Source organism: Gymnoscopelus microlampas, assembly GCF_963454915.1.
Source record: "Gymnoscopelus microlampas genome assembly, chromosome: 11".
NCBI classification, from domain to species: Eukaryota; Metazoa; Chordata; class Actinopteri; order Myctophiformes; family Myctophidae; genus Gymnoscopelus; species Gymnoscopelus microlampas.
The window spans coordinates 28,749,748-28,800,747 of record NC_139948.1 but is presented as its reverse complement, the minus strand read 5'-3'; the positions used below and the strand labels follow the sequence as shown (position 1 = coordinate 28,800,747).

At 41.1% G+C, this 51,000-nt stretch overlaps 2 protein-coding genes across 2 annotated transcripts; one reads left to right on the top strand and one right to left on the bottom strand.

Annotated features, from left to right (window-relative positions):
* Positions 1-17,113: 17,113 nt before the first annotated feature.
* LOC311055218 (myosin heavy chain, fast skeletal muscle-like) lies at positions 17,114-34,621 on the top strand. The gene is made up of 40 exons (XM_084071340.1): positions 17,114-17,176; positions 17,279-17,491; positions 17,940-18,083; positions 18,464-18,620; positions 18,697-18,724; positions 18,851-18,962; positions 19,111-19,203; positions 19,297-19,360; positions 19,475-19,573; positions 19,659-19,762; positions 19,841-19,979; positions 20,140-20,258; positions 20,723-20,872; positions 20,965-21,135; positions 21,567-21,882; positions 22,357-22,433; positions 22,586-22,673; positions 22,764-22,881; positions 23,498-23,621; positions 23,760-23,896; positions 23,992-24,247; positions 25,242-25,484; positions 27,553-27,729; positions 28,163-28,308; positions 28,468-28,558; positions 28,665-29,054; positions 29,206-29,332; positions 29,588-29,706; positions 29,794-29,990; positions 30,077-30,260; positions 30,554-30,719; positions 30,822-30,946; positions 31,038-31,346; positions 31,482-31,685; positions 32,302-32,427; positions 32,704-32,874; positions 33,363-33,467; positions 33,598-33,693; positions 34,061-34,192; positions 34,494-34,621. The coding sequence occupies exons 2-40, from the start codon at positions 17,288-17,290 to the stop codon at positions 34,512-34,514; spliced, it is 5,829 nt and encodes a 1,942-aa protein (XP_083927466.1). The 5' UTR covers positions 17,114-17,176; positions 17,279-17,287; the 3' UTR covers positions 34,515-34,621.
* A 934-nt stretch (positions 34,622-35,555) lies between these two features.
* On the bottom strand, positions 35,556-50,647 carry LOC311054698 (myosin heavy chain, fast skeletal muscle-like; the record flags this gene model as incomplete). Its single annotated transcript, XM_084070702.1, has 39 exons — positions 35,556-35,579; positions 35,845-35,979; positions 36,065-36,160; positions 36,488-36,592; positions 36,697-36,867; positions 37,357-37,482; positions 38,003-38,206; positions 38,620-38,928; positions 39,644-39,768; positions 39,896-40,061; positions 40,148-40,331; positions 40,415-40,611; positions 40,714-40,832; positions 40,924-41,050; positions 41,143-41,532; positions 41,618-41,708; positions 41,789-41,934; positions 42,017-42,193; positions 42,439-42,681; positions 42,829-43,084; positions 43,172-43,308; positions 43,393-43,516; positions 43,633-43,750; positions 43,902-43,989; positions 44,103-44,191; positions 44,519-44,828; positions 45,354-45,524; positions 45,676-45,825; positions 45,945-46,063; positions 46,156-46,294; positions 47,777-47,880; positions 47,979-48,077; positions 48,169-48,232; positions 48,397-48,489; positions 48,586-48,700; positions 49,168-49,195; positions 49,371-49,527; positions 49,776-49,919; positions 50,444-50,647. The coding sequence occupies 39 exons, from the start codon at positions 50,645-50,647 to the stop codon at positions 35,556-35,558; spliced, it is 5,844 nt and encodes a 1,947-aa protein (XP_083926828.1).
* Positions 50,648-51,000: the final 353 nt, after the last annotated feature.

Here is a 51,000-nt window from a genome sequence, read left to right as displayed (position 1 = left end):
GTTCACATTTTCAGCACTTTTCCATATTTTACCCCTTGCTTAATCATGTTATTCCAAAAGTGAAATCATACACTGTTTCCTGTGTGTTATCAGCCTTACCCAGGAGCCTGCACTGCATAGCCATTAGACAGGCAGTATAATGGTTTCTGGCTACACTTGGCCAGAAATGACTGTGGTTTACTTTACATGGGAAAAGTCCTCTTCAATCTCCAGAGAGACTGTTCATTTTCAGATGCAACAGTGCATGGCCCATTCACAGCTGTCTGCTGTTATTTGAGGCGCTGCTGAACTCAGTCTGTGCTCCAGGACAGTGCACGTCACATCAGCACAACTGAGACATCTGGGGATAGCCGCTTTGTGGGTGGAGCGTGGATGGATGGATTAATGGTGGAGCATTAATGAAATGATAAAACAAAGACAGAGATCTGTGTGTGCCATACTGCCAGGCCAACAGGATGCAGTGGGTGGACACAGTCGTTTGATGTTTAACATAAAAGGGATTTCTCTCACTATCTTTCCATCTCGCTGATGTAGGGTGCTGGCCTTGGAGTTTGCTGTGAGCACAATAGCTTCCTTGCCTCCATCACAGAACTGTGCTTCTTTGCTGCAGTATGTCAGCCATTGACTTTGACACGGACAGGTAATTTACTGCACAGACTCGTAATTCGGCTCCCTTGACATAATGCTCTGTTAACAGCAACCTCTGTGAGGTCCTCCCTTTGTATTCCATACTCCTGCCCCTGCAGTAAATGCTGCATGTGGGGAAAAAAACATCCATGTTCTGATTTGTCAGAGCCATGCCACAAAACATGCCAAAATTACACTAAACCGAAAAAGTTGGAATCAGGACATAACTTTGAAGGTGCCCTAAAGGTGTACCTTTTATCTGAATCATGAATCATTAGCTAAAAGATCCCTTGTAGATATGCAAATGATAGGTTCTCATGAGGATTTTTTTATTATCAGCCGTTGATCTCTTTCACCAAAGGATTTCACACTACCTCTAGCAACAAGTAAAACTGTGAAAGCAGTGTGCCAATTTTGGCACACTGCTTTCACAGTCTTAAAAACAGAATGCACAGTCCCTACTCCACTCATGGATTGATTGATTGAACACTTTATTTATCAGTTTGTTAACAGTATGGGTAGTACAGTCAAAGGTTATGCTAAAAAGGATAACACAAAAAGCCACAGGGCTTGTTTCCATCCTCAGTTCTCTCTGCATATCAAGAAACTAACAAGACAAGCTCTGTCAAACTCCGTCAGAGGACAGCTCACCTCTTACAGCTTTTCTCTGCCTGAGTTGGTTCAACAAAGGATTGACTGAATTACAGCTTTTCTCTGCCTGAGCTGGTTCAAAGGATTGACTGAATTGAATAAAGGACTAACCCTACTCTGTACCTGGAAAGAGGATTAATGAACCTAGAATAAGATTAGTAGGAAGAGCTCCAGTAAATGATGATAAGCCTGACTGATTTCTTACATCTGTATATTGTTGTTGTCGTCTCACTGTTTCTCATGTGGGCCTTATCTGACTGTGACCCCTCCAAAAAGATTGAAAGAGTTCAAGTGAGAAGTAGGGATAGCTGGACAATGAGAAAAAAATATGACCCAAGAGGTGTATCGCTCTGAAAGAGATATGACCATTGTTGAGGAAGTTCCTTGGCCTACTGGCAGCATGCACAAGAGGAAATGTGGCGCTGGTCGGTCCAGGGGTTTGCGAGATTAGCCCTGGACACACAATTACACAGACAGACAGACCCTCTTCTAGACGGCTAGTAGGTGCCATGCCATAATAATGCATGTAACTGTAGATGGCTCGGATAGCAATTTGTTTTCTCCATTTGGTTTCTTTCTCTGCCCCAGGCCAGGGCACAGTTTATTGAGTATACATGGAATTTTCAGTAAAGCAATTATAAAATGGAGACGCCTTGTAGATGAATCTATAGCAACACAGGATGTTGATGGAACATAGAGGCCAGGGAAAAAAACAATGGGTCCTGTTTCCTCCTCACACAGCCTAATGAGCATATAGCAACCTCAACTTCTGTTGACAGGTTGTCTAGACTTTTTCCAAGAAAAAACAGAGCTTTAGTGAATAGGCAAAGGAACAGATTAAGAATTAAGTGCTGGGCTGCTGACAACAGAAATACATTTGGCATCTTAATACCAACTGGGTGTTGGCAGGGCTACACCAAGCATGAGCTGTGATCAGAGGATGAGACATCTGAAGGCAACACATGTATAGCACACTCTTTCAGTTAAATAAACACTCAGGATTTTACAGTGTGAGTGTGATCAGAAACTGATGGATTGATGCAAACTGGGCAAATACTGACAGTATTGAGTGTACCTTTTTGTATTGACCCATAAAAACAATCATTTATTGGTATCTCTACGTAGTACACAGAACAGCATACAATTATTATATTACATACATACTATATGCATAAGTTGTTATATAATAATTACATTATTAAATGACATTTTGTAATACATTATTATTTGTATTACCTTTATATCTATTACTGTACAACAGTGACAGAAAGTAGTCAAACGTTTAAAGGATTTTATAGTACTTTTTTATATATTAGTTTAACGCACGCATAATGTGTTTATACTGAAAATACAATGACTCAGTCATAATGCCTTAAGGATAACTTTTCAGGAAACATGTTATGAGTTGCATACAGTGAAGCATTGTTCAACTACTCTTGTGAAAGCAAGAATTAAATAAATCAAAATGGCAAGAAATAATGAATCCTTCCCATTCCTCTTAGATATGGCTTTAGTAATACTGTTATGTTATGGATCAAACATGTACAACAAACGTAACAGATTGTTGCCAGTTTATTTGAGAACCCAATGATGCCTTTTATTATTTGTTTTTGTTTTTGTTTTATTTACTGTGGGGGGGGGGGGGGGGGGGGGTAGTTTTTGTTTTATTTAGATATTGGTTGAGCTAAGAAAGGAAACTGAAGACAGTGAGGGTGAAGTTCATGCATGCATCAGGTCTCACTGCCTGTCATCAACTGGCGTGCATCAATGCCTTTATTAGAAGGAATTTATAAAGACGGACTGGAGGACTTGCCAACTACAATCCGAATCCAGCACAGACAGTGATATGTTCACTTCACTAAAACCCACATAAGGTTTAGTAAGAGGCGGCGAGAGGCCACGGTACATTATCAGGTCATTAAAATGTAATCCTTACCATGTGCCACTGCCACAATGTTGTTGTCTAACCTCGTCAGAAGAAATCCAAGAGCCAAAAAAGAGAAGTGTCCGTTAACAAGCCACTGGAAAAGTGGATAGAGAGATAAAGCTTCTTTAGAGTGGAAAATGGAATGGAAACCCTTTTAGACATACAGGATCACATTACTGTACAAAAGTATTCAAAGCCTGGGGTCATAGCTAAGGACATGGAATGGAATAAAGAGACACTGAATAGTTTATAAGCGGTTCAGTGTCTAGCTTTCAAGACAACTTTTTTCTTCATTTATAGAAAAAAAAGGTCTGGAAGGGAGACACGCCTTGGTTTAATCAGTGCAAAACTATTTCTATGAGTCTTTGTTGAGTGTAAGGACCAGATGTAAGGGTCCAATGGCCCATGCCCAGATGCGAGCAGAGCCTCACTCAGTGTTGGGCAGCACAAAAGCTGATACTGTCCGACAGAACTGTGATTTAGTCCGACACAACAGGGACTGTTCTGTCTTCCCAGCTTGTACTTTTATGCTAAATCAAATTGACCCTAGATGGGTCAATTTGAAAAACGGACACTCTATATGTAGGGTCACCTCACCCTACATATAGAGTGTCCGTTTTTCAGCACTCCTCGCTGATTCGAAGTCGAACAGATGAGGGCTAGCCTATATGTCTTATCAGGAATGCAGACCACACTCTCTGGCAACTAGCTAAACAGACTGTCAAAGACAGTGAGCTAAATGAAAGAAAGATAGCAGAACAACATGCAATTGCATTCTTAAATTCAACAAAGCATTAGTGTTCTGAGTGGTTCTCATCTACATTCGGAGTGGGACACAAAGAGCAAGAGGCTGTGACATGTTATGAAGTGGTGGAGTTACAACAGTAGCTAGTTATTCGTAGCAAGTGAAAGAACCTAAACCAAATAATTAGGCTACTTACCACTGTTGCCAGATTTTAGATAAGATAAACAGGCGGTCTGCTAAAACAAGCCCAAGCGACTAATAGGCCACATAGGCACACACACACACACACACACACACACACACACACACACACACACACACACACACACACACACACACACACACACAGCTATATTAAAACATATATTTTAAAAACACAAATCATGTATGGGGTCTGCCGTCAGAAGACAAATATTAATTTGGGGGTCCTTGACATGAAAATATGTGTGAGAACCGACATTATGTTTGTTAAACGACATTAGGAAGGAAGCCCAAATAAGCAGCTACACTTTAAAAATAAGCCAAAAAAAACGCATCCCACAACAACTACCAATATTGACGTACTTACAACAAGAAATGACTAAAGTCATAATATAGCCGCTATAGCGGCAGGCTTTTTTTGCCCCAATCTGCCGTTGAGAAATTGAAATTAAAAAAAAAAAATGAAAAAAAAAAACTTTTTGAAAAAACATTAAAAAAAAAGAAAAAAAAGAAAGAAAAACTTTTTTGAAAAAATATATGTCCTTTTGAATATGATTTGACATTCATATTATTAGCAGCTGTATTGTGTGTGTGCCCCCCCCCCCCAACTAATCAAGTTAAAGTATCAATACTGCAATGTAGAAGAACTCTGCCAAAAAATGGCATACCTCAATATGACATTTTGCGGCTATATGACTTTGTCATGTCTTGTTTTTTTATAGTGCTGTAACATGTTATGGCCTAATCACTGTCATTCAAGCATAAATGTCTTAACATTAAAATTAAAATAAGTAACTGGTATAGGACTAGCCTACCTATTGTGGTACAAAACAAGTCCTTCTGCAGTGAATTACAACATTAGGATTGTGCAGAATTCAAAAAGCTTTATTTGTTACTGACTCATAAAGATACAAGCAGCGAAATGTTGTTGACGTACTTACAAAAAAGAAAACAAGCCGCTTACAATAAGCTTAGCAGACATGGCAACACAACAATATTTACTTCCCATCACAAACTGACACACCCCTTCTAGGAGAGCTACGTCATGCCTGCATGCCCAGTTCAAAGACCATTACAACAAGGTAACTATAGGCTAGCAAAACGGTTTCAAGCTTTAGAGATGGCCCAATGCGATTATTTGGCCAGTTTATATATTTTGCCATAGTGATGAATATTTAATCACTTAAACTCCATGGGTATTGGGTAACCTGAGTCCCTCATGACTCAATAGCGTCTTTTCGGTTTTCTGTTATTGTGGGTAAAACATTGGCTGAAAATAGCCGATCAACAAGCTCAGTCGGCTTGTCGATCTGCTATTTTCAGCCAATGCAAGTTAGGATGCAATGCATTTTAGTTTCTGATAGTTATAGCTAGCTTCTCACATTCACATCTCTCTTATTTCTCTTAAGTTCGTCGTCAGACTACTTCACCAAGAGCAAAACAATTACCATTATTTGTAGGCTAATTTAAGATATTTTTTAAGATAAGAAGGCTATTAAGTTATCACTGACACTGACCACTCTTTGCAAGATGTTCATGTTTCACTTTATAATCCATGCCGAAAATAGTGATGCCAGATTTAAAGTGGTTAAAAGCTTTTTGGGGGACCAGGGTACAGAATTTGCCTCTGTATTGGTAAATTACTGAAATAGTAAATTAAAAATACAAAAACGTGTTTTGTAGCTGTATGTATTGCAATGATAATGTGTCCTAATCCCAAGGCACACCTAAGGCACACAAGTGAAGTCACTGGTTACATAGTATACTGTACTGTATAAGCTACTGCATTTGAATGTGCATGTTTTCATCTCTCTCTGGTGCTGTATAAGCACTTTGCCAGGGGCCAAATAAACACAGGCCTACAGTATGGTCACTAGGGTGCATTACAACAGTTCATTAAAGATTGCCTTTTACTTGCCAATATGCTTACAGCATTGGTTTTCCCTTTTTGTTCGCTGTCTATGGTGCCTATAGTGCCTACTTTCCCCAAACACATGTTCTGTCGTCATTTAGCAGAGTCAAGCAGGCACCCTGCATATGTTTAGATTTATCATCCACATCCATATGCCGATACTGTATGTTCCTGGTTCCACTAAGAATGAAATTAGGGACTATTAACCTGAGAGAGTCATTTCTCAAATGAGCCATGATTGATTAACTATAGTCATTTTCTGCTTGTACAATAGCCAGATGGAATTTCCAATCCATATGGGAAAATAATGCTAAACACAAATAGAAATACTTCATCACAGTATTATGCCTCAGCCAACCAGTTGCAGTTTACATGCATGTGTCCACTGTGTCCAGACTCATACAATATATAGTGAAGACTATACATACATCAAGGAATGTTTTTTGAAGTCACAGTGACCTTGACCTTTTATCTTTGACCACCAAATTCTATTCAGTTTATGAGTCCAAGTGGACGATTGTAGTATACAAATTCCCTCAAGGAGCCTCCTGAAATATCATTGTCATGAGAATGGGACAGGCGGACATATGCACGTATGGACAACCCAAAGACATAATGCCTCTGGTTGCCAGCGGAGGCATACTGTAGGACCCCGTTGCCCCCCATCACTGGAAATGTTTCCTATGCCCAACTGATGATATAATGTTTCTTTAAATGGCCAGTCAGTGTCAGAAAAAGGGGGAGCTCTCGAGAAATAACAAATATTAAATTTTCTCAAGTACGTGTATCTTAAATTTACTTGCATAAATTGGTCTTGTGAATGGAGGCAAGTGTTTCCTTAATCACAGCAAGTTGGTTTGAGTATGTCTATAAAAATAAAATAATTAGAATGTAGGATAGTGTCCTAATGTTAGATAATATACCGTGGCAGTTCTTGCAACTTCTGATAGATTGCTATATCATTTTACAAACACCTTAGGCTCAGATTACACATTCGAATAAACACACACGGACAACTTTGAGATCTCAGTATTTGACTTGCCGGACAAGGAGGTGCGCTGACAGAAGTCTAGTCACAACTGGTCTGCCCACCGACTCACACAAGCTTTATTACAACACAAGACATTAGGGTCGGCCCACAAAGTACTCAAAGTATCACATAGACAGGGCGGTACTTAGAAAGTACCCAAAGTAATAAGTACAAAAAGTAATCCATATCAGAGTATTCTCTCCCTGTCAGGTTAAGTACCAACAGGGGACTTGGAGAGTGGAGAACAGAGAGGAGATAACAGACCCTGTGGAATGGTCAACACCGTAACTCACATAGCCCATGTAGCCATAACATGACCACACAGTATTGCAAACTTGACACCTCGCCATTCCTCACTCCCAAGTCCTACCTACACACACATATTAAAATGAATATACTCATATATCAAATTAAATGAACACATTAACAAAATGAATACACATTAACCCAATTACTTTATGTCAGCATACTAAACTTAAAAATCGGTTCCTACATTCCCTCCTTTTATTCATTTTTAATCTTCATATCAGGATCTTTATTAATCAAATCAACAAAAACTTCTTGCCTCCTCGCACAGTGGCCTTGGCTCTAAATCATTTATTCTGCGTCATCTTTGTCATGCAGGGCTCGAAGTGATATTATATCGTCATCCTTGAAATCCCTATCACTCAAAGCAACCGCAGCATATGTTTGAATAAACGCACCAGCAACCATACGTTGCACTACGGTTTTGAGGCAGGGAACAGCACAGACACATAGAACGCAGAACAGCAGCATAGCACAAAGAAGCATAGTAGCCTACCGAGTTCACACAGAGCTTGAATCCACCCTCCCATTAGCGGTCAACGAGGGTCCATCTATTTTGAAGGGTCATTAAACGTAGCTGGCTTATCTCACGGTTCTGGGCAGCATTAGGATATGGCTTCGCAGAGATAATGTACGTGGGGTCTAAGATTCAAACTAACGAGCACACCCCTGCCCAATCTGCAGGTAGCTTTAAGTGTGCCTTCATTCCGCACAGCCAGAATACATTATCTAACGGGTATGTTCCATTCTTAGCGATCATAGACGCCGCTTAAGTCTTTCGGACCTCCCCACTCCTGTGCCTCCTGCACCGGGACGCAGTCCTAGGCTAGACCCCTTTCCACTTGAGGTCTACACCCAGGTCACCCTGGATAGAGAATTCAAGTCTCCTGCTTCCCGGCGTCTTCTTTTCAAAGCCCACCGATCACAGGAGCATCACTCGCTTACATGACTGTTGCCTACGGCGGTCGCTTTGAGCTTGTGATGGCCTGACTGTACATTGAGCCGAGCACGACGGCCAAGCATACCTTTCAAAGGCATCGCATGGTCTTAATGTCACCTGTGACCCGACCGGCCGGTGACCCAGTCGATAGCGACCCCTTACCTGTCGGCGTGGTTGGCGCCTCAGGCAGGAAACCGACGGTCTTGTCCTGGCCCCGCTTGGCTACGGGAACCAGAATATTAACCGTTTTCACCAGCCTTGCCTTTTCACAGAGGTCACCCCAAAAGCGCACCCTCTGCTAGGTGTGGACTGTCGTCCACCTACCACGCAGTGCCTGACACATCACAACATTTACAAAAACCCACAGGTGACACCAAGCAACGCTGTGACTTTCAAAATGTTGCCATGTGCGACACCCCCGCAGACTAGACGGTTGTTTACACAGCTAGGATGTTAATTCATCCTTGACAGAACACAGGGGCCTTTCAGTCTCTCCCCAGCACTATATGTGGTATTTAACGTGCTCTGGGAGCCTTGCGACCCCGCTGCCGCCTGTTAGTGACAAGGATTGGGGAGCCTAACCCCCTAACCTCATCACTCACACATTCACATCGGTTAGCTGTAATATTGCCTTTCTTGTCCATTTCTACCCATGGGAACGTTTTACCATTGAGATTGTATTCTTCACAGCCAGCATACTTTACAGTGGTGTTCATTGATCTGACCCATATAGACAGAACTGGAGCGAGCATAACATGTGGGAAACACCACATGTGGATTCAGATGGACATACGGACGTATAAGTGTACTTGTCATTTGTATTCGAACTCACTGTAGGTTTCACACGGCAGATAGCTTCTATCACGCATATTGATTACAGTATCATTTAGCCAAGGCACACTGGTGAGAAGCAACTCGAGACATTGATATTCACGAACAGTCAGTGGAACAGCATGGAAAGTAGGGTGTGTAGCATACGTGGGCATGTGTGTACAGACATAACAATCATCATTATCATTAGCTTTGGCGATTCCGTGAGCATGGTGTACCAGGCATTAAGGTGTAGTCGATGAGAAACCTTTTTTGTCAGCATTCCTCCTTGTCCTGCGAGTCAATTTAATAATAGAAATACATGATACAGTCATAGAAAAAATATACATGGAAAATATAATAATAAAAAACACAACCGAAGTCCACTGGTGCTTCAATGTTCTTTCTAAGTGCAACAAGGATTTGTGAGTGGGGGTAAGAAATCTTCTTCCAACCTTAGATCTGACCCAGCTCTAAACGCTAGGCCCCATCTTTCCGCTGGTGCTACCTCATCGCTTAATGTTCGACAGTGTCCGCACCAGGTTGTGTGACTTCTGTGGATTCACGTAGCACGTTCCTTGATCTTTATGGCAGTTGGCGTGGCAACCAGGACCTTGTAGGGACCATCGCACCTCGGAGTATTCCTTGATGGCTTTTAGCAGGACGAGGTCACCAGGCTCCAATCCTGATTGTACCTGCGGAGAGAGAGGAATTCTGACAGATTATTGGCACTTTGACAAGAGACCAATCAGCCAGCTTTTCCCTCATCTACATCTTGTACTTCCTGAATTACGTTCGCTTCCTTGATTGGGAGTCTAAACTCTTTTACCATTAACAATTTCAAAAGGATTTGGGCCCTGTAATTTCTTCAACCTCAATTTTACAGTGTCATTCAACTTCTCACTAAACAACAATTGTCATGCAAACTGTTTAGTATAATTTTTATTTTTGAAAATTGTAAGTGTTAATTTGTTGGTGTGGAAATGCTGCTTAATAGGTGTACCTTGGTGTACCTTCCCTCCTGTTTAGCCATGACCATACATGGTCATGTCTAATTATACTTCAATTAATTAAGAACAGCACCATCACGGAGCCACTATAATGATTAACAAATTATCTTACTTCAAATATAAGTCTTAAAACTACTTCAAACACTTTCAATTCAATAATAACTATTCACTTATACAATGCTTGCAAACTTCTTATCACGTACAAAACTAAGTGAGAAATGGGGCCTGAGAGACTGTAGGCAGTCATAACAAATGAAAGATAAGTCTCATGGGAACAAATGTTTCGCTTCCTTGATAGTTAACACTTGCATAGGGGCATTGTTTCCCTTTCCTTCTCATTTTACTTGTCCCAGTTACTTAGTTACTTAAGTAAATATACCAGCTGAACTTGAGTAGAAATACTCATTTAGTGCAAGAGGCCCGCGTGCCCCAGGAGACATGGGGGGCTACTCCTCACATGTGGGAGGGAAAAAGGGTGAAACCAGAGGAATTTAGTTAGCGTTTCTTCTAACTGCACAAACGTGTCTTCTGTGAAAACATTCCAAAACCTAGTGGGGCAGACCAACTATGTGAATACAACTACGACTGATTCAATTAACTTACACTAGGGCTTATGGTGAGCTCTTTAAACCGAGCTCAAACGTGGACCAAATGTCACTAGTCTTTTAACAAAAACAACAAAGGGGCATTTCACAGTGATGAATGAATACAGAAAAACACTTCACTCTTAATCATGACTTTGTGGGATCAAAACAAACACACAAAAAAAATAAAAAAAAATAAACCCAGAGCAGACTTAGTTCCTATCTAAATTGGAGAGACCTTTGACCTTTAAGTGTTTTAAAAGCAAAAAGGGGACTTTAACACAACTAATAACTCATCAACTTAAGCTGGGGGAGTGAGAACTTTTTACTTCAACTAATCATTAAGATTCCCTCCCTCATACAATATTTGAACTCTTCATTATTGAGTATTTCTGAAAATCAACAACTGCTCTACAGCTTGTAGGTCTGCCATTGCTTCTTTTAAATACTATTATGGTGGTGTAAATCAACACTACAAACGTCATGGCTTTATTATATTCACTTATTTCGCAGCTAGTTAAGACACACACGTCATTTCCAAAAATAGAACTATCTTGGCCTGTCATTTACTCTATTTTAGACCTATGATAATCAAAAACAAAAATTGATTGAATATAGTTTTAATAAAACTGCTCCCTTATCTTCCCAAAGCTTGTGAGCTACTCCAGGCATAATGGAGTGGTCAATGAATCTGCAGCTTCATTGGCCACATCCATGATGATCCAGAAAACCGCACACAAACCTTGGGCTACACAGTAACATGTGATACTCAACTGAGGTACTGTAACAATGTACTTAATAACCATTAAGTGACGGCCTGTGCTACCTTGATCGAGGCGTCTAGAGTAAACACCTAAAGGCCTTAATTTAGTGCAGAACAGAAATCATAAAAACATCTTTAACATCATGTGTCCAGGGGGTGTACTTGTACATCAAACCTCGCTCACACTAAGGAAACAGGAGATAGGCTCCTCCCCTATGGGCCTCATACTGTTGCTGGGCAAGGCTTACTTAACTATGTAGACACTTTGTATCTTGTTTAAAAAAACAACAAGGGGCAATTTAACAGTAGCATTACTATGGTAAAAAAAACCTAGTCACTGCTTCTCTCTCACGTTACACAGCCGGGCCGCTTCACTACCACCGGCACACACACACACGCACGCACACATAGCACGCACACATAGCACGCACACACACACACGTGCACACACACAGCATGCACACACACACGTGCACACACACACACACACACACAGCACGCGCACACACACAGCACGCACACACACACACAATCTCACATCCCCACACACACACACAGCCACAGGCACAGACACCGACACAGACACAGACACACACACACACACACACACACAGTCCCACACAGTGTGTCACACACACACACACACACACACACACACACACACACACACACACACACACACACACACACACACACACACACACACACACACACACACACACACACACACACAGTGTCACACACACACACACACACACACACACACACACACACACACACACACACACACACACACACACACACACACACACACACACACACACACACACAGTGTCACACACACACACACACACACACACACACACACTTCTCTATCTCTCTCTCTGCTTGTGCTGGGGCATTCACACAGACCACAAAAAGTACTTTTACTCTCAGGGATTTTACTCATTCACTCATTCACTCATACTCACTCACAGGCATCTACACAGAAGCACACAATACTCAATGGGGGCCCCACACAATCAAACTGTACTTCACTCTCACATTTACACTATAATGATTCACACAGAATCTTTCCTATATTTCAGTACTTCAGGTAGTTCACACAGAATCTCACACCTTTCACATAATGTTTCACACAGACTCTTTCAGGTAGCTAACCTGATTCACACAGAATCACACAGAATCTTTCAGGTAGTCACACAGATCTCACCTGCCTCAGGTAGTCACACAGATCTAACCTGATTCCTATAATGATTCACACAGAATCTTTCAGGTAGTCACACAGATCTAACCTGCTTGCTATATTTAGGTACACACGTCTATAAGGAACCACATATAGACAATACCAGATGTACAATCTCACCTCATGTCTCCACTTGAGACTCCTTCCTCTTATGTCTTCATATATCAGTGGGCACTTCACCATTATGTGGGTGAAACCTGAATTATGTGTGGTTATTATGATTTTCCGTTCAATGTGTAGGAATTATTTAACCACTATTAATATCTTGTTCTTATCGTAACTAAGTGTATTTCGAGGGTGTATTTATGTACCACTATATACTGGACACAATATCCCACTCTCGTAATCTCAACCACCAAAGGTGTCCACACAGAAGCGCTTGTTAATATCGTCACACAGCAATATTAACCACACAGTATCCACACAGAAGCGCTTGTTAATATCGTCACACAGCAACATTAACCACACAGGAGCTTGTTAATATCGTCACACAGTAATATTAACCACTTGTTCTTATCGTAACTAAGTGTATTTCGAGGGTTTAATTAATGCATCACTGTATACTGGACAAATGTATCACACCCTTAATTCACCAGCCCACACGACTGCCCTAGAAGACCACTACCTTTTAGTGTCTTCCAGAGGGAATTTGCAAGACCCTGTGCTTCCAATTTCCGTGACAACCACTTTACACAAAATTCACCAGTCCACGACTGCTCTGAAGGATCGCTCGCATCCAATCTAGACCGAACACCCCTTAGAATGAAATGGGGGTTATTCTAGATTTAGACTGAATATAGATACACTTAGGATCCCCTCGAGGGAATTGTCAGACCTTGTGTCTAGCTTCCCAACCCCTGTGACTTTCACTTAACTCATTCTTTTCTCAGTATACAGTTGCAGAAAATAATATACCACTCGTCACCATAACACAGCTACAGTGAATACCTCTTCCACAGAAATATCCACACTTGTCAATATCATACACAAATAATATTAACCACCAAACGTGTCCACACAAGGAGCACACACCAAATATGTCCACACTAGGACCACCAAAAGTGTCCACACAAGGAGCACCAAATATGTCCACACTAGGACCCTTATCCTAACCACATGTTAGGCACATTTGTCAACATTACACTTGAGTAATATTCAAGAATGATCCACACTAGGATCAACTTACGTGTATGTTTATAGGTGTGTAATCGGGTTCAAATGCCGTCGGCCGTTCCTTGAAGATAAGATGTCAGACGAGATGACCACCGGCCTGGAGCCGAATTCAACGCTCCAGGATTTTTTGCAGGATCCGGGCTACCGAGTCCTGGCTGCAGTCTTTCCCGGCGGCGTCTTCCTTCTTAATCTTCTTGGAACAGCTCTGACATCCGTGCTCGAATAGGACCAGTGAAATGATAGATTGCTATATCATTTTACAAACACCTTAGGCTCAGATTACACATTCGAATAAACACACACGGACAACTTTGAGATCTCAGTATTTGACTTGCCGGACAGGGAGGTGCGCTGACAGAAGTCTAGTCACAACTGGTCTGCCCACCGACTCACACAAGCTTTATTACAACACAAGACATTAGGGTCGGCCCACAAAGTACTCAAAGTATCACATAGACAGGGCGGTACTTAGAAAGTACCCAAAGTAATAAGTACAAAAAGTAATCCATATCAGAGTATTCTCTCCCTGTCAGGTTAAGTACCAACAGGGGACTTGGAGAGTGGAGAACAGAGAGGAGATAACAGACCCTGTGGAATGGTCAACACCGTAACTCACATAGCCCATGTAGCCATAACATGACCACACAGTATTGCAAACTTGACACCTCGCCATTCCTCACTCCCAAGTCCTACCTACACACACATATTAAAATGAATATACTCATATATCAAATTAAATGAACACATTAACAAAATGAATACACATTAACCCAATTACTTTATGTCAGCATACTAAACTTAAAAATCGGTTCCTACAACTTCCTAAAACAACCTAACATTCATCTAGTTAGTTACTGCACTCTAGTGGAAGTTGTGAAAGGGATTTGCAGTAATACAACAGAAAATATAAAATCTGCTTGCCTGACAGATACTGTATTGTATCTTTGTCTGCAAACCTGCAGACTTGCAAACATCTTTTAATAAAATTCACACGTGTCTAAACGCTTAGACAATGCTATGCTGAAAGTGGCATTTGTTTAAAACAATTAAATGAAACTAATTAAAGTGAAGGTGATATAACCGTTGTTTTATGTACTTCCTTTAGGTTTATATTGCTAGGGTCAACGGGTGTGGCCTTGTTCATTTGATATGTTAGTGACATCATGAGAATTGTACCCTCAAGTTGACACCTACAGCAGTGAACTGTTACTCTACATAAATTAATTGGCTTCTCAAGAGAAAAGTGGGATCCAGAGGACATTGCTCCAAGATATTATTATTAATTTGATAAAACAACAGTGTCTGGTCTAAACATACTACCACTGCTTGCCTCTTTGGCAAGAAGCAGCCTTCAGACGCTGCAGGCTAGCAGGCCTAGCTTCGGGTTCAGGGTCTCTACACTATAGAATTCAGTTCTTGCAATCAAACTATGAGGAGAGCTGCCAGTAGCAACATACTTAGGCCAGAGGCAATATCTTCTGTGTTTGACTTCTCTGGCCACAGCACATGGTCAACTGTCAGACGTCACAGACCAATACAGTAGAGCCGGACTATCACATATACAGTACACCACAGGGAAAGGGCACAAAAAAACTAAATCCAGAACAAAATGGCATGGTTTTATGTCTGAATGTTCATTTAATGATATCATGACTATTTGACAGGTATGTTCAAATGTTATTTACCAGTGTTCTATAGCAGCTCATACTGATGACCTAAATCCTAAACCCGAATATCTCCCCCAGTTAAAGGGGAATTCCCCTTTAGGCTACACCTTTTATAGAACAAGCTGTGGTGGCAAACCCCTTTCATGCTAAAATCATGTCCTATCCCTCACCTTGTCATGACTTTGCACTGTACTGTCAAAGGAATTAAATACATCCAAAGCGTTGGCCAAAATGATGACTCATCCATTTGCAACTGGTGAAGTTGGGGATTACAGGACTTTCTCGTAGATGACCATGCAGCAAAGGAGTGCAGTATATTATATTATAAGTACTGTTTGGATTGGACTGTCGCCATGTTCTCATTGTTAAAACAACTCTATCCCACTCAGGCTTTGATGGCCGGTATTTCCGTCCCAGCTGGCCGCAATAATCCTTTAAAAAGAATATAATCAATCCTCTTCAAATCCCCCTTCTAAAGGTTGTCAGGCCGTTGGTGTCCGGACACTAATCATGTTAGTTTTCTTTATCTACAGAAATAGCTGTTGCATAGGCTTTCACAACAAGTTCCATCAAAGGGAATATTTAGCCTGCTTAGTCTGGAGATGTACAGCTCTACATACGGACTACTGTATTGTCTCTGATGAGATTGTATAGATCTTGTTTGAATAACCTACTGCATCTATTATGTTCTGTTAAGTTTGAATTCGCAGGATGTGAAATCAAACTGTACTGTATGGCTAGCTAACTTAATAATGATATTACATATTTAATTATTGGAATTTGGATTCCAATAATTAATAATAATGGATTGCAGTATGTGGAAGTGGCTTTTGATATACAATATTGTATTTCAGTGGTATCAGTGGGAAGATTTGGGGGGGGGTGGTGTTTGTTGTGATTAATGCAAACAATTTATTTTGCAATTTGCAAATCTGCTATTACTGTGCCTTTCCCTGAGAAAAAAAGTATTTTAGAAAACTGTTCATCTTGAAAAAGATTGAGCATTTTATACACTTTTGTGTTGAGTTCAATGCTCGGCTTGAATATGTGAAGCTCATTCATTTTAAGTCAAGGCAAGTATATTTGTATAGCACATTTCAACAACAAGACATTGTTATTGAAATGTGCAAGCCAGTATTCCTGGCATGGACTGTACTGACTCAAAACATGACATTTTACGGTGTTGGATGCTAAATATAACTGTACAGCACCTTGTACTAATTAACTTATCCATGATGTGCAATAGGTTCATATAGCTTAACCACTACATGCCCATGTAAAGGGGGAAGGATTTGCACCTAGGACAATGATACGATATAAAAAGGGCCTCTACAACAAGCCCAGCCAAATCAACTACCGTAGGTAAGTCTGCACTGCAGTCCCACAATGTATATGGTGACAGTGTCTGTCACAATGCAATGTATGTTATGTCATGGTAATGAGTAAGTGCATGTGTATTTGTAAGTGTTTTGTTGTTGTTGTTTACAAATTGATTATTAACCCACAGGTTTTGGACGATTCAAACAACAGACCACTTTGGTACTCTTGATATTTTGTGAAAAAGCCTGGTGCACTTTTAAGTAGGTGAGTTCAATCATGCCCGATACCACTATATACATTATATAAGAGAAGAAACTGAAAAAGATGATGATGATGATCATGATGATTATTCCATCTTTGACACAGGAAGATAAAATGAGCACAGACGGGGAACTGTCCATCTTCGGGCCAGCCGCCCAATTCCTGCGTAAGTCAGAGAAGGAGAGGATTGAGGCTCAGTCTCGTCCCTTTGACAGCAGGACGGCATGCTTCATCAGCGATGAGAAAGAGCTGTATGTGAAGGCAGAGGTCCAGAGCAAGGAGGACGGAAAAGTCACTGTCAAGACTCAGGATGACAGGGTAGGCCTGTGGTCTAGAAAAGCTTCAAGATAATCTGTAAAATCAAATAAGAAAGTAAGATTATTAGATCAATTTTGATCCCTGGGAGGGTCACGGCAACAGCAAAGAGGTGTTAATAAGTTATGGGGAGAAGTACAGAAATGAAATGGACAATATGATACTGATGCAGTCTGTAGTGGATGCAGACTGTTGGTTATTCATATTACCTGATTTACACGACAGAACGCTCATGATGTGCCTGATGTATACTTTCGCGCACCATGTCGTGCACCAGCGTGCAACTAATATAAATACTGCATGTGTATAGCATAATTATGCTATACATCAGTGGTTCTCAAAGTGGAGTCCAGCTGATCTTGTAGATCGGCTATTTTTGAAAATCTTTGAATAAATGTAAATGCATTTGAAAAAATTTACATAATAGACGATCATGTGTTTGTTTCCGTAGACAGTAACGGTGAAGGAGGACCAAGTCTTCCCCTTGAACCCACCCAAGTATGATAAAATTGAGGATATGGCCATGATGACCCACCTCCATGAGCCAGCGGTTCTGTTCAACCTCAAAGAGCGCTATTCAGCATGGATGATCTATGTAAGTCATTCAGGGAGTACTGGGCCAGTTGTACAGTTGATGGTTTGACTTAAACCAGAAGTAGGTACACTACTGAACTATATGACATGGCTTTTGTAAGGTAAAAGAAAAGTTAAATTGTCCCTGTACACTTGGGTGGGTGAAGTCAGTGATTTGCGTTTCTTATGATTGAGAAATGCACCTGCCTTTCCTGTATACATACACTTTAACCACACCTGTATACATACACTTTTACAAAAAATATATATATAATAATAATATTTCGAACATTCTCGATCTATAGTTCACAACATTTTATTTATTTATTTTTTCCTATATTGACATGGCCACGACCTGGGATGCCAGGGTTAAAGTGGTTAACTTTCCTTCCCCGTCACTAGACCTATTCTGGGCTGTTCTGTGTGACTGTGAACCCCTACAAATGGCTCCCAGTCTACAACCCAGAAGTTGTCCAGGCCTACCGAGGGAAGAAGAGGATGGAGGTTCCTCCTCACATCTTTGCCCTGTCTGATAATGCATATCAGCTCATGCTCACTGGTACGTCCTTACCGTTTTGGCTGTGTAGGTATTTTGGTTCAGTCACCATGTCACTACCTAATCTTTCTTTTGCCAGATCGTGAAAATCAGTCTATACTTATCACGTAAGTACAATTATGGTCGCTGTCAGGCAGAAACCTTGTATCTCCATATTTCATATAAATGTTCATTCTCTATACTGTATGTAACAGCCAACGGTTAAGTTGAAGTGTATTCTTTCATGCTTATAGTGGAGAATCTGGTGCAGGCAAGACTGTGAACACCAAACGGGTCATTCAGTACTTCGCGACAATCGCGACAGTGTCTGGAGACAAGAAAAAAGAGACGGCAAGCAAAATGAAGGTGGGCTCACTTCTTTTACCAGTCTGTGTTCTTGACATGACCGACACGGCTGACATCTGAATGAGTAGCAGTATGCAGCAAAGTCTGGAGTGTTAATTTAAGTCTGGAAAGTGGAAACTTAAGTTTACTGTGTATTGTTCTTGAACAGGGGACCCTGGAGGATCAAATCATCCAGGCCAACCCTCTGCTGGAGGCTTTTGGGAATGCCAAGACTGCGCGGAATGACAACTCTTCTCGCTTTGTAAGTCTGCATAAAATGTTATGATTGTACACTAAAATGTTTTTTTATTGACATTGGACAACATGGTCAGTAAGATGTGCTTTTGTTGAATAGGGTAAATTCATCCGAATACACTTTGGTACAAGTGGCAAACTGGCATCTTCAGATATTGAAACATGTAAGTTTTGCTTTCACGTAAATTGATCATCTCCATCCATGCTAATTGAAATACTCAATGTTGGCATGTTCTTATAACTTGTTAATACTGTATATTTTCTTGTGTCTTTGAAAGATCTGTTGGAGAAGTCCAGAGTGACATTTCAGTTGGGAGCTGAGAGGAGCTATCATATCTTTTATCAGCTTACTTGCAACAAGAAGCCTGAACTCATTGGTAATCTCTCTATCTGTCTGTCTGTCTCTCTCGCTCACAGGAATGGAGATTCAATTCACTTCTGACTTGATTTCGTTCATTTCAGATATGCTTCTCATCACCACCAACCCCTATGACTTTGCCTTTATCAGTCATGGGGAAATCACTGTGAAGAGTATAAATGATGCAGAGGAGTTGATGGCCACTGATGTGAGTTTGACTCAGTGAAATGTGCTGGAATGGTTGTCTGATATCTATAGCTCTTAATTCATCTACTTAACAAAACAGGAAGCCATTGATATTCTGGGCTTCACTGCTGATGAGAAATTGGGCATTTACAAGATGACTGGTGCAGTGATGCATTTTGGGAACATGAAGTTCAAACAGAAGCAGCGAGAGGAGCAGGCAGAACCTGATGGCACTGAGGGTGAAGTCTCTTTAACTTTTAATTTTGTCCCACTTCATTTACATCATAAATACAACCACCTGACCAAGTTGAGCACAAATGTGCTATACTATTCCACACATCAAGTGCTTTGTTATTAAGGATTACACTTGTTTTCTTTTATGTTTTCCACCATATTCAGAAGCTGATAAGGCAGCATATCTGATGGGCCTGAACTCTGCAGACCTGCTTAAAAATCTCTGTTGTCCTCGAGTTAAAGTTGGAAATGAGTACGTCACTAAAGGACAGAATGTTCAGCAGGTAAGAATGCAATGGTCAGTAGGGCTGCATAATTATATTATTAGCTAAAATGATAAATCCCAATTATATTTCTTAATATTATAATGACTATTTAAAAAAATGTTTTATGACTTTCTTAATGCCTTTACTGCATATTATTTGTATCAGTAACATATCATTGATCAAATGGTCTGCAATGGCCTCTGTGATTTTATTGTGCCTTTGTGAGCCTATGGAGATGTACTGTAGAGATGGGTTGTACAATGCTCTGGTCATTAACCCTTGAAAATGGTGATGAGATGAAATGTTGAAAATAACATTTTGAATGAATTGTCATGTTTCACAATTACATTCTTAAACATACATTAAAATCACAATTTTCAATTATTTTCAATTAATTGTGCAGCCCTAATGGCCAGAGTTGTTTCATGTTTCTTGCATTTGTTTATAACTGAAAACCTTCTTTAATTCTCTTCTCTTTCTAGGTGTACAACTCTGTTGGAGCCCTCGGTAAATCAGTCTATGAGAAGATGTTTTTGTGGATGGTTGTGCGAATCAACCAGCAGCTAGACACAAAACAGTCTAGACAGCACTTCATCGGCGTTCTGGACATCGCTGGCTTTGAAATATTTGATGTATGTGCTGAAATTTGCATGCACAGCTCATAATGTACCTGATGGCTTGATGAATAATGAATATGAATGCTGTATCATGCGTGCTTCCTCAGTTCAACACGCTGGAACAGCTGTGCATCAACTTCACGAATGAGAAACTGCAACAGTTTTTCAATCACACTATGTTTGTGTTGGAGCAAGAAGAATACAAGAAAGAGGGGATTGAATGGGAGTTCATTGACTTCGGCATGGACTTGGCTGCTTGCATTGAGCTTATTGAGAAGGTAGGTACATGGACTTGGCTGCCTGCATCGAGCTTATTGAGAAGGTATGTACTGTAGGTTAACGGTCACAGGCTGAGTGCTTTACAAATGGCAATGGTAAGTCAAATTAAAACTGAGCATTTAGATTTGTGCTTTTTTCTGATAATCAACCATTAAAACCAGGAAAGCATCTGTGTCATTTTAGATTTTTGTTGGCTATTCAAAAATAGCAGATGTACAAGCTCGCAGCGCGGCACACGCTGTGAGCTTGTAGATCTAATATTTTTAGATCTGCTATTTTAGATTTTTTTTCAACAAATCTTTAAAGTGTTTGAAAAATGGCAAATCATTTGTAATTACGAAAACGTTTGAGAACAATTGATTTAGAAGGTATCTGTAGAATCGGCCTCGGGTCTTAATAATGGGTTAATGATACACTCTTGTTCAAACAGCCGATGGGTATCTTCGCCATCCTTGAGGAGGAGTGCATGTTCCCAAAGGCATCAGACACTTCCTTCCAGAACAAACTCTACGACCAGCACCTTGGCAAGAACAGCTGCTTCTTGAAGCCCAAGCCTGTGAAAGGCAAGGCTGCAGAGGCACAGGCCCACTTCTCCCTGGTGCACTACGCTGGCACTGTGGACTACAACATCAGTGGCTGGCTGGAGAAGAACAAGGACCCGCTAAACGAGTCTGTTGTCCAGCTGTTCCAGAAGTCATCGGTCAAAATACTGGCCATGCTGTACGCTAGCTTCTCTGGAACAGATGGTAAATTAAGGGTTTTCCAGTCCTGCCTCTGATTTTCAATTATGAAGAATAAATCACATTTATAATTCTGAAATGTATCACTACACCAAGTGAATATTAATGGATACAATATAGGCAAATGAGTTTGAACACAATGAAATGAAACATGAAATACACAAAATCAAAACAATCGGTTCAAACAGTTAAGGTCACTCATGGACCACATTTGAGTTTTGATTGATTGAATACTTTATTAACAGTACAGGTAGTACAGTCAAAGGTTATGCCAAAAGGATGGGCTTGTTTCCATTGTGGTCCATTGTACTCAATTCATCAGTAAATGAGTAGAGTCTACAGATAACCCAGGCCGGCCAAGATCATTACAAGTTCATGGACTCAAAAGCAAAATTGGCCATTGTTTATCATTAGCATAAATAATGCACATCAAAACAAATGACTGAATTTGTTTTATTAATTGTTTTTCTGCAGAAGCAGCTGCAGGAGGTAGTGGGAGCAAGAAAGGGGCAAAGAAGAAGGGATCATCATTCCAGACAGTGTCAGCTCTGTTCAGGGTAATAGACCTTGATACCGTACATATTATGAACATTGCACATGCACTACGTTGAAATAAAGACAAAAGCTACAATAAAGCATGTTTGGAAAATAAGGAAAAACTAACTGAAATGACTGTTGAATGACTGAGTCTTTTTTTCTATTTTCCCAGGAGAACCTTGGCAAGCTCATGACCAATCTGAGAACCACTCATCCTCACTTTGTACGGTGTTTGATTCCAAATGAGTCAAAAACCCCAGGTCTGTTTGATAATCACCACAGTCAGATAAATCCATCTATCCCATTAAAATAACATGCATATGAGTGAATGTTTTTTTACTTTGTTGTAGGTATTATGGAAAACCATCTGGTTATCCACCAACTGCGCTGTAATGGTGTGCTGGAGGGCATCAGGATATGTAGAAAGGGATTTCCCAGCAGAATAGCCTACGCTGACTTCAAGCAGAGGTACTTTGGCATCTATAAATTCGTTAAATATCTGTCTGTCTGTCTGTCTTTCAAACATCTTGGGAACTGTTAATCCAATCGACTTCATGCTTGGGTGGGTGTACTGCTGAGGGCCCAAGGTGAGTTCACTGTCTGGTGTGAAGTCAATTGGATGAGCGGTTCTTGAGAATGCTGGAAGCAGCCATATAGTTCTATACCGGGTTCCACCATTCCGAATGGGCATGCGTTCCGAACCGCCACGCTGTCCAAATGGCCATTATTAGCCTGGGACCAGACGAATCTGCCAGAATGCACTAGTAGTACTTTTACATTTGATTATGCACTGTACTGAATAACAGTGGTTCTCAAACTTTTTTATGTCAAGGACCCACAAAATTATATTTATTTGGCTGCGGATCCCCCATCTAAAAAATATTTTGTGACAGGGATTTTTCAAAAATAGCAGATCTACAAGCTCATAGCGCTGTAGATCTGCTATTTTTGAATAGCCAAAGTATAAAATGTGGTTAAAGTACCCCCCCCCCAGGACCCCTGGGGGGTCCCCGGACCCCACTTTGAGAACCAATGCTGTATAACACTATGCCTGGTTTTAATGCCTGTATGACCCCTCCCTCAGGTACAGGATTCTCAATGCCAGTGCTGTTCCAGAGGGACAGTTCATGGACAACAGGAAAGCTGCAGAGAAACTCCTGGGCTCCATCGATGTGGATCACACCCAGTACAAGTTTGGAGACACCAAGGTTCTCATTTGTCTGAACCATTGACATCTGACCTGAACATGCAGCCTCGTTGGCGGCTGTACAGTAGTTAGAATTAGGAACCTCAGCTTTTACACTGTATTTCAAATAAACCGAGAAATCTGTCCAATGTTCTTTCAGATCTTTTTCAAAGCTGGTCTCCTTGGAACGTTGGAGGAGATGAGAGACGAGCGCCTGGCCAATGTGGTGACATCCACTCAGGCGCTATGCCGCGGCTATGTTGTCAGACTGGAATGCCAGAAGATGATGCTTAGAAAGTAAAGATAACTTACTGTTTTGAAATCAACATTGATATCACTGTACAGGTTGAACTCGGAGCAGAAACCCGTTCTGGTTCTACTTTATTAATTAGGGAGGCCATCTACACCATCCAGTACAACTTCCGTTCATTCATGAATGTCAAGCACTGGCCATGGATGAAGCTGTACTTCAAACTCAAGCCCCTTCTGAAAAGTGCAGAAGCAGAGAAGGAAATGGTCCAGATGAAGGAGGACTTCACCAAGGTCACGGACGATCTGGTCAAATCAGACAGCAGACGCAAAGAAATTGAGGAGAAGATGGTCTCCATTGTACAAGAGAAGAACGATCTTCTTCTTCAACTCCAGGCAGTAAGTAGTTCACCCACACATACAGCACACCTTCATACAGGCAGTAAGTCCACCCGGACAATAGTGACTTGATTTAAAGGTACTGTAGTGACACAGATGGTTGTAAAATCTTCTGGTTATTAAACCTTGTGTAGTGGAGAGGAGATGAGGGCTAAGGAGCAACAACTGACCAAATCAGATTAATTGCCAAGTTTCACAATCACATAATTGTGAAACATGAAATATATATATTTTTTTAGCGGTGCCAACCGCTCTATATCTGACTTTGTCTGTGTGTCCGTGTGTCTGTCCGGGTGTGTGTCTGTCTCATAAACAAATATTGATGACAACATCAATACTGGGCGCATCAAAGGCACCGCTTCCTTCACACAGGGTGTGATTTTTGAGTGGTGCCAACCACTCCTATATCTGACTTTGTCCGTGTGTCCGTCCGTATGTATGTATGTATGTCCAATAAACAAACATTGATGACAACATCAATACGGGGCTCATCAAAGGCACCACTCTCTTCACACAGGGTGTGATTTTTTTTTTTACAGTAGACAGAATGGTACTGTCCTCTATTGAGCTTTTCTGATTTCAATTTGTAAGACTAAGAATAGGAGCATTTTCCTAACCACTGAAATCCCATTCCGTCTATATTTCTTTGTATGACAAATGCAAAAATAGCCAACCTACAAGCTCACAACTCATTGCGATGCGACATGTTGAGAGCTTGTAAATAGACTATTTTCGCTATTATTTTGAAATCTTATTTTATTCAGAAAAGTGTGACAAATTTGACAAAATATTCGGACACCATTCCCTATGGTGTGGTTAAAGTTTTTTATTAGTTAAGTCTGACCAAAATAAGGGATAAAACACATCTCCATTGGCGATAAAAATGGGGGGGGATATCAAAAGCAGGGGCATGAACTCCCCCACCCAGCAAATCGAACCCTGAATATCTGCAATAAGAGCAATGTAATATCGGCACATTCTCCTATAACATTAGGAGTGTGACAACCTGCTGGATGCAGAGGAGAGATGTGAAGGACTCATCAAGAGCAAGATCCAGCTGGAGGCCAAGGTGAAGGAGGCGATGGAGAGAATGGAGGACGAGGACGAGGTGAACGCTGAGCTGACCGCCAAGAAGAGGAAGCTGGAGGATGAGTGCTCTGAGCTCAAGAAGGACATGGATGACCTGGAGATCACCTTGACCAAAGTGGAGAAGGAGAAGCATGCGGTGGAGAACAAGGTAGTACATACTTCAGTGATTCTCAGCCTTTTTTCATTTTTTCCCAAGACAAACTGGTGCAATAAGCCCAGTGGTTCTCAACCTTTTCAGGCAGTGACCCCCCCAAAATAATCATATTTGAAGTGGGCACCCCCCACCCTGATAAGCACTTGGATTGTATGAGTTGAGCTTGCGAGGCATTGTGAACTTGTAGATCGGCTATTTTCAAAAATAAATTATTTGACAATTTGGCCAATGTTTCACCAGTTTTTATAGTATAGTTTGTTGATTACTTTTGATGCAGTAATGGTCTTTTTCTTTTCTTTCTTTTTGAGGTATTAAAAAGGTCTCAAAAGTCCTTGAATTGTCACTTCACTGTCATCTGGGGACCCCTCAACTCCTACAATTCCAAGTGCTTGTCAGGGTTGGGGTCCCCAGTTCAAATATGATTACTTTAGCTCTGAGATTGTACAAATGGAACCAAATCCATTTGTTTACATATTTGTACACTCTCAGAGTCACAGACCTGTACAGGTCCATTTGGACCCCTGGCGGTCCCCAGACCTGATGTTGAGAACCAGTGCTATATGGACGTCCTTATGGAGAGCGACACTGACAGTGAAGGAGAACATGCTGTGGAGAGAAATACACTTTAGATGAGCGCTGCTATTTTTGGCATGGGACACTGTCCTGTACCGTATCTAAGTATATAGGCATTATGTATAGAGCCAGAGACATTGAGGGAGCAGCTGGGGATTCAGCAACTCCTTTAACCACTTAAACCCCATATGTGTAACCGGAGTCCCTCAAGGCTCAATACTAGTATAAATTCTGTTTTGGGTTATTGTGGGGAAAGCTTTCGCTGTTTTGGCTATTTTGTAAAATCTAGAAACATCTGGAACTAGAAAAAGTGCTCCTCGGAGCACAAGTCTAGAGATTTGCTAAATTAGACCTGCTGGTGGCGCTATAACAGGCCAATGTGAAAAGGGTGGCATTTCATCCTCGGCCTAGTGGGAATGGGCGTGCAAAATCTCACGGAAATCGCACACTGCGTTTATGATTTGAAGAATTTTGTAGGGATGTCCGATATTATCGGCCTCCCGATATTATCGGCCGATATTAGCATAAAAATTGATATCGGGAAAATATCGGTATCGGTTTTTGGAAAAAAAAATATATATATATATTTTTTTGCTTTATAAATAAGTTACAGGAGTTCTTACTGTATATGGTGTGTGTGATATGAAATTTGAGCTTACCCTAATCACAATAATCCCCGCATATATCGGTATCGGTTGATATCGGTATCGGTAATTAAGAGTTGGACAATATCGGTATATCGGTTATCGGTAAAAAAGCCAATATCGGACAACCCTAGAATTTTTTTCAAAAGGGACCTATCCTGCAAACTTTGGAAGCCAATGTTAGCCAAGTAGGATGGATTATGAAATATCGGACACATCCATCTTGATCACATGACTATAGAGATACTGTGTATCGATTTGCGTGATTTTTGGAAAGAATCTGAAGGAGTAAGAGCAAAAAATGTGTTTTACAAAACTCAGCCTCCTGGTGGCGCATAATGGCAAAGGCATAATGTGAAAAATGCAGGGCAAAGGTTTTTCCCTGGTCTCTAGGGAGTGTGCGTGCAAAGTTTCACACAGATCGGTGCAGTTATAGCTAAGAGCGTGAATCGGCCTGTTATAGCGCCACCATGAGGCTGATGTGAACGTTTTCAAGTGGCATTTCTTCCTGGGCCAAGTGGGAATCTCTGTGGAAAATTTCACGGAAATCGCATACTGCGTTCATGATTTGAGGCATTTTGTTCAAAATGACCCAATCCTGCAAACTTTGGAACGCAATTTTAGCCAATCATGATGGAATATGGAAAATCAGACAGATCCGTGTTGATCACATGGCTATAGAGATACTGTGTACTGTGTTTAAACAAAATCTGGAATAATTGTGGCACAAAATCTTTTCAGATGAGGGTGCGTGGCCTAATACATATACATTTGAGGGTCCTGGACATGACAATGTTTGAGAACCACTGCGTTAAGCCTCAGCGACCGTGTCTTTATAACTTCAGGTGAAGAATCTCACAGAAGAAATCCAGAGCCAGGAGGAAAACATCAGTAAACTGAGCAGAGAAAAGAAAGCTCTGCAGGAAGCTCATCAGCAGACACTGGATGACCTTCAGTCAGAGGAGGACAAGGTCAACTCACTGACCAAAGCCAATGCCAAGTTGGAACAACAGGTGGACGATGTGAGTTACATTTCAATTCAATTCAAATTGTTATTGCTCCCTAAAGGAGATTTGAACAGATACGGTTTACTATTTAAAAAAATGATAACAAAATCAGTACATTTCTTGGGTATCTATTACTTTTATATACGTCCTACGGTCCTATATATGGAAGGTGCAATTAATAAACAAATAATAACGTGTGTGTGTGTGTGTGTATGTGTATTTTGTAGTTGTAAGAGGGACTACTAATTTGGCTTAATCCTATCACCAACTGATAGTAAAATGATGGATGAACATTGGATCGCCATGTGAATTTCCACGTGTGAATTTGTTTTTAGGAAGTGATTTTCTTTTAATGTATGTTGTCATTGGTCTAAAGCAATGACTCTGCTCCATCTTTTTCAAACATTTACTCAGAATGTGCGAACATTTTGCCTTTTTAATATTTTAGGTGGAGGGTTCACTGGAGCAAGAGAAGAAGATCCGCATGGACCTTGAACGAGTGAAGAGAAAGCTTGAGGCTGATATGAAACTTGCTCATGAGTCCCTCATGGATCTGGAAAACGAAAAGCTTCAGCTGGACGAGAAGCTGAAAAAGTAAAAAGCCCAGGGTTGTATCGTGAAGAACCCAGGTTTCTATTGTAATAAATAGTTATTGAGTTATTTAGGCTCATATGTACAGTATGTATTGTATGTAAGGTTTCATTGGTGGTATTTTTTTGTTTTGACTGTCTTCCTTTTTATTCTACTTTACAGAAAAGACTTTGAGTTGTCACACCTGCAGAGCAAGGTTGAAGATGAACAAGTCCTTGGTGCACAGCTTCAGAAGAAAATAAAAGAACTTCAGGTGAGTCAGTGCTCTGGATTTCCCAAATGAATAACTTACTCTAGTTCCGATTGTTTAGTTATCATGGGGATTTCCATTATAAAATGACAGTAACTCCCGTGCACAGGCTCGGATTGAAGAGCTAGAGGAGGAAATTGAGGCTGAGCGTTCTGCTCGGGCGAAAGTCGAGAAGCAGAGGTCTGATCTCTCCAGGGAACTTGAGGAGATCAGTGAGAGGTTGGAGGAGGCCGGTGCAGCCACTGCAGCTCAGGTTGAGATGAACAAGAAGCGTGAAGTAGAGTTCCAGAAACTGCGCCGGGACCTTGAGGAATCTTCTCTGCGGCATGATGCCACGTCTGCCACTCTGCGAAAGAAACACGCAGACAGCGCAGCTGAGCTAGGAGAACAAATTGATAACCTCCAACGGGTCAAACAGAAACTGGAGAAAGAGAAGACTGAGTTAAAACTGGAAGTGGATGACTTGTCGAGCAACATGGAAGCCATTGCTAAATCAAAGGTCTGTTATAAGCATCATTACAGATCATGATTCATTGTGAACTTACTAGATTGTGTACTAAACTGAGTTTATATTTAGACTACACTGTATCCACTGTTAATGTGTCCAAATGGACCTGCATATTGATTATACAAATTTGCACAATTTGTAGGTTAATTTGGAGAAAATGTGCCGTTCACTTGAAGACCACCTGAATGAGGTGAAAACCAAAGAAGAGGACCATCAGAGACTGATAAACGACCTTTCAAGTCAGAAAGCTCGTCTACAGACAGAAAATGGTGAGAGTTTATTGAAAAAAAAAAGAAAAATCTAGTAATTAAGCAAACACACACACACACACACACACACACACACACACACACACACACACACACACACACACACACACACACACACACACAGAAAGCTTGGCTACAGACAGAAAACGGTGAGAGGTTATTGAGGAAGGGAAAAAAATCAATAAAGCAATTAGAAGCACATACGCACGCACACAAATACAATACATTTGTCATTTTTTTGCATGCCTCATCTAGGTGAGATGTCCCGCCAGCTGGAAGAAAAAGAATCTCTAATGTCACAGCTAACTCGTGGGAAACAAGCTTTCCTTCAACAGATTGAGGAATTAAAAAGACTTCTTGAGGAGGAAGTCAAGGTAAAGACACAAAAGGATAACCATCCCAATTGTGTTTCAGATATAAATCTATGAGTGTTTACACTTTTATCTGTTATTCTTTCAAAGGCAAAGAATGCCCTAGCTCACGGTTTGCAGTCAGCGCGTCATGACTGTGAGCTCTTAAGAGAACAGTACGAGGAGGAACAGGAGGCTAAAGCAGAGCTACAGCGCTGCCTGTCCAAGGCCAACGGTGAGGTGGCTCAGTGGAGAACCAAGTATGAGACTGATGCCATTCAGCGCACTGAGGAGCTTGAGGAGGCCAAGTAAGAATTATGTCAATGTAATTTTATGAAATGGCAAAATCTTAGGTGTGGAATTCCAACAGGACATACTGTATGCTCTCGCACAGGAAGAAGCTTGCATTGCGTCTTCAGGAAGCAGAGGAAGCTGTGGAGGCTGTAAACAGCAAGTGTTCTTCTCTTGAGAAGACTAAACAGCGGCTGCAGGGAGAGGTGGAGGACTTGATGATGGACATTGAAAGGTCAAATGCTACTGCTGCTGCCTTGGACAAGAAGCAAAGACATTTTGATAAGGTTTTTTTTTAATATACCATACTTGTCTTACGATGTCAAATGCCAATGCAGCAAGGTGTGCAAATTGTGAAATGGGAACGATGTTTGTGACAGCTTTGACAATTGTGGATTCTTCAGTTCATGATTGTGTGCTGAGAAATAACTGATGAAAAGAATAACCATGCTTCAGTTTATAGATGATATACTATTTACCCTGATTTCTGGAATCCATGAGATGTTTGCAGTTATTCCACTATACATGTACCTCTAGGTATTGGGGATTTGCAGTTATTCCACTATACATGTACCTCTAGGTATTGGTCGAGTGCAAGCAGAAGCATGAAGAGACTCAGGCAGAGCTGGAATCATCTTTGAAGGAGGTGCGTTCTACAGGCACTGAGAACTTTAAGATGAAGAATTCCTATGAGGAATCCCTGGAACATCTAGAGACACTCAAACGTGAAAACAAAAACCTGCAACGTATGTCATTGGCCTTTTCTGTAGTTAACACTGTACATGTCAAACATTACTGTTGCAAGAAAACCATTGGAAATATAAGGTCACATTTTCTTGTGTTTTCAGAGGAAATTATGGATCTCACTGAACATCTTGGAGAGACGGGCAAAACTATCCACGAGCTTGAGAAATCAAAGAAACAGGCTGAACAGGAGAAATTGGAGGCCCAGGCTGCACTGGACGAAGCAGAGGTGATGGCATTACACATTTGAAGAGGTCTAGTCCATTGTGTTGTTGAAAATAATTTAGGTTTTAACGTTGCTTCTCCGGTTGAAATCCTAGGCCTCCTTGGAGCATGAGGAGTCTAAGATCCTTCGCGTCCAGCTCGAGCTGAACCAAGTGAAGTCTGAAGTTGACAAGAAGATAGTTGAGAAGGATGAGGAAATTGAGCAGGTGAAGAGAAACAGCCAGAGAATCATCGACTCCATGCAGAGCAACTTGGATGCAGAGGTCAGGAGCAGAAACGACGCCCTGAGAGTGAAGAAGAAGATGGAGGGAGACCTGAATGAGATGGAGATCCAGCTGAGCCATGCTAACAGACAGGCTGCTGAGGCCCAGAAACAACTGAGAAACATACAGGTTCAGTTCAAGGTAAACTACGGTTACCGTAAGAGTAATAGACTTAATAAGTCTCTCCATTTTTGCTTGTTTTCAAGCTAAATACTGTAGATGATACAGTAATGATATTAACCCACAGAAACTCGGCCATGCATTTCAATTCTCTAGGATGCACAGCTTCACCTGGATGATGCCCTGAGAAGCAATGATGACATGAAAGAGCAGGTTGCAATGGCTGAGCGCAGGAGCACCCTGATGCTGGCTGAGATGGAAGAGCTCAGAGGAGCCCTGGAGCAGACAGAGAAGGGTCGCAAAGTGGCCGAGCAGGAGCTGTTGGATGCCAGCGAGAGAGCGCAGCTTCTTCACTCACAGGTTAGGTTCGAATTGCCCTTTAATTTATAGACACAAAATGTAATCCCCTTACACATACCACAACTGGTTTGAGTGTGTCCTCTGGAGTAATTGTGTAAATTGGTGTGCTCAATGTGCCCATGCCCAATTTTTTGGTTTTGTTTAGACTGAAGGCAAATCCGATTTGTTTTCTCAAATCTGACTGCCCACACTGTTATTTGCAAGTGATCAGATCGTGGACATCGTCAACCTATCTGCATTGGTTGGAAGGTAACAATGTAACTACTGTACTTAGGGCTGAGCAATACTCTGTCGTGTGACAGTGTCACTCGCTGAAAATAGACGATCTACAAGCTCATAACGCAGCTTGTCGATCGGCTATTGTCAGCAAGTGACAATAATGTCCCGAGGGTCCAGTCTGAGACACATCTTTAGAAATCAGATTTGAATTGGATGATTTTAAACCACCTACTGTTGGAATGTTGTTCAAATCTGTTTTTCTGTTCAGACTTGATCAAAGCCAATCAGATTCCAGTCTTAATAGGTCATAAATCGGATTTGTGCTGCCAGCCTGAACATAGCCTTTGACCTCCAGCCGCTCTTATCTCTGCCACCTCTAATTTTCTATCTCTTCTAGAATACCAGCCTGATAAACAGCCGGAAGAAGTTGGAGTCCGATTTGACCCAGGTTCAGGGTGAGATGGAGGACAGCGTCCAAGAGGCCAGAAATGCTGAAGAGAAAGCTAAAAAAGCCATCACAGATGTAAGCATGTTTATTATCTCATTAAAGAGTCTATACCTGGTAAGAGTGCATACCACATAAATAAGGCCATAGTCTGTCTTGCAGCTGGCCCGGGTTTGAATCTGACCCAAGGTCTTTGCTGCATGTCGTTCCATCTCTCTCCCCTCACCTTTCCTGTCTCTCTCCCACTGTCACTATCAAATAAATAAAGCAGAAATACCAAACAATATACTTAACAAAGAGTCTATACTTACGTTGTATTTGTATATTTTAATAAAACCTGTTTACATTTATCAGGCTGCCATGATGGCAGAGGAGCTGAAGAAAGAACAAGACACTAGCGCTCACTTGGAGAGAATGAAGAAAAACTTGGAGGCCTCAGTGAAGGACTTGCAGCAGCGTCTCGATGAAGCTGAGAGCCTTGCCATGAAAGGTGGAAAGAAGCAACTCCAGAAACTGGAATCAAGGGTATTGTATGGGGGGGGCGGGTATTAGAATTTCAGGCCATCAGGCTGAGGTTGTGAGCCACTCTGCTACATGAACATAGTTGTTTTTCCCCCATAAAAGTCACTAGCAGGGATAGCAGCATGACTAGATCTATTCACTGTTAAGCCTGATTCATACTTAGTTGCGCACTTCTGTCGTGCGCCAAAAATAGCCGATCTACAAGCTCACACCGCATCGATACGCTGTGAGCTTGTAGATCTGTTATTTGTTGTGCGCAACACCAGTGAATTAAGCACTAACCACCACCATGCTATTTGTCAATCTTTTGGAATCTGATTATTAATTAGACAAAATGTATTTGTTCTAGAAGAGTGATTTCATCACGAGTCTCACCACCAGTGGATTACTGCTGTACAGACATGTGATCAGGGTGCACCGGTGTGATGGGTGTCGTTAGGGTGAATTACTGTAAGTCAACATGTTACAATGGTATCATTAATGTGTTCCAGGTGCGGGAGCTTGAGAATGAGCTTGAAGCAGAGCAGAGACATGGATCTGATGCTGTGAAAGGGGTGCGCAAATTTGAGCGTCGGATCAAAGAGCTAACCTATCAGGTATCTCACACTATGCAAACTGTGTGAACAGCATGAAGTGGTCCTTAATTACTTATTTTGGAATTACAAGAACTTTTCTGTTTTTATTTTTATTTTTCAAATATTTGCTCCTGCAATAATTGAAAACCAGTCTGAGGAAGATAAAAAGAACCTCACAAGACTTCAAGAGTTGGTGGACAAGCTGCAGTCGAAGATAAAAGTGTTAAAGAGACAGGCTGAAGAGGCTGTGAGTATTTTTGCCGCTAATCCTCAGCTTAGAATATTATTTAAATTCACATAAAGAAAGTACATGCAATTTATGGATCCTGCGGGGAGAATTCAGTCAGCAGCCAATATTCATAAAGGTGGATAAAAATATGTCTATAAAAGGACAGTTAATGAACAAGCATGATCAGTGTACTGTAGCTAGGTACAAACAGTCAGTGTGCTTAGAGATGGCACACATTATACAGCATAATCAGTCATACGGTATACAATAGTAGTATTAGTGAGTTTATATCATGTTTAATATATTACTGTATCTACAATAGTGAAATATCAAGGAGTAAAGCCTTGTCATCATAAGCATTTTAATTCAGTTGTATGTGATCTAGGAGGAACAAGCAAACACCCATCTAACTAAGTTGAGGAGGGTTCAGCATGAGCTGGAGGAGGCTGTAGAACGTGCTGACATTGCAGAGTCCCAGGTTAATAAGATGAGGGTCAAGAGTCGTGACATGGGCAAGGTGAGTCATCAACCCCCACCCCCCCCTGCGGATCCCCGGACCCCATTTTGAGAACCCCTGTTTTAGAGAGTAGGAGCGTGTCAATTGAATGTAAAGAAACTCAGAGATTTTCATGAGGTTTGCTATAATATTTTAATCGCAAAACAAATATCTTTTACTGTACAAAGTAAGAGGCAGTTTAGTGGGAGCTATTTTCGTTTTGATTTTTCTTTCAGTATGAAATGGCATTCATTTAAATGCTTTCTCTGGTAGATAAAGTTTGGCTTTCAGTGTTTTATTTTTATTTTATTTCTCTAAACAGGGAAAGGACAGTGGTGAATAGTGGTGCCTGGCTGGCACAACGAAGATAAGGTGTGCTGATGTGTGATTATCTAGTATGCAACATACTCTTAACCAAATATCTCTTCTTTTCTTCAGTAAAAAGTGAGGATAAATAATTACAAAGGGGTATTCTGAAATGTATTATTATGTAGTAGTGGATGTATGTTGCCATGATTTAAATAAAACTGAAAAAGACAACCCTTTCTTGATTCATTGTATTGTTTGGAAAAACATATTTATTGCATTGCTGGGATGCAAGAAGCATTCTACTTCTACAGTATTAGTCGATAGAAGACATGCAAGTATTACATCATTTTAAATGCCACTTAATTACTCCACAAAAAAAGCAATATTGTTCATCACTTTTATTGATATCCTTAATAAACATCATGCATAATCCACTTTGTCAATGGAATGAGTTAATTGGTGTCATTTAATTTGGAGACAGGAATATAGTTATTACATAATCATAAGGGACCATTTCACACTGTTTTACAGTGTTCATGTGGTTATTTATCAAACATTGTAATATGTGTTAGTCATTGTTCTTTGGTAGCTATTATTGCCACTATACATCACTTTAGTACATCATTTTAGAATGATTTCTGCAGAAGTTACAGTGCTATGTACTGCAAGTAACATGCTGCACAGGTGAATTATTTTGAATAGAGGTGTTTCTATGGACAGGGATGTTAACCACTTTCAACCTGATGTGTCTACTTTGGGCATGTTGTTATAGGTGAAAGGTTTCAAAGGTTTTCAAAATATTTCAAGACCTTTCAAAATAGTGGAAGTAAATGTTTTGTACTATTACCAAGGTGATTATAATGTTAGATATGAATGAACTTGTATTCATTCGTAGTATCAACGGTGACAGATCATGCATAATTTGGGAAGCTTTCAGTACATTGTGTAATATTAAGGTGAAGCACTGAAATGCAATTTGTTCCCAAACACAAATTCAGTAGCATTCACATCATGCACATGTAACATTAAAACACTGTCCACTGCTACTCAAACAGGGGCCATCTTGTTCTTTCTGCTACTCTCCTTGTCCGTCTTGTGCCTTCATAAAATACATTTTGAGAAATACACAATTATCAGCATTATCCTAAAAGTGTCTTGGTTTCACACACAGTCAAACCTGGACTGTTACTTTAATGCTAACTTTTACAATTCAGTCTTAAATGACCACTCTGTATTTTGCTGTGAAGTAATGTTCTGCTATACGGTAGCATTAATCAAATTCCTGACAGGTCATTATTAATTTCAAGACATACTCATATAGACAGAAATGTATTATACAGTATGCAATATGGAACCTCCAATACCTTAGTTCCTATTTCCCGGCTCTTAGCTCGCATCTTGTTGGCCTGGGATTCAGCTATATCAGCTCTCTCCTCAGCTTCTTCCAACTCATGCTGGACTTTCCTGAATCTGGCCATGTGGATATTACATTGCTCCTCCTGTAAATAAAAAAAACACTGAATGTATGGATGGTCTGGTGGTCTAAAACATTTCAATGTTTTCTTTTACTGATGTTTCACTCACAGCTTCTTCAGCTTGTCTTTTGTAGGCTTTCACTTTATTCTGAAGCTTGTCCACCAAGTCCTGGAGTCTGGCATTGTTCTTCTTGTCCTCTTCAGCCTGCAAGAAACCAGTACATTTCGCTCACTTTAGTTTACTGCTGAACTAGTAAGAAAGTGATTTTTGTTATTTTAAGTTGACCAGGGTCCCCTAGGGCTCCCAGCCTTAGGGGACCTTTTTTCAACTTTTTTCCCTCTACACCAAATCTTTTCGACAAAAATAACGCATCTGCAAGCTGTTTGAGCTTGTAGATCTGTTATTTCCGTGTAATGTTCACCCCAGAATAGGGATGCAGGGTTCATCTGACACAAACAATAACTATTGTATATGTATGGCATAATATAATAGGATTAAATTGACATTTTCAATACAGTTTCCAGGATATACCTGATAAGTGAGCTCTTTGATTTTCCTCTCATATTTACGGACTCCTTTGATGGCATCAGCACCACGCCTTTGCTCAGCGTCAAGCTCATTTTCCAGTTCACGGACCTTAGTAAAAGATCATCATTAAGATAACTTTCTCCTTCCATACCAACATAATTGAGGATTACGTAAAACGTGATCCTCGTGCAACTTTGCATGCAAATGCATACCCTAGTTTCCAGCTTCTGAAGTTGTTTCTTTCCACCTTTCATTGCCAGGTTTTCAGCCTCATCTAAGCGATGCTGCAGGTCCTTGACAGTCACCTCCAGGTTTTTTCTCATCCTCTCCAAGTGAGCACAGGTGTCCTGCTCCTTCTTCAACTCCTCAGCCATCATGGCAGCCTAAAAGAGCAACATAGATAATGTTTTTATTTTATTTTCCCATCTCATTTATCTAGTTTACCAAAATAAGAGCCCAGATAGGAACATCCCAGGGGGGAATTTGAGGTACTGTAGATGCATGTATAGCGACTTAGAAGTCCATGTTTTTGTGATCCACCCCCCCCCTTCTAATTCCCAGATCTTGTAATGCTCCATTTGTAAATAATGCTCAGAAAGTTAATGCTGCTTCTTTGACAACAACATGAATGGTTCCAATCTGAGAGTTTCTGAGCCTAAACGTAATAGCCCATTCAAAGACTTGGAGCAAGTCATACATTAATCATTATGGTTCGCTTGCAGGACCTTCTGGTTGTAAAAGTACATACATTTTCTCTTTAATTCATCGACTTCATTAAAAGCTCAATCTTAAAGCCTATCCCCTTTTTCCGGAGAAAAGGAGGGGGGGGTCATGTTTTTCACCCCTTAATGAGGACTGGGAGGAGGACTCACATCTGTTATGGCTTTCTTGGCTTTCTCCTCCGCATTCCTTGCCTCTTGGGCGGCATCCTCTATTTCACCTTGAAGGTGAGTGACGTCTGCCTCCAGCTTCTTTCTGGTGTTCAAAAGACTGGTGCTCTGCCGAAAACCAAACAGCCGTATGATGTGAGCTAAAGCAGTGATTCTCAACCTGTGGGCCGGGGCCCACTGGTGGACTGTGAGGATATTGCAAGTGGGGCCCCAACTAATTGCCAAAACACTAAGATTTTAATCGTAATATGACATTAAAATGTAAAATAAATAATGTAGAAAGATTGTCATGGTATTTTGTCATTAAAACCTTGAAAGAAATGTGTTTTCATTCTGATACTGATAAATAGGAGCTTGAAGTATACTACGTTAGTTTCATTTATCCAAACACAATCGATTGATTGATCATTAAAATAAACATGCTCTGAAAATGCATACCACCCACCACCCATCTGACCTCTTAATACGGTTAACCGATTGACTGGCTGTCGTGTTAAGAGGTCAGATGGGTGGGCCGCGAATGCTTTCGAGATTCTCAAGTGGGCCCTGATTCCAGAAAACGTTGAGAATCACTGAGCTAAAGAAATGTGATTGAACAAGACAACCCCACACTGGAAAACAAACTGACCTGTGAGTGCAGAAGCGCAGCTCGTTCACTGGCATCAATCAGCTCCTGCTCGGCTACCTTGCGGCCGCGTTCGGTCTGCTCAAGGGCTGCCCGAAGTTCTTCGATCTCAGCCTGAATCAGAGTTGTTCTGCGTTCCATCATGGCTACTTGCTCCTTCATGTCATCCTGCCCTCTGATAGAGTCGTCGAGGTGAATTTGAGCATCCTGAAATCACATCAAGGTTTTGTCAGAGTCATATACATGTATTAGTGTTTTTACAGCATGGCACCTAGGGGGTGGGCTGTCTAGATTAGAAGATGGTCTGTCTGTGTGGGTGTATTTGAGTGTCCGCGGCTAATCTCGCAAAACACTGGACTGGTCTTGTGCATGCTGCCCGTAGTCCAAGGAAGTAAATCCCTGAATATTTTTCACATATTAAGAATATTTGTTTGTGAATATTTGTCACATTTTGAAGCAAATATTTTCGCTAGTTTGAAGTCTTTTTTAAATGATCATGATATGTGTTTAGTAAATTATGGTCCCATTAATTTCCCCTTTGTCCGTATTTTTACAGTCTATGATTAAAACACATTATTATGTGTGAAATTAAGTTATAGTTAAACATAATATGCACTTACCTTAAGTTGCCCCTGGACATTTCTCAGTTGTTTCTGGGCCTCAGCAGCCTGCCTGTTAGCATGGCTCAGCTGGATCTCCATCTCATTCAGGTCTCCCTCCATCTTCTTCTTCACTCTCAGGGCATCGTTTCTGCTCCTGACCTCAGCGTCCAGAGTGGTCTGCATTGACTCCATTATTCTCTGGCTGTTTCTCTTCAGCTGGTCAATCTCCTCATCTTTCTCAGACACCTTCCGGTCTACTTCAGCCTTGATCTGGTTCAGCTCCATCTGAACACGAAGGAGCTTAGACTCCTCATGCTCCAGAGAGGCCTGTAGAAAGATGACTTCAGCTATTGATCACTGTAAATGTTATGTTATCTGCAGTACTGTCGTAGACACATGTCCACCATACATCCACCCAGGGACGTGCACAGATAGACTCTAGGTGGTGCTCGAGCACCTGCCCTTTGCCCTCTTGACCAGAAGTGCCCTTTTGAAAAAGGGCATTTTCAGTTTACAGCAGGGGCTTCAACAGGGGGTCCTCAGAGTTACTACAGGGGGTCTGCCAAATCTTTATGTGATATGATTTTTCTTTTTACCATAACCACTCGAAACCTAGCATCCCTTTTCTGAGGAGAACTTTAGCCAAAAATAGCAGATCTACAAGCTCACAACGCCTCGCGCTGCGAGGCGTTGTGGGCTTGTAGATCGGCTGTTTTGGCAAAGAGGTATAGGTGTAGAGGGAAAAAAGAGCAGACCAAGTAAACAAAAAAAAGTATAATTTACTTGAGCACCTGCCCCCCAAAATATCTGTGGACGCCACTGCATACATCCACCCATCTACAGTACCACACTGTATCATTGCAGCAAGCACTGCTGCTTTTATCTCTCCCAATGTTACAACATAAATGTGTCAAATAAATGTTTGCTCATCGTTTAGACAACAGAAAACACGGCTTTACTGCCGGCTGCATCCACAGACAGTGCATCCACATTATAGCTAGTATAAGCTATTCTTGCTTTCATATTATCTCAGCTCATTTACCTCAGCTTCTTCCAGTGCTGTGTGCATATCACTTTTCTCTGTCTCAACCTGCTTTTTGAATTTCTCCAATTCATGGATGCTCTTTCCACTCTCTCCAAGATGCTCTGTCAGGTCTGAGATCTCCTCTGTATTTTGAAAGATAAAGTGCACATTGATAATGTGATGATTTTTTTTTTTTTCACTTTTTTATTTACAGGCGGTTTTATTTAAGAATCAATAAAAACATGTTTATGAGTAACTGACGTCACTCACGTTGAAGGTTTTTATTTTCTCGTTTCAGAGTCTCCAGATGATCCAGGGCTTCCTCATGTGAGTTTTTCAATTTGAAAAGTTCATTGCTGAGAGAACGAGATTCCTTCAGAGCCCCCTCAAGCTCTGCTTGAGACTCTTCATACTTCTGCTTCCAGTCAGCTAGAATCTGAGTCAGACAAACTATTAGCTATTAAAACTTAACAATGTGATGTAGGCTATATCAAATCAATAGAAAACTAATGTATTGAGTACCTTGTCAAAGTTTCTCTGTTTCTTATCAAGGCTAGCTGCTAAGGAGTTGGACCTCTCCACATCAACCATTAAATCCTCCATCTCATTATGAAGCCTCTGCTTGGTTTTCTCCAGGGAGGCACATTTTGAGTTTCCTGCTTCAATTTGTTCCTCAGCCTCTTGGAGGCGTTGGGCAAGCTTTTTTCTGGGGGAAAGTGAAAACAATAGTATTAAGATTTTCATCAAGGTGCCAAGAGGCTGACAAATTAATATATGGTCAACATTTACTTTGCCTCCTCCAGCTCTTCAGTACGCTGGATGGCATCAGTCTCATATTGGCTTCTCCAAAGGGCCACCTCAGTGTTGCTTTTTGATAAGCCACGCTGGAGCTCAGATTTGGCCTCCTGCTCCTCCTCAAACTGCTCCCGAAGGAGGTCACAGTCATGGCGGGCTGACTGTAAACTGTGAGCTAAGGCATTCTTAGCCTAAAGAGGACATTATGAACATGATTTGAGTACAATAAAGTATCCTGTGGTCAGGATTATGACAGCTTTTCTACACGGCATAATGACCTCCCAATGTGTTACCTTTGTTTCTTCCTCTATCTGCCTCTTCAGTTCATCAACTTGTGTTGTGAATCCCTGTTTTCCTCGTGTCAGTTGAGATATTAGACTTTCCCTCTCTTCCATTTGTCGAGAAAATTCAGCTAAAACACAATAGAAGATCAGTATTTTTCTGTAATCTTCTGTCTGTAATCTTATAACGGGTGCGAAAATTAACCATTTTCAAAAGATTACCATTCTCAGTTTGAAGACGGGCCCTCTGAGTGCTAAGATCAGTCATTTGACGGATGTTTTCTTCATTCTTGGTTTTCAGCTCTATAAGTTGATCTTCAAGTGAGCGACACATCTTCTCTAAGTTGACCTTAACATTTTTCATAAAAAGTTAGACATTTAACTGTTTAAATTAGTGCCTCTGCTTTGTCTTGCATATTTAGGTATTTCAGAATAATATACCTTGGCTTTTGCCACGGTTTCCATATTGCCAGTCAAATCATCAATTTCCATCTTCAATTCACTCTTTTCTTTTTCAAGTTTCTGCTTTATTCTTTGGAGGTTGTCGATCTGCTCTCCCAGCTCAGCCATGCTGTCTGCCTGCTTCTTGCGCAGCGCAGCAGTTGTGGCCTCATGGTGCAACGTGGTTTCTTCCAGATCACGCCGCAGTTTGAGGAACTCTGCTTCACGCTTCTTGTTCATCTCGACCTGAGCAGCAGAGGCTCCTCTGGCCTCCTCCAACCTCTCGCTGATCTCCTCAAGTTCCCTGGAGAGATCAGACCTCTGCTTCTCCGCTTTGGCCCGGACGGCACGCTCGGCCTCAACCTCTTCTTCAAGTTCTTCGATACGAGCCTTGGGACGGAAAATATGTCTTTACAATAATATCAGTTAAAAGGATTAATTGATATGTCATGTATATAAATCAGGGCTGCATTACATGTAGTTCCTTCATCTTCTTTTGAAACTGGATATTTATTGCTTGCTCATCTGCAATTTTGCTGAATAGTTGGTTGTTTTCAAATTCTGTCCTGGGAAGACAATATAATGTGTCAGTTTGAATCCAACACTTTTCCCCCCTCATGTACAAGGACCAAAGGTAATCACTTACTTCTTTATTTTTTCCTCAGATTGTTGTTTGTCATTCTCTAGATCCATTATGGATTCATGCACAAGTTTGAGATCACCCTCAATCTTCCTCTTGGTTCTTTCCAGGTCCATACGAATCTTCTTCTCTTGCTCCAGTGACCCCTCAAGCTTGAAATGAAGTTGGATGAATCTAAGCAATTGTCACTTAACATATACACAAATGTTTACTTTAATGTGTAGAGTAACTCACATCGTCCACTTGTTGTTCAAGCTTAGATTTAGCTTTTGCCAGAGAGTTGACTTTGTCTTCCTCTGCTTGAAGGTCATCAAGGGTCTGTTGGTGGGCCTCTTGGAGGGCTCTCTTCTCCTTGGTCAGTTTGCCAATGCTGTCATCTTGGGCAGTCATCTCCTCAGTTAGATTCTTCACCTGCAATAGGTTTACAAATCAATATAAACAATTAAGACATCTGAGTAACAATACAAACAGCTATTTCCCTATTCACCACTTAAACCCATATACCCATATACACCCCCCCCCACACACACACACACAAACATACACACACACCAAAACTACAAAACGGGTCGTGTTGGACAATTTTGCCGAATGTTTGCCTATTATGATCTGCCCAGAATGGAGATGCTATAGGTTCATGGGGTTAAATTACAAACCTTGTTTTCTGTGGCATGCTTTTCCTTCTCCACTTTGGCCAAGGTCATCTCAAGGTCATCAATGTCCTTCTTGAGCTCAGAGCATTCATCCTCTTGCTTCCTCTTCTTGGCGGTCAGCTCAGCGTTGATTTCCTCTTCATCATCCAGTCTTTCGGTCACCTCTTTAAGTTTGGCCTCAAGTTGGATTTTGCTTTTGATCAGACTCTCACATCTCTCCTCTGCATCACAAAGATTTTCTGCATCCTATCAAGTGGGGGAAAACGTTGAGCTACTGTGCAAACTAAGACAACTGCAATATGCTACCTGACATACATGACACGATTAACAAAAAGTGCTAATCGTTAAAACAAAAGTGAACGCAATATACGTTCAGATTACATATATACTCACAGCTTGCACTTGCAAAAGGAGATCATTTTTGTCCTGCACCAGAGAAACCATTTTCTCTTCGAGATCCTTCTTCTTGGACTCTGCTTTTGTCAGATCCTCCTTACATTTGACAAAGTCCTCCTTCATGGTTACCATCTCCTTTTCAGTTTCTGCACTCTTCAGCAGGGGCTTTATTTTGAAGAACAGCTTCATCCATGGCCAGTGTTTCACGTTCATGAATGAGCGCAAGTTGTATTGCAGAATCCACACACAATCCCTGGAAAATACAACAATCTTTACTAGTTCACACAGTATATTTCATATCAATTTGTTTGAAAAGGTACTTGTACTTGGTGTATCTTACTTGTTAATTGTTAACTTTGAGAATTCTTGTCTCATGACGTAACCACGACAAACTGCTTGAGTCTGTGTCACCAGAGAGACTAGTTTGTCATCCCGCAACTCCTCAAGAGTGCCGAGCAAACCAGCTTTGAAGAAGACCTGCAATCACATTATGTGACATTTACTGCTATTGACGATCTACTGTGTGTCTATAAATATATTCACATAGCTTTGGTCACATACCTTTGTAGTCCCAAATCTATACTGTGTATGGTCAACGTCAATCGAACCAAGAAGCTTCTCAGAAGCTTTCTTGCCATCGATGAATTGTCCCTCCGGGATTGCACTGGCATTCAATATTCTATATCTGTAAAAACAAAAACAAACAAACCAGAAAAATAACCATAAGCCCAGATGAACAACCCAGATGAGAACAGATGTTTTACTCTGTATGATGTTGTAGGGGTAGGAATCAGTATTTGCCTCTGCTTGAAGTCAGCATAGAGAATCCTGCTAGGGAATCCCTTCCTACAGATCCGGATTCCTTCCAGCACACCGTTGCAGCGCAACTGATGGATGACCAAGTGGTTGTCCATGATACCTACAGTATGTTCAACAGAGATTAGTTCATTAAAGACAGAAGTTATACAATAATTTCACTTTTATGTACCTACAAAATATACTGTTGTGGTTCTTTCTAAGATTACATGACAAGGATACAAATATAGTTTGTTCATAAAGCCATACAGCACCTGGTGTTTTCACCTCATTCGGAATCAGGCAACGGACAAAGTGAGGATGGGTGCACCTCAGGTTGGTCATTAACTTTCCAAGATTCTCCTGCAAAGGAAAACAATTGCAGTGTTAGTATTATAGTTTAGTAGTATAGTCATTAGAAAAAAATATATAATTGTATAATACTGGATCTTTTCAATGAACAATTAATAATTTACCCTGAAAACAGCAGACACAGTTTGGAAAGAGCCCCCCTTCTTCTTGGCCCCTTTCTTTGCACCCTTGCCGCCAGCAGCAGCATCACCACCTGATTCTTTTTATATTGTATAAAAAACGCAAAAAGCATTATTACTGTACCTGCTCTCTCTGAATATCTTTGTCGGGCAGAAACCTTGTATCTCCATATTTCAATTTTTCATGTTTTTTGGTAAATGAATGCCCTACGCTCAAAAATAGAAGCCGTCTATCTACAAGCTGTCTCATCGTGACACGTTGTGAAAGTGGTTATGGTGTGTCTATGGGTTTTATACATAACATTTAATCAATGAAAAGTATAAAACAGAGCCTGAAAAGTAACGGTTTTGGAAATACAATTCATTGACGATATATGCATGTATTACTTTGTGGACGGTACCTGCTTCAGCTCCAGAAAACGAGGCATACAGGAAGGACAGCAGTTTAACTGATGACTTCTGGTACAGCTGCACAACAGACTCATTCAACGGGTCCTTGTTTTTATCGAGCCAGCCACTGATGTTGTAGTCCACCGTGCCAGCATAGTGCAGCAGGGTGAAGTGGGCCTCAGGCTTGCCTTTGACAGACTTGGGCTTTTGGAATGCGTTGTTCTTTCCAAGGTGCTGGTCATAGAGTTTGTTCTTGAAGGAAGTGTCTGATGCCTTTGGGAACATGCACTCTTCCTCGAGGATGGAGAAGATGCCCATTGGCTGTTGGATATTATCATATAGGTACACATGAGATATGGTCATCTCTGGGATAAAGCTACTGTAACATTATTGTCACTGTCAAAACCTTGTATGTCCAAAACCATTACTTTTCAGGAAATGGAAAAAAGAGCATGTGTTATAGCAGTTATAATTTAGACCCAAATTCTTGTTAACACTTTTCATTGGCTAAATATTTGTAAAAACCCACATACAGAGTTAACCACTTTCAACCTGGCGTCCCTTTTTTGGGCATGTCATTCATTAGAGGCAAATTGTTTTTTTCAAACACTGTAAGATTAGCAGATCAATAAGCTCTCAACGTGTGATGCGTGTGATGCATTGTGATCAGATCTATAACAGATTATAGATCTGTTATTTTGTAGATATTTGATATTTTCACTACTTTTGCATGACATTGTCATACAACGAATTATAACATTGGGCTTTTTTATGAACAAAATATGAAATATTGGACATACAAGGTTTCTGCCCGACAACGACGATATTCATTCGTGTTTATCTCACCTTCTCAATAAGCTCAATGCAGGCAGCCAAGTCCATACCAAAGTCAATGAACTCCCATTCAATCCCCTCTTTCTTGTATTCTTCTTGCTCCAACACAAACATATGGTGGTTGAAAAACTGCTGCAGCTTTTCATTGGTGAAGTTGATGCACAGTTGTTCCATGCTGTTGTACTGAGAGAAGTGAGAAGAGCCAATCATTCATCTATCTCTCTGTGGCAATTTCAGTGAAGAATGATGATGAACTAAACCCACTGAATGTAGCCTACTGTATTTGATGTATGCGTTATTTGTTTGTGTAGTATGCAGTAGAGTTAACGCTCACATCAAATATTTCAAATCCAGCGATGTCCAGCACTCCGATATAGAACTGCCTGGCCTGCTTGGTATCCAGCATTTCATTGATTCTGATAACCATCCAGAAGAACATCTTCTCATAGACTGACTTGGCCAAGGCACCAACTGCATTGCTGACCTAAATCGTGTGGATTATGCAGAAATACACTGTCAAGGATTTGTGTTTTAGAATATTGTCTCTGTTTCTGACAACAAATCACTAAAATGATATTATTAACATTTGAGCTGTGCCAGTACCTGTGGAACTGTCTGCCCTTTGGTGACATACTCATTCCCTACTTTGACCCTGGGGTAACAGAGGCCTTTCACCAGGTCAGCAGCGTTTAAACCCATGAGGAATGCCACTTTGTCTGCCACTGATGGATACCAAGAAAATATATCAACTTATTAGCGAATGATGAATCAATGTGTTGAATATAATTTTGCTCACAACAGTGCAGATTTTCACCCTCTGTGCCATCAGGCTCTGCCTGTTCCTCTCGTTGCTTCTGCTTGAACTTCATGTTCCCATAATGCAGCACTGCACCAGTCAGCTTGTAGATGGCCATTTTTTCATCACTGCTGAACCCCAGGATATCAATGGCCGTCTGAAGTTTAGGAAACATCACCATTGGTAAAAGCCATTAAAGTCCATGCATATACAACATTGTAATGAATTAACAGGAAACTGTGGCAAAGTAGCTCAGACTGAAGCCCAAAAGCCTAATATCTCCCCTGGCCAAGGGGCAGGTAGATGTTTGGTTTCCCACGCGGAGACAGAAGTTTGAATCTTGGTTGTTGCATTGATGCTGTGACCGGTGAAGGAGGTCACTGGGGTTTAATGTAGCTGAGTAGCTTAGCCTGAAGCCTAAAAGGCTAATATCTCCCCTGCCAAGGGGATTCCTTGACTGGTGCCAAAAATGTTGTTGTATTCAACGTAGGTTCAGGAGTGGAGACGACCCTCTGCTTATCACAGCCACTCCCCGTCCTCAATCACTTCACTGTCTACCACACCTACCTTCACTCATTAGCCACTCCCCATTCATAATCACCCGTATCCACTACACCTGCCTCCACTCACCTCAGCCAATCCTTGTTGCAATCACCACAGTATAAATACACCTGCGATCTCTCACCTGGCTTGTTAGTTCTGCTCCACGAGAGACCAAACATGGGTTGTGAGTACTGCGCTTGTAGATTGGCTCTTTCCGCCATTCATTGCTTTCATCCTCCTCCACCCCAACCTCCTCCTTCCCCCTCGATTCTCGCTCTTCCTTCTGTCTCTACTTCTCTAGGAATCCAGGGGGGGGACAGCGACGGAGCATAGACTCGAGTAGAGCAACGATGGCCGTCAGCTCCCGAGACTCTTTCCCAAAAAACCCTCAGTGTCGCCCCACCTTGGGTTCCTTATCCCATTCCACGTTCATCTCATTTCGTTTCGATACATCTTTAAACTTAAGTAGAGGTGTGGTCTCTTACTAGTGAACAAACTGATTCAACTACTTCTCGGCCTGGGGCCCATGACCCACCTTTTTCCATCACATTTTGCTGGTCTAGGATGGCTCAGGGTAGAAGACAGGGTTAAGCAATTAAAAATGTACCTGACTCCGCCAGATGGGGGCGGTATTGAGGTTAATTAAAAATGGGATTGACAATCAAGATAGTCAATGCGACTTTGCCCTCAATGCCCTCAATACCCACATATCTGACTAAATACCTCACAAAAGTGAAGGACACCCAGAGCCACAATACTAGAGGGAGCTGGTAACACCCACCTTTAGAACAAACATGGGTAAATTCTCCTTCTACAGCACTGCCACTGCCGTGTGGAATGTGTGGAATGCCCTGACCCCATCCCTTAAGTCGCTGGCTTCCTTTAAAACAGAAACTGAAAATTCATGAATATTTGATGAATTGAAAATATAGGACCTCAATGGAAACTGGACGTTTTTGTTTGATCCTTTTAGACTAAGTGTTTGACTGTACTTGTGCTGTTTGCATTGCTGTCTAATAAAATATTCAATCAATCATTCAAAACCCTCTTGCCCTAGCGGTAGATGTTTGGTTTGAATCTCGGGTGTTACACTTACATCTGTGGCCACCAGCTCTTCTTTGTCATCGATACTGCTCACAGTGATCTGCCCTTGACTTACCATGGGGAAGTCATATGGGTTTGTTGATATGAGTAGTATCTCTGTAGAGGGAAATAAGACCATTAAACGGCTGTGTTTTGATGTGATACTGTACTTATTGAAAAATACGTTTTGCATACTATTGTGTTTTTTACCACACCTATAAGCTCTGCTTTGTGGCCTGTCATTATCTGATAGAAGATGTGGTAGCTTCTCTCCTCAGATAACTGGAATGTCACTCTTGACTTTTCCAGAAGATCTGCACAGAATACCATATTTAATGACGAGGATTATCCAATGCAAGCATCCTATGAAACAAAGGTCATAAGGTTCAGGCAAGACAAACTTACAGGTTTCAATATCGGCGGAAGCCAGTTTTCCTGTGGTTCCGAAGTGAATTCTGATAAATTTACCCTAAGAGACATAAATGCACCGTCAACAATTTAGGAAATATCTTCATTATTCTCATTCCAAGATGATCTATCTGTCCAAGTAACTGTCTAGTAAGTCATTCAATTAGATCAGCATTTCTTGTTGTTTTAAGTTTGGGAACAATTCATTCGGGAGATCAGACTTACAAAGCGAGAGGAGTTGTCATTCCTCACTGTCTTGGCATTCCCAAAGGCCTCGAGCAAAGGGTTTGCTGAAATGATTTGATCTTCCAGTGTCCCCTGGAAAGGATACCCAGCTCCCTCAGTACCTCAAAATGTAGTCAATATATTTATTTCTTACATTGCATGCTTTCTATAGTGAAATGTTTTGCGTACCTGTATTTTTCCAGACGTTTGTTCTTTCTTGTCACCACCACCTGCCACTGCGATTGTTGCGAAGTACTGGATGACACGCTTGGTGTTGACAGTCTTCCCTGCACCAGATTCTCCACTGTGAATATGAAGAGGGACATCGATATAGTATGGTTACCGGAACAGCGGGCCCCTGAGAACACTGGGCACGATTCTTTTTAATATTTATTTATTTTATATTTGATTTTATATCTACATTTATTTTACAAATGAGGGGCCAAATACATACATTTTTATATTACATTTAAGGCCCAATATTTCTACAAATGTTACAAATTGCTACAAAACCTGTGATGGACAGTCATTTTGGGGATAAACAAGAGGTTAAAGGGTAAATTTAGGTTTGATAATGATGTATCGTGCATGTTAAAATCATGTATACTTTACATTATTTCAGACCATTTCCAAAGCCTACATTTATTCTTTCTTTTTTTACAGTTTGGGGGAAAAAAACTGCCAATTTAACATTGAGGTGCCCACACGGTTTATGGTAGGTGCCCACTGGACATCCTCTCTCCTTGTTAAATGAAAATGCAACAGACTCACGTAATCAGGACAGACTGGTTCTCGCGATCTGTAGGTCAGAGGAAGATAGAAACAAGTTTCAGTGGCAATTCCATCTGAGCAGTGTGCTTCTGACTGTATGTGTGTTGTGTGGTTACAATACATGAAAGTGCATGTATCTGGTCCTCATTGACCTTCAGGACTTGGACAGTGATCAGCTTAAAGATTCCATCATTCCAGCTTACCTGTAAGCATATTTTGATATGCATTATCAGAAACAGAGAAAATATGGGGCGGTGCCTCCATGCGCTTTTTGCCTCTGTAGGCAGACACCACCTTTGCATCGTACACGGGGAGCCACTTGTAGGGGTTCACAGTAGCACAGAAGAGCCCAGAGTAGGTCTGCAACAAAGTAAAATCCTCTGTGGGGTGATTTATACTTAGTTGCAGTGTCAAGCACTGAAAATAGCCAAACTCATAATACGTTGCAGTGCCAATTAGTTGTGTGCTCGTAGATCTGCTATTTTCGGTGTGCGACACCAGCATGCAACCAAGTATGAATTGGGTTATGGGTCCATCTTAAGGATTTTAAGATAGAAGATCACACAGATAGGAAGATGAATTAAGGTGTCCCTATTTAAAATCCTTACGTAAATCATCCATGCTGCGTAGCGATCTTTGAGGTTGTACAGCACAGAGGGCTCATTGAGGTGGGTCATCATCGCCATGTCCTCCATCTTGTCATATTTTGGGGGGTTCATTGGATGGCAGTCCTCTTCCTTAACGGTTACCGTCTGATAAAAACAATGACAGACTATTCAGAGTGAAGCATGCGTCCATTAGTAATGTAATCCATTAGTCATTCTTAAATATAAAAAAACTAAATATAGTCATAAGAATAGAGAAGGAAACAAAGGGAAAATGTGAGATAACACGACAATACTATCCACAAATGAGATGCATGCTCATAAAAAGAAATACAGTGTGTGTGTATATATATATATAAGGGACATCATTAGCAGCAGATATCAGACATATAATGTAAACACGTATACATGCAGAGTTCTAGTGCTGCAGGAATGGAGTGTATTCATAGTCATAAAGTGATAATGCCTGTGTGATGGCCCATGTCACCAAAACAGACATGGTGACGGATCAGCGCTTGTTCAACTGCCTGATGGTTGACAGGTGGAAACTGTTCGATAGTCTGGGTGGTATGGCTTTAGATACATACTGTACGTATCGCTTGCCTAGCCTGCCTGACAACAGTGGTGGTGTGAACATTTTAATTAACACCCAGGATTTTGCTATGACTCACCTCCCCATCTTCCGTCTTCACTGTGGCTTGGCCACCATCCTTTGCCTGAATTACACCTTTGATATACAGGTCCTTGGCATCGGGAACAAAGCACGCTGTTTTGGCGTCAAAGGGTCGGTTCTGCGCCTCAATCCTTTCCTTCTCAGGTTTGCGGAGGTAGATGGCCGCAGGCCCATACTGGGCCATCTCCGCGTCAGAGCTCATTGTGATTAGCTCACTAATTTACCCAGAGAAAAACAACACAAAAAACACATTCCACTTGAGTTCAGTCTGTTATGAATCATCCATCAAGCTTTAAAAAAATATGTGATCCATCATGCTAACCACATTTTATGCCTTACCGTGTTCAGCTGACCCAATAGAATCAACTTGGTTGAATGTTCTTCAGTACTGCAAAGGAAGCACAAACAGTCCCATGAAGTTTATAGAGAGCACATCAGATGCCCAGCAGCTGTATTTAATGGATACTTGCTTGAGTTCAGATGGAAGATCTTACCACTGTTTTAGTCAATGACAGTCCTCCTAATGACCACAGTAGAGAGGTAGAGCTCCTTTTA

What these genes read in the sequence shown, in the direction of transcription:
- LOC311055218 (XM_084071340.1), top strand. Translation starts at nt 17,288, where the DNA reads ATGAGCACAGACGGGGAACTGTCCATCTTCGGGCCAGCCGCCCAATTC. An exon ending in CTGCACTGGACGAAGCAGAG is followed by an intron (nt 30,947 to 31,037) that starts GTGATGGCATTA and finishes TTGAAATCCTAG; the next exon opens with GCCTCCTTGGAGCATGAGGA. An exon ending in ACATACAGGTTCAGTTCAAG is followed by an intron (nt 31,347 to 31,481) that starts GTAAACTACGGT and finishes TCAATTCTCTAG; the next exon opens with GATGCACAGCTTCACCTGGA.